The 72,089-nt window shown below is 32.3% G+C and overlaps 5 protein-coding genes across 6 annotated transcripts; 3 read left to right on the top strand and 2 right to left on the bottom strand.

The window, feature by feature from the left end:
- The first annotated feature begins 17,177 nt into the window (after positions 1–17,177).
- Positions 17,178–26,852, top strand: LOC129322809 (long-chain-alcohol oxidase FAO4A-like). The gene is given in 4 exon segments (XM_054969214.1): positions 17,178–17,704; positions 18,411–18,680; positions 24,812–26,351; positions 26,354–26,852. Coding segments are annotated over 4 exon segments (2,493 nt in total). The 5' UTR covers positions 17,178–17,344; the 3' UTR covers positions 26,677–26,852.
- Positions 26,853–28,352: 1,500 nt separating this feature from the next.
- On the top strand, positions 28,353–30,631 carry LOC129321563 (protein MODIFYING WALL LIGNIN-1-like). Of its 2 annotated transcripts, XM_054967368.1 has the most exons (4): positions 28,353–28,688; positions 28,811–28,963; positions 29,080–29,282; positions 29,948–30,631. In XM_054967368.1, exons 2-4 carry the CDS (start codon positions 28,844–28,846, stop codon positions 30,183–30,185), a joined length of 561 nt encoding a protein of 186 aa, XP_054823343.1. In that variant the 5' UTR covers positions 28,353–28,688; positions 28,811–28,843; the 3' UTR covers positions 30,186–30,631. The 2 variants fall into 2 exon arrangements, with proteins under 2 accessions (XP_054823343.1, XP_054823342.1); XM_054967367.1 differs by having other exon boundaries at positions 28,355–28,963.
- Positions 30,632–31,019: 388 nt separating this feature from the next.
- On the bottom strand, positions 31,020–41,297 carry LOC129321562 (decapping 5-like protein). The gene is made up of 7 exons (XM_054967366.1): positions 40,839–41,297; positions 39,995–40,095; positions 38,984–39,055; positions 37,968–38,867; positions 31,783–31,973; positions 31,530–31,640; positions 31,020–31,440 (listed from the first exon to the last, which is right to left on the bottom strand). The coding sequence occupies exons 1-5, from the start codon at positions 40,999–41,001 to the stop codon at positions 31,803–31,805; spliced, it is 1,407 nt and encodes a 468-aa protein (XP_054823341.1). The 5' UTR covers positions 41,002–41,297; the 3' UTR covers positions 31,020–31,440; positions 31,530–31,640; positions 31,783–31,802.
- A 6,052-nt stretch (positions 41,298–47,349) lies between these two features.
- On the top strand, positions 47,350–59,369 carry LOC129322024 (AP-4 complex subunit epsilon-like). The gene is made up of 10 exons (XM_054968054.1): positions 47,350–48,508; positions 48,732–48,947; positions 49,035–49,145; positions 52,814–53,011; positions 53,111–53,242; positions 53,358–53,414; positions 53,492–53,608; positions 54,385–54,462; positions 55,018–55,161; positions 57,728–59,369. The coding sequence occupies exons 1-10, from the start codon at positions 47,756–47,758 to the stop codon at positions 58,829–58,831; spliced, it is 2,910 nt and encodes a 969-aa protein (XP_054824029.1). The 5' UTR covers positions 47,350–47,755; the 3' UTR covers positions 58,832–59,369.
- A 6,208-nt stretch (positions 59,370–65,577) lies between these two features.
- On the bottom strand, positions 65,578–68,458 carry LOC129321470 (abscisic acid 8'-hydroxylase CYP707A2-like). Its single transcript, XM_054967237.1, has 7 exons — positions 68,185–68,458; positions 67,773–68,088; positions 67,027–67,413; positions 66,735–66,909; positions 66,517–66,623; positions 66,287–66,405; positions 65,578–66,148 (listed from the first exon to the last, which is right to left on the bottom strand). Exons 1-7 carry the CDS (start codon positions 68,379–68,381, stop codon positions 66,055–66,057), a joined length of 1,395 nt encoding a protein of 464 aa, XP_054823212.1. The 5' UTR covers positions 68,382–68,458; the 3' UTR covers positions 65,578–66,054.
- Between the last annotated feature and the right edge of the window lie 3,631 nt (positions 68,459–72,089).

Below are 72,089 nucleotides of genomic sequence, written 5' to 3'. Positions count from 1 at the left end.
GCTAAAATTTATTACTAATAGTTTAAATTACTAAACCCTTTAATCTTTATAAATATTAAAAATAATTTTTAATCTTTATAATTTTATTTTTTAAAATATAGGGATAAATATTTAAAAGGTTGAAACTACAAGGACGAGATCATAAGAGATAAAGTTCAGATACTGATTTATAATTGAGTCAAAACTTCAGGAATTGACTTATAACAAGTTAAAATTCAAGGATTGAGTTATAATAAAGTTAAAACTATAAGAATTAAATAATTAATTTTTTTCATAATTTTAGAATGCGACTAATATATAGGGTAAAGTTAGAAATTTATTAATTTTTTAAATAAAGTTAATAAATTTTAATATTTTTTATTTTGATATAAATGGTAAAATAGTTTATGAATAAAATAAAATAAGATTGAGGGAGTCTTTTGAAGCAATGTTTAGTTCACGCACAGCAATCGTTGTTGTCAACTTGCATTACGTACTCGTTGGGTTTGGTGTAACGACACCCATCCGCGTTAACTTTGCATCGCCTTCTGTGGACATGTCTTCTCTCTTGTCCTGTGAAACATATTAATTAGTGTGATAGAACTGCTTGTGTATATCCATTTGATTTCATGCAAAAAATTTGTCATTTCAAAATTTTGAATCTACTTAGTCAATTTTCCTGAGTATGAGTGAGAATATTATTGGAAAAAAAATTCCTTACATGCATATCTATCTAGTAATAGCTTATAACTGAATTATCAACGAAAATGGATCTTACAATAAGAGTTAATCGTACATAATATGGTAAATTAATATTTAAATTTTTGTTAGAAGAAACGCCAACATTTATTGTCTTATCTTCCCTTGAAGCAATAAAAAAAAAAAGCTTATTACTGAATTTACCTCCCTTTCTTTATTATTGAGAAAATATACTCCTTTTGGTCCAAATGATTTTATCAACTGTATTTTAGAGGGATATTATATAAAAAGGAAACTAAAGGTAATATAATATAAATAATTTTTACTACTTTTCTTAATCCTTGTAAATTAGTTAAAAGTGTGATATATTTTGAATTATGACACAATTTTTTATTCATTCAACTCATCTATATCTTTAGATGCCCAAAATGACAAATAATTATCCAAATCCCCAACGCTAACCCCTATTAAATCAAAGTTATGACTAGAAAGTGGACGTTTTCAAGAGAAAGCAAAGTGCACGCTTAGACTTAGACCATAAAGTACCAAATTAAATTAAGTTATCCATATATGTCTTGCTAATAATAGTAATTGATCACTATTATGTCACACATATAATGCTTAGATAGAGATTGGCCCTGGAAAAGAAAAAAAAGGGGTAGAGATAGGCAAAGAAATATCGATCCTCCAAATTCAACCTATCAATGCACACCGACGTGTTTAGTGGTTAGTTAATAATTTTATAACTTTGTTTAAAATAGGGAGAACGACAATTAAACCTCAAAAAGAAAAAAAAGTTAGTAACAGTTAGCGTCCTAATAAAATTTTCTAAAAATCAACTTGAAGATGTTCAAACAATAAAAAATTTAGGAGTTGTAATTGCTAATATAAATTTAAATTCTAAATTAACTCTTAATTTTTAATTGGGGTTCTTATTTCTAACTATCCAAATCAATGTTTATGATTTATTTTTTAAAAAATTACCAGAGACCTAACTATCACTCATAAATCCTCTCTTTTAAAACTTTATTGTCATTCTCCCTTTGGAAATTTAAAATCTTCACTAAATTTGTAATTGCATATTTTTTTTCCACCTCAGGTAGCATGTTAATATAGAACAGGCCATACATAAGTTATCAGGATAAAATAAATATGTTTCTTCTTTTCTTTTTCAAAAATATCAAATAACAAATTATATAACAAGGTTCAAATAAAAAATAATATTGCACGTTTTAATGTAGGGTTTCTTTTATTTTCTTAAAGTGCTATATTTCAAGCCAAAAAGAACTAGAGTACATGTTTTCTTATCACACAATGACAATTACGTGTCATGTTGTGAACAACAAGAATATGCGAAGTTCAAGTAATAATGTGTCAACACATCGTTCGGGTTGTTAATCTCACTCGTGTAGATCCTAGTAGTATCTGAGCCACCATAAGAAAAGTTAAAGATTGGATTTTGAATTAATACTTGCAATTATAATACAATTTCTCTCTTCCTTGAATTCAATTGATAAGCAAATCTTATGTATCCTCTAGAGTGTGAAGTTTCAAGTTTATTCCGTTGTTAATGGGCTTAAAACTCAATAATGGAACATGAGCAATACGTGTGTTTTGTGTGTATTTTACGCCATATATAAATTACAATTCACATTCACTTATATATATATCTATAGATAATTTTTTATTATTCACAGACATCATTTTTATTGAATGTAATTCTATTTAAAATATGGTCAGCTGCTAGACACAAATACCTTTTTTTTAAATAAAATAATATAAATGTGTACTATGTATATTTATATTTAAAGCTAAATGGGAAACATCGATGAGCGTTGGCTAGATCAGTATAGACAGCTAGGGTTGAGAGAGACATGTGGCTAAATTTGGTGAACACAATTTAGAAGATTCTTTTTACAAGAATCCGTCTTCAAACTTGGCATTTATTGATGCCGGTATAACGCCCAACGACAAATGTTGACTGTTTTTGTATTATTGTTTTAATTGACCAAAACTTATACACATAATAAACTTTATATATCTAAGATATTTGTTTTCAATTAAATTAAAATATATTAATATTTTATAGATTATAACCTTGTCATTAATTAATTAATTAATCTCTTCTGGATAAAAAACAGCGTGACGGATTGGGCAGATCGATCAAGCCAAGGGACTGTGTATATGTGTCATTACATGGATTCACGTCAAAGCTTAATTATTGCTTAACATAGTTCGAGATGTGCTTAACAAATTGATATGATAGATATATAGAAAAATTGTTGCTACAAGATCAGCTTTACACATCCGTGTGTCTATTCGACTCAATCATATTAAAAAAAAAATACAATGTGATTTTCTTAAGTTGGTTTATTAGTACTTTTCATCCTCTACATATATATATATATATTAACTAAAATATCTCATAGATCAAGGGAAAGCTAGTTGAAGTTGACAAATTGGAAATTTGTTAAATTTTTATATAAAGTTAACGAAATGTAAGATTTTCATTAGTTCATGTAAAAGATGTTGTAAGTCATCTTGTAAATATGATAAGAGGATAGTTGATAATGTTTTATTACTGCTCCCTCCGATACTATTTAAAAGTTACTACTTTTAATATATTTCATTAAAATATAATAAAAAAATATTAAACCTTATTAATTATGTTTAAAAATTCAATAAAGTTAGAATTTTATTTCTGTTAGATATATATATTTTTAAAATAAAATACATATCATATAATATGAACAAAGAGATAAAAATGAACCTAAAAATTATTAAAATATTATATAAATAAGACTAAAAAATATATTTTCTATTGTATAAACAGGACCTTTGGAATATTTATTATAGACCGAGGGAGCAAAAGTGAAAACCAATAGTTTCCGATCCCATCAAATATCCACACACATTTCAAGGCGAAACCATTTTTAAGGTTATGGTGATCGTGATGTATATTTATTGGGAGGACCACAAATTCACAGTCATCCCAGCTCTGCCCCTCTCTCTCTACAGAGAAATGAATTCACGTTAAAAAAAAAAAAAAACAACGTTTTAGCATGAAGATGTAAAAACACCATGAGGTTCATCAGAAAATCCTACTTTATTGAGTGGGAGAACCTCTTAAATTTATAAACTTTATTTAACTTATGAGACTTTTTAATATTAGACTTATTATAGAATCATATATATAAGAGCATTGTGTTTGTGTATTATATATATAAATTTGAGAGAATTAAACATAAAAAATAGATCAACTGGATGGACGAATTAAGGAGCACATATTATTATTAATAAAAGAGAGATCTAGGTAACTATACCCGCCATGCATGCACACATACAAATATACTGTTTTAATCTTATTTATAAGCTATTTTCAACATATTTTATCAAAATTTAAAAAAACTTTAAAATTTATTAACTCTACCTAAAAATTAATATTTGTTCAATTTTATCCCTATTAAATTAATATATTTTAACAATTTATTTTTTCTCTTCAATATTCATTAGAGAACAAATGGAAAATATATATGAAAATTTAATAAGGTGACTTATAAATAGGATAAAAAAATTCTTCTCTCCACCCTATAAATAGCTTGGATCGGAAGGAGTAGTTTTGATATGAATGAAGTTTTTTTTTTTTTTCTGGGCCAATAACGGATGAAGTAAATAACTGGAGAGCTTTTGGTAGCCAGGAAACACAAGAACATATCTGTGATTGTGAGTCCCACACGCACTTCACAATGTAAACAAGAAGTAAAAACTTGCGCGCGCGCACATACATAATATATGTGTATGTATATATATAACATAATGCATGCATGCCTATTCTTCTTTTTCTGCACAATCTGGCTCCTACCTTAATTAATCATAATGCCTTTGGTCCATTCTGTACTCCCATGCATTCGTTGGCACATTAATGAAGGATAATGATATTTCTCTAAACGAGTCTATGTGCTTTCGCCTTTCCCTGCACGTTAAATCAATAACGAAATTCACACACACACACACACACACACACGGTCCTCATGCATCACAGATGCTGCAATATGGACCTAGCGATTGAAATATTATATATACACACGTAACACGTTAAATCATAAATGGAACATCGTGATTTGGATCCAGATTTTGATGTCCTCTTGCCATATTGATGTTAATCCATATGGATGTTTTCTGGAAATGATCGCAAAAGATGCTGTCCACGATTTAGTGGCTCTCATTTCTTCATGATTTATTATGTGTATTGTTAGGAGCCTTCGGAAGCGTATCTGATTTTGGATCAACTATAAGCATCAACAAAATACACTCAACTCACTATTCAATTTAATTATGTTCCATCCCATCCTTGAATAAGGCACTTTTATACTATTCTTGTATTAAATGGGACTCAATCTAAAAATTCTTTTCCTTAATACTCCTTTGATTCTATTTATAAATTATTTTTAACATGTTTCACTGAAATCAAGTAAAGCCTTAAAATTATTGACTCTATTTAAAAATTTAATAATTTATTAACTTTACTCCTATTAAATATATATATTTTAATAATATTTTTTTTCTAACATTCAATAAATGATGAATGAAAAAAATTTGATAAGGTAACTTATAAATAAGATAAAATTTTTTTTTATCCTATAAATAGGACCAGAGGGATTATAAGAGAAAGTTAGGGTAATTAATTTTTTTGTCAATTTTACTCATTTTTTATTTATTGTTGTTTGAATTCATAGAATACAATTTATTATGGTCATTAATTATAAAAAAAGGTAAAATTGAAAAGTTATATACTCTCTCTGATTCTATTTAAAAGTTACTTTCCATCATATATCTCCAAAATTAAGAAAAACTTTAAATATCATTAAATATATCCAAAAATTTAAGGAAAACATAATATTTAACTCCTAAAACTTTATCATAATTTTCAGTCTTTTTTAATATTCTCTGTAGTCTTTTTTAATATTTTCAGTCTTTGTAGTTTTCTCATAATTTTAGTATTTTTAGTCCCTATAGGGATTGAAAATAGTAAAAAAAAATAGAGACTAAAAATAAAACTCAATGAAATTATAGGAATCAAAGATTATGTTTTTCCCTCAAATTTAATAAGCTTCCACCTCTACCCCTTAATAAGGATAAAAGAAATTATTTTTAATAATTTTTTATCACTTAATAAGGACAAAAATATAGATGAATATAAAAAATGTGAAGTACCTTATAAATAGAATCAAAATTAATCTTATCTTTGTCATATAAATAGGACCATAGATTTTTTTTAATAATTTTAGGGATATGACTGTCATTCCTTAATAAACATGAAGTTTATTAATTTCATCTTATATCAAGGATCAGACTAATATTATTTTACAAGTTTTAAATTCTTTCTATAAATAATTTGATAGTTTTATTCTCATTAAACTATATAGTGTATTTAAAAAAAATGAACCGGGGCTGTATTGAATAAGAGTAATATGAGGAGGATATAATAAATATCCCGGATAGTATCTTATGACATGAAAATTCTCGCCCAATCATCTTATTGTGTATGTACACTTCCTTCCGTTTTCCTCTTCTGATCTTATTTATAAATCACCTCTAATATATATTTCATTAGAATTAAAAAAACTTTAAAACTTATTAAATATATCTAAAACTTTAATAATTTCTACACCTTTTCCCTTATATATATATATATATATATTTATTTATTTATTTAATAATATATTTTCTCACTCCAACATTTAATGAAGAGGAAATAGAAAAATTTGAAATGAAAATATAATAAAGTAACTTCTAAATAAGACCAAAAAAATATTTGCTCTATTTCTTATACATAGAACTAGAGGGATTATTTAATTTTAAGTCACTTCCAAATGTTGCATTGAAACAATTGAAGATCTTAATAAAGTGTTTTTAACTAAATTTTTCATATCAATAAAAATTTATTATTTAGTTAAAAAACAAATTTTCAATTTTATCCTTAATAATGCCACAATTAATATCAAAATTGGGTAAATTAGAATTAATGCCTCTTTCATTTTTCAAGATAATAAGGGAAAAATTGTCAAATTGCTCAAAATTATCAAGATATCCCTTATATTGAGGAATAAAACAAACTTCTAAAAAACTCTTTATATATAGGGACAGAGAGAGTAATTCATTAATTTTGTTTAAAAATTTAATAAATTTTTAAATTTACTCCTATAAATATGTATATTTTGACAAAGTACTTTTTTCTAATCTTTCCAACATTTAATGGGGATAGAAGAAAAATTTATGATAAAAATTTAATAACATGACTTATGAATAGGATAAAAAATCATTTTCCCTTCCTATTTGTGTGTGTGTGTGTGATCATACATGGCGTGCGTGCGTGCGTGTGTGGGGGGGGGTATATATACTCCCTCCAATTACACACACAAACATATGTAAAGTATGTGTAATTGGAGGGAGGAGGGAGTATATATACCATGTATGAGTGGACTAAACTAAGAATTAACATGTCTGCATATCATATATAGTCCCTCCAATTCAAAATATAAGTAATTTTTAAAAAAATTCATATACTAATAAAACTCTCATTCTCGTAAAAGTATATAATGTTTTTTCCCCTTAGTTCCAATTACCCATGCATTTAATGATGAGTGAGAGACAATTTATCACAAAGGTCTAAGTTAATAAATACAAAAGATAAAATAGAAAAAAAAAATTCACATACAATAAGTTACTTATGTTTTGAACTAAAATTAGTTGAGAAAAAATGCCTATATTTTAGACTTTAGGGGGTATTTCTTAGGAGAATTAAATTTTCATACATTTGTATATTTGCTTCCATAGGCGATCAATTTTATTTATTCCATTTTCTTAACCTAAACACTCTAATCAACGCTATAGAGAATATATATACTTAAAAAATAATAAACGCTCTGACAAAGATTAGTCCAGTTGATAAAAAAATTAATTTATAAGCCACATGGTCATTAGATCAAATTCCTGTATTAATGTGAAGATCTTATTGGTATGAGCAATTTATAAGTACATCAATAAGTATTTTTTGAGCTTGAAGATATATCTTGATCTTGATGAACTCTTAAACTCAACTCACCTAAACTTTTTGCGTAGAGAAAAAAAATAAATGCTTTGAAAATAAAAATGAAGAGCAATTCAATGATTCGCAAAAGTTTGATGTGCCATATTAAACATGCCGTTTCTTGGTAACAGTTGAGACAGTGACACAAGTCGTCCCCCTGGCCACCCGGGGGAAAAAAATTAACTATTTATATTATCCCGATCTGAGATTAGATTAATCGGGGTTTGTTCCTTGTGACCACCATATAGAACTGTCAATATTTCCCTTATGAATTGACCGCATAAGAAAGCAATTTGGCATGAACATATCTATTAGTCAATTGCATGTGATCATAATTTTATTGATAGAAACATTGACACGAAATCGTTTTATATGCTCGTGGGTCTTCTCTTGTAGATCACGAGAGAGATCTTAGCCCGTGCAACTTCTGAAGTTTTTTTCTTCTACATTTATAGTCAATTTTGACTTCGATTTTGAATTAAAATTTAAAATAAAAAATAACGAGACAATAACTATAATTGCATTAAAAGATTAAGAAATAAAAACATCAGCTACTTCTTGTGTTGTGCCGACAGAAGATCTAATTAGCATCTCTCTAATCTTGGAGCTATAAGAAGATTTATACAAGCAAGCTCGATACCAAGTCTATCTTAATCCAAAATCTCAAAATAGGTTTACATACATTTCCGATAACTGATGATCATTTTTTAAGAATAATATCATAAACAAACACACGCACACGCACACGCAGACGCAGACGCACACAAGCAACATGATCATTATACCAAATTAAAGCATCCACAAATAGTTAATTAATGAGACGCCATACCAGATCAGAGTGAAATTCACTAAATTTCAAATGTTAAGTAAACATTAACATGTATAAAAGCTATATATGGAATCCTCACAGAGTGGTAGTGAATAACATGTGGCTAGCTTCTTGTAATAAAAAAAATAAAAGAAGAAAATGTGTGTGTGTGTGTGTGTGTGTGGCTTCCAATATATGGAGATTGGGATATTCTAGTTCATGCTAATATTCATGAAACAAATATAAACATATACCCAACAACAAAGGTTCCTTATATATGGCAATACTTTTACTAACATAATATTAGTTTTTTTATTTGGCCGCAAAACATATATAATAGTAAATTCAAACTAGTTTCTTGCATAACCCCGATAAGTGGGAGAAAAGTTTTTCTTAATATTGATGTATATAAGCAGATATATATAGTAATGTATTAACAATTTTATTCATAACAAACTTCACTATATAAGTTGAAGGAATTCCTTTCATATCCATAATGCACAGCATTGATAACTACTTTACAATTTTCAGATAATTTAGTTGAGAACATTAATCTTTGAAAAAGATTATACTGCCCCTGAATCACAATATAAGATATCTTTTAAAAAATTATACTACTTAGTCCAAATATAGGGTATTGAGTATGGCTTTTAGAAAAAATGCCATGTATCATGGACCAGGGATGAGAGTAACTGATAATAAATAGTACCAGAATAAGAAATGTTACTCCCTTGTCCCTCTATATAGAGTATTTTTTAAAAGCTTGTTTTGTCCCAAAATATAAAATGTGTTATGATATTTTTAAATAATTGAACAATTTTGCCCTGTTTGTCTTAAAAAGAGAAAGTGATAATTATGGCCTTTAATACTTTATCTCCAACATGATACTCTATTTGTCCTAAATTATAATACACTTTTAAAAAAAATTCGGCATTCTAAACTATAAGATACTTTGACAAAAATAAGATTTCATTATTGATACTTTTTCAACAACACCCTTTCTATTATATTCTATTTTTTTAATATTATTTCATAAATAAAATATTAAATGAAAGGCACTTTTGAAAGTTTATATTTTTATTTAAAAAAAATTATAAAGTATATTTAATGAACTATTGGTATGTTTGATTTTGCCTAAAAACATCTTATAACTTAGGACAAAGAGAATATTATTTTAACATTATTAGGGGTAAAACTTTGTTAGGCATGATTCAGTTAAAAAGACCTTATATAAAAAGAACAGTGAGAGTACTCCTTCTAGTCCTATGTATAAATTTAACAAGCTTTATAAATATACATACTTTTGTTATATTTAAACTTAATTAACTCTATTTAAAAATTTGATACAATAATTATTGAAATGTCTTATAAATATTTAACAAGCTTTCAGTGCAGAAGAAAACTTTAAACTTCATTAACCCTATCTAAAAATTAACAAGCTTTTAACTTTACTTTTATTAAATATACATACTTTAAAAATAAAATACTTTAACATCTAATAATTCCTCAAGCATTTATAGGAGCAAAAAGTAAAGATGAACATAATAATTATTGAGATGCCTTATAAATATAACCAAAACAAATATCTTCTCCTTTTGTCCTATATATATTTTAAGAATAACATCATAAACAAACACACACACACTGGCAACATGATCATTATACCAAATTAAAGCATCCACAAATAGTTAATTAATGAGACGCCATACCAGATCAGAGTGAAATTCACAATTTCAAATGTTAAGTAAACATTAACATGGATAAAAGCTATATATGGAATCCTCACAGAGTGATAGTGAATAACATGTGGCTAGCTTCTTGTAATAAAAAAAATAAAAGAAGGATAATATATATATGTGGCTTCCAATATATGGAGATTGGGATATTCTAGTTCATGCTAATATTCATGAAGTTTCTCGCATATATAATATATAATAGTAAATTCAAACTAGTTTCTCGCAAAACCCCGATAAGTGGGAGAAAAGTTTTTCTTAATATGGGTATATATAAGCAGATATATATAGTAATGTATTAGCAATTTTATTCATAACAAACTTCACTATATAAGTTGAAGGAATTCCTTTCGTATCCATAATGCACAGCATTGATAACTACTTTATAATTTTCAGACAAGTTAGTTGAGAACCTTAATCTTTGAAAAGATTGTACTATCCCCGAATCACAATATAAGATATCTTTTAAAAAATTATATTACTTAGTCCAAATATCAGGTATTGAGTATGGCTTTTAGAAAAAATGCCACGCACACACACATATCATGGACTGGGGATGAGAGTAACTTATAATAAATAGAACCGGAATAAAAAATATTACTCCCCTATATATAGAGTATTTTTTAAAAGCTTGTTTTGTTCCAAAATATAAAAGGCGTCATGATATTTTTAAATACTGAACAATTTTGCCCTTGTTTGTCTTAAAAAGAGAATATGATAATTATGGGCTTTAATACTTTGTTCACCACCATGATACTCTATTCGTCTCAAATTATAATACACTTTTAGAAAAAATTTGGCATTTTAGACTATAAAATATTTTAACAAAAATAAGATTTCATTACTGATACTTTTTCAATATCACCCTTTCTATTATATTCTCTCTTTTTTAATATTATTTCATAAATAAAATATTAAATGAAAGGCACTTTTAAAAGTTTATATTTTTATTTTAAAAAAAATTATAAAGTATATTTAATGAACTATTGGTATATATGATTTTGCTTAAAAATATCCTATAACTTAGGATGGAGAGAGTATTATTTTAACATTATTAAGGGTAAAACTTTATTATGCATGATTCAGTAAAAACTACCTTATATAAAAAGGACAGCGAGAGCACTTCTTCTAGTCCTATGTATAAATTTAACAAGCTTCATAAATATACATACTTTTATTATATTTAAACTTCATTAATTCTTTCTAAAAATTTAACACAATAATTATTGAGATGCCTTAAAAAAATTTAACAAGATTTCGATGCATAGAAAAACTTTAAACTTCATTAACCCTATCTAAAAATTTAACAAGCTTTTAACTTCACTTTTATTAAATATAAATACTTTAAAAATAAAATACTTTAACATCTAATAATTCCTGACGCATTTACAAGAGCAAAAGAGTAAAGATGAATGTAATAATTATTGAGATGCCTTATAAATATAATCAAAACAAATATCTTCTCCTTTTGTTCTATAAATAGGATTAGAAAAGTATATATATTTTAAATGTATGCAATAAATCTCCTAATAAACGCCGATATAAAACGTCACTACGAGTAACTATATTGAAGCACGATATATACTAGATATGAGAAAGAAAGAGCGTTTGTTCTTGTGTATGTAAATAAATTATTTGAAATGGGTTACGTTTTTTTTTTTTTGGGGGAAATTTAAAGGTGATTGGAAATTTGAGCTAACAAGGAGGCAGGGTGACAACTGGGAAATTAATGGAGATGTAATAAGGTCTAAGTCACGAAAGGGCGCAATAATTGCACTTGAAAAAGGAACACGTTGCTCTCTTTCGAAGTGATTGGGACAATTAGGGCCGTGCCATAATGATACATGGTGCATGTTAGGTAAGAATAGAGGCCAGGATTTATCTTGAACGCTTTAAATTAAATTAAAGGAAAGTTGAACCCATAAAATTATTAATTACGATTAAAAATTTTAAATTATTAAAATTTCAATAATAAATTATAGTCTTTACTCAAAATTAAAAATATATAAGTTTTAAATTAAAAAATATATACTATTAAAATTTTCAGTAATTTCAGTAGTTCTAATGCATAACATTTGAGATCCTAATTTTTCAACTGAGATTAAAAATAGTCTCAATCTATTATAATAATTTTAGTAATGTTTTTTCTTAATTTTTCAAGTCATTTACTTATATATTGACGAGCATTAAAATTTACAAGTAATTAATTTTATATTTAAAAGTGAATTTAATAAATTTGCAAATGACTATCATAAATTTATAAGTGTTTTTTAAAAATTTTATAAGTGAATGTTAATTTCATATTAAAAACCAACACATTCCCAAGCATGGTTTCTAATTTTTTTTAACTAAAATTAATAACAGTCACGAATCATAATATATAATAATTTCAATAGTATTTTTTCTTGATTTTAAACTCACATGTTTTTAAGTCCAAACAAATATTATAGTCTATTATTGAGATTTTAATAATTTAGTATCATTAATTTAATTAATGATATTCTTAATTGTCATTCTTCCTAAATTAAATTAGTTTGTTTTTAATTTGAAGGGCAATAGATTATTGGGTGCCGCAAATATTGTTTAGCAAGGCCAATGGGAATCGGAGTGATAATGAAAGGGGAACCTGCCGGGAATTAAATGGTGGTAGATGAGTGAGTGTACAGTTATTCGTTAATCGTAATACATTTATTTCATATCTCTTTTCCTCTCTCTAATTCGTTACACACTCGCTAAGCGCATACGTACGTGCGACATGCGACTACTTTTTTGCTAGTTTAATTTAAAGTCACTCCATCTCTTGACTACTGCTCCACAATACAATAAAAGGTACTATTCTCATTTAATTTATATTAAAATAAAATTTAAAACTTGACTCTGTCTTAAAATTTTATAAATTATTAATTTTATTTCTATTAAATTTATATACTTTAATAACATACTTTTCTAAGTGAAAGCCATCCTGTCCCTTCTTTAATTTCCCTCACAGTTCGGGTAAGCCATACTGTCCCTTCTTTAATTTCCCTCACAATTCGGGTGTGTTATTGAAGTATTTATATAGAATATTTAATAAAAAAAATAGTATTTTGAATGCTCTTACTCTTTATCGACAGAGATAACCGACAGGGGAAAAAAATTCCATTGAAGTTTGAAAATGACAATCATTTTTTTTTTTGGGACAAACATTGTGAGAATGGAGAGAGTAATTATTACCCTTATGCATGAAGATTATTAAGTAGCCTGAATAAAGATCAATTATTATCATAAATTCTCTGTATTTTGTGTATTTGGCTTTCTATAAGAAAAATTGGTTCATACTTTTCTTCCTTCTAAAATTCTAAAGCACTACTTAATGATACTCCCTCTAGTCCTATTTCTATAGGGTAGAAAGAAAATATTTTTTTAAATTTTATTTATAAGTTATCTCATCAAATTTTTATGACAAATTTCCCTCTATTAAATGTTGAAAAGAAAAAATATATTGTTAAAGTAATAAGTTTAAAGGTTTTTCTTGATTCTAGTAAAACATGTTAGAAATGACTTATAAATAAAATAAAAAAATCTTATTAATTACACTCCTAATTAAGAGTATTTTTGGAGAAAAAATCTCATTAATTGCATCTTGAAAGACTCAAAATATCTTAATATATTTTTTAACATCTTACGTAAGAAAACGAGAAAATTAGCTTTATGGCCTCAAAAAATATAACTCCCATAAATTATGGATGAGGTTTTTGAATATTTTAGAATATGGCCCATTCATAGCAATTAGATGAGTTTTTTTTATTTTTTATCCTTAGAATAAATTTATTATTAAAACAAAATATATCTTATTTAACTAATTTTTAAATGATTGAATCTTTTATTTTTATTATCAAAAATCGTATTGTGCATGCTTGCTCTCTGATTTATCATCTTTGAATATTTTTTTATCAGATTTTTTGATCTGATTTTTTTGGATTACCATATTCATTTCTTGTACAGTGCTTTCTTTTATCAGAATTTTTGATCTAATTTGCCTAGATCACCATCTTTATCGCAAAGCTTTTCCTCTCTCTTCCTCTCTGTTTTTCCTAAATATTACACAGAAGACATTAGGCATTAGAGAGAAAACTCCATTACTGATCTGCGATACTACATCGTTGACATACAACTGTATTTTAATAATAAATAAATTGATAAGTTTTTGCTAATATAGCTTATATATCAGTGATATATAATAGTATATCATTAATATACTATCGTAGATCAACATAATCAGACGATCAAACATAAACTTATTTATAATTGATATACAGTCGTATATCAATGATGTAGTATCACAGATCAGTAATACAAAAAATACATAATTATTTGCCCAAAATAGATCAAACATAATCCACAAAAAATTTTAAACTCTTAGCTTATCACAGAGAATCAAATACCTAAACTAGTAAAATTATAAATTATAAATTTGTAGCTTCATTTCCCCATCAGCGTGCTCTATTCTGTTAATTACCATCAATGTATCTAACCTCACACATGTCTCTCACCATCGTGACTGTGGCTCACTCACATTACTTTGCTATCTTATGTTCGTCTCTCTCGCATTGAGTTTCATCTTCTCTCTCGCATTTGTATCTCTCATTCCGAAGATTTCTTGCATTTTGAATCTTCTGATATTTGAAAAGGCAGATATTAAAAAGGGTAGTTTTGTAAATTAATTACAATCTAAAAATTAAAAAGGCTATTTTTGAAATTTAAAAAAGGATAGGCTATTTCTTTTACTTGGTTTTATAATACGGGCTATATGTGCAAAAGCCTCTGAGAAAAAATGTCTTATATTTTTAACTGATGGGAGTAAATAAAATTATATAAATTAATTAATATTCTAAAGCAACAATTATTTTGAAATGAGGTAGTGATCATCTTTTTTTATTTATGGGATTTCAACTCTCTTATCACCATTTAAACTCTACTCTGTATTTATCACCTAAATTTCTAAATTATTCTTAGGTGGCTGTGAATGCAATTTTAATAGAGTACTTTTATTCATTTTCTAGCTTTTTTTTATAACATTTATATATAATTTTTATACCAAGGCTATGTATTTCTTGAACTACTAGACGATTCAGGCCGGCTTCAAAGGAGAAAACTACCAACTATGTTTTTAAAATGTGCTTTTAAGACATCACTATCATCTGTTCATTCTAACATTTTTGACGTTTCAATACAATAATTACATTAAAGGGAGGGTCATCATTTTATTGAGTTACTAGTCATACAAATACACTTGCTAGGGATTCATCATTTGGTGTACTTAATTTGTGCATTTCAAACCCTACTATAATGCATGGGTCATGGAGTGCATTTTACATCTGTTGAAGATAATTAATTGGAGTACCGTAATATTTCTATTATTTAAGTCAGAAAATAGTGTGACGTAAAGTAGTTTATCTACACGAGATAATTGTTTATCTAAAAAGCACATGAAGTTGAAATAGCACTTGTTTCTTCCAGTCCTATGTATAAGATAGAAATAAAATTTTTTTTATCATATTTAGAAGTCATGTTCTTAAATTTTCATTACAATTTTTTTTCAATTATTCCGATTAAATATGTGAGAAAAAAACATATGTTTTAAATAGATATATCCATTGTTGTCAAATTCTCGAGCTAATTTTTTGAGTTTATCATTACTACTTTTTTAGTTATAAAATCGTTCAACTCATCCATAAACTTGAATTAGATGTAAACTTAGTTAAACTCACAAATTAAGTCTTTGAGTTTATTATTTTTTACATTTCTAGCTTATAAATATTGTGTCAAATTATTTATAAATGTAGATGCAAACTTGGTTATGATCACTAGTAAACTCATCAATATTTTGCCAAGTTGAGTAAGTTAGGTATGTATTGTGTAGAACTCAATTCATAAAAGCGGTAAAAAATTCAAAGAAAAATAAAATTCAAAAAGCAAAAACTAACATTATTAATTTAATTTCAATGATTTATATTTAAAATATATTTTAATATTTTAATTATTTAATCATATACTTTTAATAATGGATATTTATTAATAAAAATAAATTCTTAGAGGATGTAATTGATAAATTTTTCTAATGATGTAATTAATAATGTTTTCTAATTGGAAGATGTTATTAAATAAGAGTAAATAAATAAAAGAGTGTGCAATTTTTAAAAAATTAATTAATTCATTAGAAGGAGCCAATATAATTTAATTAAAAGTGTCTTGAATGGGGAGGGAAAGGGAGTCAATATAGGAATATAGGAATATAGGATCACATGGAGTAATTGTTTATTCTAAAAAAGAAAAATTGAAATATATAAGAAACCATAACGACTGAGAAACAACCTGTGTCTGGTCAAAAAAAAGAAAAACAAACTGTATGTATTTATTTACCTCGAAGATATGAGTTGGTTATAAAAAGATATATGATATCTCACCAACCATAGATATTTACTCCACAAATTTCCGGACACAAAAAATCGTATCTGCAAGTAGCAATGAATACGATACATTACACGTACACTACGTCACTAGTTAGCAGGCTTTAAACTATATATGATTCAGCCGCGCGCACTTGATAAAATTTTAAATCCAATCATTTATTTGTTATTAAAACGTACCCCAATCACGATGGATTCATATAAAACATGCACAGTACACAATTTTTCCTCTCTCGTGTTAATCTCGACAATGTACTAAAAATACTTTGCCAGCACCCTCCAGTCTCTCTCACACACACAGTAATAGCACCCATATAATATAATGATCATTTAATAATTCTTGACCCTTGCTTGAAAGCTAGAAGTTTTAACTTTGATTTGATAGTATTTATGTGATGCCTATTTCTCTTGATCAGCCTTGGCTTGAACTTAAGCTTCAGATTAATAAGCCCTCTTGTCTCTTCCCAAACCCCAAGGAAAAATCTCTCTCTCTCTCTCTCTCACAGGGGTGACACGTTATATAAACCCAGAGGGTTTCTCTGGTTCTGCACTGTGTGATATAGACAGAGAGAAAAAGAAGAAGATCATGATGATGAAGGAGGAGGGTGAGGAGGAGATCATGATGATAGGAGGAGGAAGCAAGAATACAAGCTTCAGGAAGGGAAGCTTCAGGTTGGGATCAGTGACTTGTAAGGACCAAACTGTGATACGGCTCGGAAATATTGACACTCACAGACTTCTTCTTTCTGGAGAGAGGGAGAGTCATCCTCACCTTCGAACCCTTCCTACCAACTCTCTCTCCTCCGGGCAGATGAAAACCCTAACTGCTTTCTGTGACGCCATCTTACCTTCCATAAACGATGTCGTCTTCCCCCTCGATCCCTCCCACGACCCCCTCGCCACCTTCTTCCGTACCTCCGCTTCCATGGCTGGAACTCACCTCCGTGTACGTACACCGCCTTTACATTATACACTCTGCCCTTTTAATCTTCACTTTTTTACTCGTTTTAGCTCATCACTTTAATTTGTTATAATATTTACTGTTTATATATATATGGTATATGTTCATGCTTTCTTGGATCTTATATTTTTTTTTCTAATTATAATATATATATTCGTTACCTAGCACCCATGTTTGATTGTAGTTTGTCACTTTTTTGTATTTAGGAAGACAAAAGAGATCGAGTTTCAGTATTTTACAGTCACGTCTCAATAACATCTTTGAGAGGGGAAAAAACGGCTGATTTTTTTTTTCTTTCAATTTCTCAAGTTGTTGAAAAGTCAAGTGAGAGTTGATATATGATTAGAATTTAGAAGAATTAGGAAAATTCCACGTGGGATAGGGTCATGATAAGAAATAACAGGCACATAATATTTGGGGAAAAAAGCGAAGATAAATAATATGAAAATTGGCATAGCATTAAAAATCAAGTCAATCTTCGGTAAATCATTAGATAATGAGAAATTTGACCGCCAGTTTAATAAAATGTTTTGTTCACGAACAGGTTTGATCATAATTTGATCACTTGAATTTAATTATTAAATTCTTGAACGTATAGATGAATGAGGAGTTTAGATTTTAATTATGACTTGTAAATAGATAGAGATCGAGATGAAGGGGGTGAATAAGTGGAAGTGTTGTGAATGTGCAGGTCGGGGGAATAATGAGTGAGAAACTGAAGCACCCAAACACGGAGTTGTTGAAGTTGGTGCTTGGGCTCATGTCAACTTGGGTCGGCACATTGATACTGTGTGGCCTACCCAGCGTCTCTCTCCGCTTCCCTTTCTTCCACGCCGCGCCTCGCCTCCCTCTTCATAAACGACACCGTATCCTCGACTCCTGGTTCTCCAGTTACTTCCGTCACCTCCGCATGCTCGCCCGTACCCTCAAGGTCCTCACTCTCCTAACTTTCTTCACTCAGGTACGTCCCATTTAATTATTTTTATAACAGTACTTTTTCTGAAATATCATATTTAAAAATCTGTGTGCTGTGAGTGATGTACGTGTATGCCTACATATACATATATATATATATATATATTGGGCCCTCGTCATTAGATCTGGGAAATTAATAGTAAATTTAAATTGGATGATTAAAAATGGATATGAGATGAGATCTCGTGTGATATTTAACAAAGGAAACGATACACAAGGGAGAATTCAATATAATTGCTGTTACTAATGCGAAAGCGATGATGAACGTTTTGTCATTTTCATTCACCAATATAATACATACCCCTCGTTTGTTATAATAATAAGCAGAGAATAGAAAACTAAATACTAAATACTGAATAAAATATGTCGGCACTGTGTTAAAAAAAAAATTGCCACGTCCGTGCATGCCAGCGAATTCGTCTATCCTTTCCCTTTACAATTTTTACATACTAGTCTATTATATTTATTAGGTAAAATATTTTAATTTTATAATTCCTGGCAAACAACTTAACAGGATGGGTATATATTTTCTTACCGCTATTAAATACTCCCTCCATGTTTTATTTATAGAAAAACTATTTCTTTTAACTTTTTTTAAATAAATAAAATTACATTTTTCAATAAGTATTTATTGTAAAGTTTTTAAATCACCCCTCATAATTTAATAAAAAATAATTAATAAAGAGTATTGTAATTTTTTTTTTATTTTTAAATATAATATAATTAATATAGTTAATTGATTTTTTTTAAAATTATGTAATACAAATTTTTTTTTTCAAATAAAATTGGAGGGGGTATGTAATTTAAGCTGTGAAAATTAAGTGCTTTAGACATGAGGGTGGATTAATAAAAAGACTTTTTTTATTTATTAAAAGTTGGTGAGAAATAGTTCGGTGAGTGAGGTTAGAAGTGGGCGGGGCAGAGTCCACCAAATTCCGAGGTGTGAGATGCCTTCTTTTATGGCACCCCTGCCCTACCAGGGACGCAAGTGAGAAAAACTTTTAATCAATTTTGAGTCACAATATAAATTATTATTATTATTATTTAATTTATATTTTTTTAAAAAAATTTAAAATCTTAATTTTTTAAAAAATTTATGTTTTTAATCATACTTTTAAATATAATAAATATAATATTTAACTTATTTAAAACACTCTCATTAATTAATCAATAAAAATAAAATATAATTGAAAAAATATATACTCACACCTATCTATTATCCTACATCTTGAACTAAACAAAACTTATAGAAAATAATTTATATTATGATTTGGAGGGAGTATAGTTCAATTCTGAGATAAATCAATTCTTATTCTCTTAAATTTATCTAAGTTATTGATTTGGCTCCTTAAATTTAATTGTTCTTATTTAATCCCTTATAATTCGTGAAAATAACTTAGCAATATGCCCTTGACGTTTGAAGAGGAAATAATAATGCCATTAAACTCTGATCACATGGAAAACAAAATCATGAGATGATAGCCATATATATTAATGGAAACAAAAAGCACTGTGCTAGCATGGATAGGAATAAAGAAAATTTAAAACACAAAAAACAAAATGCTGTGTATCCTTCATCATTCTGACATGGTACATGGAGAACAACTCAAGAAGAGGAATATGAAATGAAAAATACCTCATTTGGGTCGATAAGACATGAAAAAATTATCATCTGAACAGATTTTAATGATGTCATCTTTTTAAAAAAATATCAAGGACTATTTAATTATTTTCATGAAATGCATGGGGATAGATTGATAAAAAATAAATTTATAAAGGATAAATTTGATAGAGAAACTGATAATAAAATTTCTTTGAATTATTTCTTAAAAGGTCATAATTTTTTTTAAGTCTTTAAAATTTTTTTATCATTAAAAAATTAATATAAATGATCAAGTTACTCTTAATTTAAATATTAATTATTATTCACAATTTTTGTTTTAAGATTCACAATTTTTTTTCTTAAAATTGCAATAATTCAACAGCAATATTCACAAATTCATATTTAAAATCTTGATATTCATCAAGTGTTGTAAATATCAATTATAATTCACAAATTTTGTTCTAAAAATTACAAGTTTTTTTTAAAATTGATATTTAAATTAAGACTAATTTGATCATTTATATTAATTCCTCAATAACAAAAAAATTTATAAAAATTTTAAAAAAATTATGTCATTTTAAGGGATTAAAATGTCATATATATAATTTAAAAAAATTTTATTATCATTTTTTAATTTGATAATTACTCCTTTAATTTTTTATATAAAATTGGTATCTGTCGCATTAATTACGGTAGGGTATGATTAATGTACTTATTCATTTATATCTTTTTAAAAAAAATACTTATTTAATTGGATTCCGAGTTATTGCACGCAGTTAATACATGAAATGTCTAAATTAAAGCTGGCCAATGATCACGATAGTTGATATGACATGCACTAAATGGCACGTGAAATAGTGTTATGAGATCAAGTATCAAAAAGTCACAATGGCATATAAGCAAGGACATAATCCATATCAAATTATAAGCCAACGTTAAAGAAGTTTTTTATCTTAAAATATAAGATAATTAAAAAATTATTAATGATACTTTTATAATATTTCTTTTCAAATAGAGAAAGAATTAAAATGATATTATAATGTACTCTTTTCATCCTCCTTATAGGTCTTCCAACATGTTTTATTAAAATCAAGAAAAATTTTAAAATTTATTAATTTTGTGTGAAATTTTAATAAGCTATCAACTTTACATTTATTAAATATATATATATATACACACACATTAATAATATATTTTTTTCTAACATTTAATAGAAAATTAGGAAGTTTTATTGAAGTGATTTATAAATATGATAAAAAAAATCTTTTCCCTATGATTTATAAAAATGACCAGGGGAAATAATGATCAAATATGTAGGAGCATTTTTTAAATTTTATAGTTTTGTTTTAAAAAAAATACTCCCTCTATTTCTATCCGTAAGAGAAAAAATTGTATCACACAGTTTAAAAAAATCAGTTAACTATATTAATTATGTTGAAAAATAAAAGAATTTGACTAACATACCTTTTGTTAATTGTATTGATTTTTATGATTATGAATGATAAAATTATAAATGATTATTTAGCAATTTTGCAATAAATACTTATTAAAAAATATTATTTTACTTATATAAAAAATTAAGCTAAAAATGATAGTTTTTTTTTATAAATAAAAATGGAGGCAATAAATTTGTATAGTGTCATTATTGTATTTTATTGATATATATGATTTTATTTTAAATTATCGAGTAATTTGGGATGGAATGAGTTTTATATATATATATATATATATATTCAAAATTGTAAATGCTAGAATTAACGAATTATGTTGAATTTTGCGTGACTGTTCATGCTTGGATGTGGAGGCTGGATTACTCTCTCCGTTTTTGAATATGAGAGAATTTCAGCAAACGCAGACAATTTAAAAAAAAAGTTGATTAATGATCATAATAATTATGTTTGAATTTCAAATGTTTGGAGTAAAATGCTCTTTTAATTAATATTTACTTTTTCATCTAATTTAATTATATTATCCATTTATGAGAAATAATTTGGAAAAGTATAGTTAATGCTTCTTGAAATTTATAATATTGCTTATAATAAAAAACATAAGATATATTGGCCTACTGGCAAAAAAAAAAATATCTTGTACACAAAAAATTTGAACCAAATTTTTAGAAATTTTGAAATTTAATCGATTTATATTGATATACAATAATTTATTATTAATATATGATAATATATTTGAATAAATATAATAAATTAATTCTAATATAAAACATAATAAATATTAGATTTTTTATTTAATTTGATTCTATAATATAACGTTATATTTTCAAAAATCCCAAAAGCATAAAGTAATTTATTTTATATTTAAAAACGGAGTCAACTGGTCCAAAATATATTTTTTTTAAAGTATCTCATAAATATCAATGCCAGCCAGACCAAGGACCAACAGGCCCAAAATAAATTTATTTTTAAAGTATCCCAAAAGCACACAGAAATCATCATCGTCACTGCATAAATATAAATGCCAGCACACCAAGGACCAACTGAGCCAAAATATATTTATTTTTTAAGTATCTCATGTTGCACATAAATTTTTATATTCACAACTAGTAAGCAGTGCAGGTCCTGGTAAAAGAGCTTTTATCCATTTTGGTCACCTAAACATGAAATTTTGAATTTGAGCTGAGTGAATATGAGAAATATTATTAGGAAAATTATGTTCAACTGAGTCTAACAATACTTAAATGTAGTGGAATCAGATTGCCATATAATTTTTTCTTTTAAATTGACTGACCACTTAAATTGAAAAAACGTGGGGGCAATTTGTGATCCTTTTGAGCAGAGTTGGTAGTTCAGGTAAATTAAGTTTATTCGAATCGAACTTAAAGTATCATACTTATTTAAAAAATATTCATACAGTTGAGTTCAATTCTAACTTTTTTGATTAGGTTCAGACTAGTCCATTAGACTTGTCAAAATTATTAACTCTATGTACATATAAAGGAAGAAGTTTCAAAGGTTGGCTCGTGTCAGGTTAAAATTATTCAAATTAAATTTAAAATATCATATTCTACTAAAAAAAACTCAGATGACTAAACTTAACTTTAATTTTTTTAAATGAGTTTGAGTTAACCTATTATGTTTGACTCAAATCACGGACTTCACGTTACCGTTCGTGAGCCCGTGTGTTTATTTAATAATGTTGTGTCACCTCGAGGGGAGGTACAATACGATACAGCCATCCAGTGTGCACGCAGCCCAGAGATAGTGGTCCCTACTCAATTTGGTAACTTTTCGACCAGAAAAAAAGAAAAAAATATCCTTCCGTCACTAGATACTAAGATAGAGTCTTTTTTTTTTTTTTAAAAAAAGCATTTGCCCTCTTTTTTTTTTTTAATAATAGCTTACTCGAAATTTTATGATGTTTTATAAGATATTTTCACATGCATCCCTGTTTAATTTTTTTTATCATACCTAATAAATAACTTTTTACTTCATAAAATACTTAATTAGGAGTTTTTTTTTTGAAAAATATATTTAGACACAACTAAGTTTCTCAGCCTCTTTAATTTTAACAATTGAGCATTATATCTAGGGTGTGAAAGAGTAACAATAATGACTTTTACTTATACATACATCCTCCTACTGTTCTATTTATAAAGTGGATGAATAATTTTTTTGTTCTATTTATAAAATATTTTATTTTTTTTAAAAATTTTTTTACCTTGATGAAAAATATATTATTAAAGCATATATATTTAATAAGAATAAAATTAAAAATGATTAAACTTTTAAAAAGCCTACAATTTCCTCCTACAGTGTGCTACATACAAACACAATATCTTATTGTATTTCCTTTACAAGAAATATTTAAATTCCCAACAGTTATTCAGTGAAAGCCACCCATGCTCATATCTCACCAAACTCTTGTCAACTTAAAAAAAAAAAAAAAAAGAGCCCCCCGAAAAGATTATCGTTCAGTGACAGTGGGCCTTTGCTTTTTGTTGACTTCTCTGGGTGGGGTTGGGTAGGAGATAGACTGTCATGTGGGAATTCACACGAATCAGGCCGAGTGGATTAAGTTTCAGCCCAATATAAGCCAGACCCACGCAAGCCCATTTGTAGCTAAACTGACCAACGGTATCACTGGATCAAACATTTCAATACAGGAATGCTGAAAAAAAAGAATAGCAGGATTGTTTTTTATAGTTTAATGACGTCATTTTATTATTTTTTTAAAATATAGGTCGTTTGGGTTGAGTTCGGTTTATGCACAGTGGAATTACAAACCCAAACTTTGATCTATGCTGTGTCATGGGCTTTGTATTACCTGGCCCAATAACCATGCCATTAAAACAGTTCAGGAAAAACCAAATACTGTCAATCTTGCACGACATTTTAGATTATCTTGGACTTGATTTGTAGATAAGTCATATTGGTGGCACTAACTTTCTATTATCAATTTATAAGTGTGTGCGCGCGCGCGCGCGCTTTTTTTTTTTTTTCCCTGGTTTATTGGAAAATTGGAGCCTTGAACTCATGTAAGGACCATTCAATTTTCACCAGCTAGATGAAGCAGGAGAAAACCTTGCATGGAAAGCAATAGGATACACTGGACCCGACCCGGAATTCAAAGCCCAGTTGAAGAACCATTTCCTGCACGGAACATCATCGGAACCCGAAGGCCAAGACCCGAAACGAGGAGATCATGGCGAGGAAGACGATGCTGAAAAGGTTGTGGGACCACTATACAAGGGTCTTGTCCACATGAACTGCCCACGAGACATCACCATTGATGCTCTGCGACGTCGAGGATTCCCCGTCTCCGTCTTTCGCCGGAAAAACAAAGCCCCAACCTCATCATCTCCTTCCTTAGTCATCCAATGCGATGCAGTGGTCGTCGGTTCCGGCTCGGGAGGCGGTGTAATCGCCGGGGTTCTAGCAAAAGCTGGCTATAAAGTTCTGGTCTTGGAGAAAGGAAGCTATGCCGCAAGAAACAATCTCAATCTTCTTGAAGGACCGAGCATGGATCAAATGTATCTTTCTCATGGCTTGATTGCTACCGATGATATGGGCATGTTCATACTAGCGGGATCAACTGTTGGCGGAGGATCTGCAATTAACTGGTCGGCTTGTATCAAAACTCCGAGACATGTTTGCAAGGAATGGAGCCGACAACACAGGCTAGAACTTTTCGAAAGTAAATTATACAGAGAAGCCTTGGATGTTGTATCAGAGAAGATGGGAGTTCAATCTGAAATCACAGAAGAAGGTTTCAACAATGCTGTTCTAAGACGAGGTTGTCAAGAAATGGGTTACCCGGTGAGCACCATCCCTCGGAATTCTCCACCTGATCATTACTGTGGCTGGTGTGGTATGGGCTGTAAGGATGGGAAAAAGAAAGGCACATCAGAAACATGGCTGGTGGATTTAGTTAAATCTGGTAATGGAGCTATTCTTCCGAGCTGCACGGCGATTAAAGTGGTCCACAAGAAACAAAAAGGCAAAGATCGAAGAATAGCACAAGGAGTACTGTTTGAGTATGAATACAGAGGAGTTAAGGATATCTGTATGGTTGAATCCAAGGTTACTGTTGTGGCGTGTGGAGCTATCTGTACTCCAGAATTGCTCAAAAAAAGCGGCTTGAAAAACAAGAACATAGGAAGACACTTGCATCTTCATCCAGTAACAATGGCTTGGGGATACTTCCCAGACACACCCTCTTGTGATTCTGATGAGGTGTGGCCTGAACAACATAAGAAGAGCTATGAAGGAGGGATCATGACAGCAATGTCAACTGTAGTTGCAGATTTTGAGAAATCTGGATATGGTGCTGTGATACAAACACCAGCATTGCATCCTGGTGTGTTCTCTCTTCTAATGCCTTGGGTTTCTGGGACCAACATAAAGGAAAGAATGCGCAGGTTTTCGCGAACAGCGCATGTATTCGCGTTGGCCAGAGATCAAGGATCAGGGACTGTGAGGTCTGAGAGCAACATCAGTTACAAGATGAAAGACATTGATGAGAAGAATCTGCAGAAAGGGATTGAGAAGGTGCTGAGGATTCTTGCAGCAGCTGGGGCCGAGGAAATTGGGACACATAACGATAAGGAAGGAGCTTGAATGTGAAGAAGGTGAACTATCACGAGTTGGAGAAGTTTGTGAAGGAAGAGAGTTCAAGACCAATGAGAGATCTTTCAACCCCATTATGCTCAGCACATCAGATGGGGAGCTGCCGGATGGGCGCGAATCCCAAGGAATCCGCGGTGGACCAGATGGGAGAAACATGGGAGGTGGAGGGACTTTATGTGGCAGATTCAAGTGTGTTCCCAACAGCTTTGGGCGTGAATCCAATGGTCACTGTTCAGGCTATTGCTTATTGCACTGCACAATCTGTGCTTGAAGTTCTTAGAAGGAAGAAATCTAGGTGAGGAGAACAAAACAAAATATCATCTTCTTGTGAGTTGTAATGCTGTAGCTCATTGGTACTGAGTCCATTGAGCAGGAAAAGAACAATGTCCCAATAAAATTGTTTCAGATAAACAGAATGATCATCCTAATTGATGTGATGACTTCTAATGAAATGTCAGATTGATATTTGGCACAACCTGAGTACATCCAAACACTTTATGATTTGGAGAATCATGATATTTTCAAACGACATTGGATGTGTTTTGGTTCCCACATCGAACTATACGGGAAAACTACAATTCACTTGTCATATCATTTCCAGAGAAGCATGATTTTCTATTTAAAGCTTCTCGTTTAAAACATAAAATCCATGTATTCAACTGCTTGATCTCTAAGATAGAGTTATAATCATCAGAAAATATGTAAACATTTTTCATAAACTTACTGTAAAGTTCTCAATCCTCAAGTCAAGGAAAGGAAAATACTTATAATAAGGACACAATTTCCAAAGTTGACCCAAAGCCTCTAGTCATGTCTTGAAACCCAGAATTGCAGTAGTAGAATGCAATGAAACTAATATCAGAAATAGTAGATTGGCCTAGTTGTTTCTAGTTCCTATTTTGGCCATGGTAAAATTAAATCAACTAAAGCGTTGCCTCACATGATGAAATTACTGCTTCTTGGTGGAGTTGAAGGAGTTGAATCAAAAGAGGATAATGATATACCTATATTACCTTCCAGCATGCTTCTAAGATAATATTTTTTATATTACTTATACTATATTTTTTTTTCAAAGCTCAAAATATTCTATATTATTCATTTTTAAGTGTTAATTTGTTAAATCCATGCATAATTATATGTGCGGATGTATTTCTCATGCTCATATTTCAATGCATTATAGCATCTGATTTGTGCGCCTTGCTTGACTGAGGAATATTGAAAACAAAGAAAGCTACAATAATAAGAAAAAATTGAGAATCCAGAACAGGAGAATCCAAGTCAAAACCCCATTTGGGGAATAATTGATTGTTCTACGGAGAAGAAATAAAGTGGCATCGATGCTTCCCCTAGCTTCGCATGCTTCACTCGAATCGAATCTCCAGTTATTAAATAATAATAATAATAATAATATAAGTTTTAGTCTTTAAATTTTACTTCAATTATTAATTTAATTTTCAAATTTTTACTTGATATAATTTAGTTTTGTATATTATTGAGTTATGCGGAATAAAAAATTATAAGAATTGATTTATTTTAAATAAAAAGCTATAAAAACTAATTCAATGTTCGGATGCTGAATTAAAAACTAAAATCATATTTTTGTAATAAAATGAAATTGAATCTTCCGCGATACCACACAGAGGAACCTCGAAGCCACTGGGAAAATGATAGCGGCGAATTGCAAATTGGGATAAGCCCAAAAAACTTCATTGCTAAAAGTCAATGATCCTACAGAGATAGATAGAGATGGCTAATTCCTAATTCTTATTTTATTGGGGTTAAAAGTTAAAAATGGAATATCAACTGTTCTTATGTCATGGCATGTCAGATATTTCAACATTTAAAAAAAAAAAAAAAAAACCCCATAAACACCTCCCCCATAAAGTGAGCAGCGACTGGCAATTGATTATGATGATAGCTTGTAATCATCAGAAGATATTGATAGAAACTTCTTTAGGATTGATGTGGAAACCACCCAACCATTTGACATTAAGATATTGATGCTTGTTTGTTTCTTCTGTTTATTATAAAAGCAAGTTTTGTGGAGTAAATAAACAAATGGTTATTCTGCGGAGTCCATTCTGGCATAATACACCGAAGAAGCAGTTGACCAGGTCGAGGGCGGCTTTACTTGATGAGAAGAGTTTTCTGAACAACCGTCTACATACAGTTAGGAATGGTATCTCCTTCATAGCAATGAAAGACTTGTTGCGAAGCAAGTCTCAACAACAACATCATCATCATCATCATCATCAAGTTGAAGAAGAAGCTCTATTACAAAGCAAGAAGCAGCTCAAGAACGAAGAGGAAGGTGATGGCCACCACACCTTTAGAGCACCGCCACCAATTCGTCTTCTTTCTTGTGTTCCTTGAGTAGCTTCCAAGCTTTGTTATCATTGTTACTGACCCACCCCCCCCCCCCAAAAAACAAAGTTTCTTCATCACAGAATCAAGACCATTCCCACCATGGAAAACCCTCCTCCTGGACGCAGATTGTCAGGAATCTCGTACATAATCATCATCTCTCTTTTCTTCGGCCTAATCTCCTTCATCTCATGTATTTTGGCTGAGTTCAAGAGGAATAAGGTAGGGTTTGTTCTGTTTTAATTGCTTGTAGTTATTATGAAACTGAATTAATTAAGGTCTCTGATTTCTTCCTCTGTTTTTTTTTTTTTCCGGTTCTTACATGGTTTGTTTTGCAGAAGGAGGATCTGAGATGGAATGGGAAATCATGTTTCATGCCAACAAGCGCAGCATTTGGGTTTGGTGTTGCAGCTTTGGTCAGCTTCTTCTTTGCCCAGATGATTGGGAATTCTGCTTTCTTGAGGAATTCTTGTTCAGGAGGGAAAAGAAATGTCTGTTGTAAGATACCAGTAATTGCAAAGGTTCTGCTTTTGATCTCCTGGTAGGTTTCATCTCTCTCTCTCTCTCTCTCTCTCTCTCTCTCTCTCTCGCCTACTTCTTGTTGGTTGTTTCTTCGCATTCAGAAACATCCACTCAAGAGCCACATATCAAGATCTGATTGGTTGATTAATCGATAATTACTTGATCATGAATTTTACCCACTGGAATTGACATATTTGCACCTAAGAAATGAAGTCTGATGTCTATAGCAACCGATCTAGGTGTCAAATCGAAATTTCCCGTTTCCATGTCCTGTCCTTGTTTTTGACAATGAAATGGAACGCCAGATCATTGCTTGTTAGACTTTGTTTCTTGTCTGGCTCGCCATTGTTCAGAAATTGGCCACGTGTATATCAAGTTGGTATTTTTAGGAGTTGAGAAATAAAAATCAGTCGTAAATCAGCATTAAAAAGAAACTTCACTGAAAATATATACTATACTAATATCCATATGCGTACATATATTTTTCATCTGAAATGCATGACATGTTTGACCTAACATTCTCATTTCCCATAAAATAACCGGGACAATATGACAGATGGTCATCTCTCAAATTGTTTAGTTAAGCATGCGGACCCTGCAAACAGCTCACAAATCACAAACAATCAATTTCTAAAACAAACAAATTAATCAAAAAGATCACAACTTGGTGGATTATTGGCGCAGGCTGAGCTGGGGGGTTGCAGTAATTATGCTGATAGCAGCGACAAGCATGAGCAGAAGACAGCCTTACGGAGAAGGGTGGTTGAATGGTGAGTGTTACATAGTAAGAGGAGGCACTTACGTTGGATCAGCCATATTGATCCTTGTGGCCATGGCTTCTTGTATAACAGCATCACTGCTCTCAACGGCGAAGACCACACAAGCAGATGAGAATCGTAAAGTACACGCCCAAATGGGGTAACAATGTTACAGACATTATTGGTTGTTATTTATTACAAATAAAGAAAGAAAAAGAAAAGGAGAATTGGTATGTGAAACAGAGGTTTCTTTTGAGACAATCTAAAGAATGGGGTTTTAGAAAAACTGATGCAAGTTGGAAAGAAAGGGAAATAAAGGCTTCTTCTAAAGAAAGGGATATTAATATTCTATTCTTTTGAGTAATAAAAAGAAAGTGTGTGGACCCACTTCAGGTATTTAAGTACTTAACCTCTGGTGATTTTTTTTTTTTTTACTCAATTTATACGCTACCATATAGACACTGTTACTGTATACCGTCTCTGTCCCAAGACATAATAGCTGCCTCAGATAGGAACTCCATAGTCCATTTTGGAATCCACCTGTAGAAATTAATGATTGTCTGACGTGTGTCTATATTATATAATATTATATATACACTGTTCAGTTGCATTGGGTTTGGATCCACAGTTTCATTTTGTCGCCGTTTTCTTTTAACAATTCTAAGTTGCCATGGACCGCAAAAGAATGGGGAGTCTCGCAATTGGCTTCGCCTTGGTACTTTGAATTTCAGCTTCAGACATGGTCAACATTTCAGAAACAAGATTCAATTCTCGAATATGAATGTGCCAAGTTTGACTATTCTATTTCCTTAAATCAAGCAATTCGTGCCCAAGAGACCGGGCTTTTTGATGTCAGAGATCAAGATTATCGAGTCAATATCGTATCAACATTGCAACAATCACGCCGAAACTAGGCAACAAATAACCATGCACACTAGGAAAAAGATTCCAAACCGGGTCAACCGGCAGAGAAAAATGAGGACGAAAAGAAAAAAGAATACAGAGAAAACGTATCTGGTATTTCATTATATGGCTTTATCAGCTACTGTTTGTTATATAGACAAAGAAGATTAGAAGACAAAGTACAAGCCGAAACGCCAGTAATAGGCCAAAATAAAAGGCATGAAGTTGGCTGTATTTTCTAAGTTTGATATTCTAGCAATCATCTCACCATGAGAAGTCTTCCAAACAAAGCCAAAGATCATAAGAAAGACAAAGGAGAAACCAGTAGCAGACAAGGACCAATCGGTCTTCGGAGAATAGAGAGTATGACTGCTAATAGAAAGGCATACTCCTGCCACGCCCTCTTCCACCATAGCTATAACCGCTTCCCATATTGTATGAGCTCCGGTAATATTCATTGCGTCCACTACCATAGGCACCATAACCCATAGTAGGGCTCCGATGGGAACCAAACGTCTGAAAAACAAGCAGACAAACAGAGCATGAACTAACAAAATACCTTGTGAATTTTTGGACAATTTCTAACCAGCAATGTGTTTGCAGACCTCAGAATCCAGCTTCATTCTCTCAGAAAGGCGATTCTGTCCATTCCTTGATCCATGAGTGAGAGAGTTACAAGAAATTGTGTCAAAAAAGTCGTCTTTCTTATAACCAGGCTGCAAGAAAGAACACAACCGCTCATTAAGTAGCAGCATGTTTTAGACTGCAAAAAAGGCATTCTGCAGAACTCGTGACTTTGCAATGAGCAAATTAAGGGACTGAATAAGTTGACATCTATGCAACCCCTCCAACTCCTACCTCTGGGTTTAGGTTAGGCATCAACCACGACACTCTCTGTCACCCAAGCCATTAGTTGGAGTATTATCCTCCAACCTTTCTATTGTCTTAGATGCCCTCCCAAGAGAACCCCATACTTCATCCTTTTTGAACTTCTCATTCATGGCCTCAAAATCAAACTCCTCACTGAACTGTGAAGCTGAGTGCTCAGGCTGCAAAAATAAATAAACCAATATTATAACTTCTATTTTAAAACGTAGCACTTAGGCATGCATTGAAATTTATCCAAACTGCTAGACTAGAACAGCAACTGTAATGTGAAAAAAGGTCCAAATTATATGCATAATACTAAAAGCAAAAAGGTGTGCATTCTTTCTTCCTTTCATTTTTCTTCCAAACCAGTCAACAGTAGACGTAGAACTCCAGGACTATAGCCATGAAAGCACACAAATTTATCATATAATCTGCTGTAATTTCTCCTTTAATAACATTTGATCAGTTTTAACAAATATGTATCAGACTGTTAGGTGCTCAAAAGTAACAAATCAAAATAAGAGGAACAAATCTATTAAGATGATATAGAAAAAAAATCCCATTCTATACTTCTCTCAAAGCCACAATTAGGAGAATATTCAAAATTTAAAAGACTACTTTTATTCATGAGTTCTAAGTTGCTAAGCATATTTATAAAGCAATATACAATCCAAAATACTAGATAAAATCTAGAAAACTAGATAATTAAATAAAAACTGAATAAATATCCTAAAATCTAGATCTGAATAAAATACTTATTAAAATCTAAATAAAGTCTAAAGAACTAAATATCCTAAATAACTCCAAATTCAAATTAGATAATAACAATAATAAAATCAGATTTAATTTATTTTCCATCACTTCCATCTTGAATAAGTTATCAATGGAATCTTATCATTACCCCCCCCAAAAAAAAAAAAAAACTCAACTTGTCCTCAAGTTGAAAAGAGGAAAATTGAGCTCGCAAGATGTCGTAGTCCTCCCAGCTTACTTCTTCTACAAGTCGTGCTTGCCATTGCACCAACAATTCAAGCAAATTATGGTGAGTCCAGTGATGCATGTAACTCAAAATCAGCAAAGTAGTAAGGGAGCTGGGATAATAGGTGGAACAAGCCCATGAGCAGGTCACAAGAGGCAGACATGAAAAATGGGGTGAATCTGAGCATCCAAATGAAGTTCTAATTCATAAACTACCTTCCTAATCTTCCTAAGGATCTTGCAGGGACCAAAAAACATGGTAACAATTTCTCAAACTTCCTCTTGGCAAGTGATTGTTGGCGAAAGGGCTATACTCGCAACCAACATCAACCTCGACATAATCAACTTGTCTCCGATGCTTATCAATATAAGCCTTCATCCAATTTTAAGCCTTGCACAGATCATCCTTCAACAGTTTAGGCATTGCATCCCTAGTCTCTAGTTAGTCTTCTAAGTCAGCTATAGGAGTTAATCCTTTCACATAAGGAAGCAAGGGAGGCGATCTCTATCATACACCAACTTGAATGGAGAAGGGTTTGTTGATGTATGGTGATTTGTATTGTATGAGTATTCAGCCCTAACAAAGAAACTTGTGCTACAACTACGGTTGTTTATGTGCAAAACATCACAAATAGACTTTAAGACCTTGGTCGACCACTTATGTTTGACCGTCCTTCTGAGGATGATAAGCAATATTGATTTTCAACTTAGTATGGCTCAACCAAAATAATTCTTGCCAAAATGAGTTCATGAAGACAAGATACTTATTCGATACAATTGAGCAAGGCACCCATTGTAATGAATAATTTCCTCACAAAAGACTGTCGTGACCTTCTTCGTAGTGTAAGGATGCATAAGAGCAATGAAGCGGACATACTCAATCGATCCATTACTACTAATATGACCACAAAACCACTTGACTTTAGAAAGCCGATGATGAAACCAAGTGAGATGCCCCCCCCAAATCTGAAAGGGTTTAACAAGGATTGAAGAAGACTTGCTTGTGCCAAGTTTTGATAGTTATTTTGTTGACAAGTGACACAACATCACACACATGCCTTCACATCTCCTTTCATTAAAGGTAAATAAAAGTTCTTTGCAAGCCACTTAAATGTTTTAAGAAAACCACCATGCCTACCAATAGCAGATGAATAAGCTTTTACTAGTAATTTTGGTCTCAATTGTGAGGTGTAAGGAAAGACTACTCGGTTATTATAGAAGAGCTTTTGGTCAATGAGGTGGAATCTTGGCTGAGATGACGAATCCTTTTGCAAATCCAACACTATATCGTTGGTGAAGGGATCTAGTGCCAACTTATAGGAAAGATTGTGCAACTTGGTAGCGAAAGGCACTGCCATTTGGAAAAAATCTACATGCTAAGGTCATATTGACATGCCATTTACTCCCTTATTATCCACACCTGCCTTGTGGATGATAGTAAAATTAAATAGCAAGAGCTTTATGATCAACCATTGTTGAGTCTTAGTGGCAATGCATTGTTGTAGTAGATATTGAAGGCTAGCACGATCCATCCGCACAATGAAATGCCTCCCTAAAAGGTAATGGCACCATTTCTACATTGCGAGAACTAAAGCAAGGAGTTCTTGATCATAAGTAGACTTGTAACAATTAGAGATTAAGAAACCCACACTAAAGTAAGCAATTAGATGGTTGTTCTACACAAGGATTGCTCCAATCCCCTCCGTTAACACATCACATTCAATCATGAGACATGAATTCCTCATCAAAATTAGGAAGTTGCAATACGAGGGCCGTCATCAATGCAAACTTAAGGTGACCAAAGGCCCTTTGAGGTTTTAGACCACAAAAGGCGTCGTTGGTCAATTTGGTAAGTACCCATGCAATAATCCTAAAATTCTTCACAAAACACCAGTAGTACCCTGCAAGACCTAAGAATCCATGCAACTTTGTCACATTCTTAAGGATAGGCCATTCCCATACTACCTCCACTTTTTCAACCTCAACTTCAACTCCTTGGGACAAAATTTTGTGCCTTGAAAAAGGAACTTGTGGCCTCTCAATAAAGCATTTCTTTAAGTTGACATAGAAACAATTTCTTGCAAGGCCCTCAAAACCATGCACAAGTGGTCCTGGTGTTGTTGAAAAGAGGAATTGTATACCAAGATGTCATCAAAAAATACCAATACAAATTTACGTAGATAAGGGCGAAACAAATCATTCATAGCTACTTAAAAAGAGCCTAGAGCATTAGTTAAGCGAAAAGCATAACTGTAAATTCATAGTGCCTGAAATGGGTATGGAACACAATTTTGTGGATGTCCTAAGGTAACATCTAAATTGGGTGATATCCAGGGCGAAGATCAAGTTTGGAAAAATAAATTGCCCTATGTAATTCCTCTAATAACTCATCAATACTAGGAATTGGATACTTCTTTGGGATTGTAATGCTATTCAATTTTTGATAATCCATGCAAAAATGCCACAAACCATCTTTCTTGATGACTAGTAAGACTGAGCTTGCAAATGGACTAGAACTAGGTTGAACGAACCCTTTTTTAAGCAATTTGTTGACTTGCTTCTCAATTTCTACCTTTTGATAGTGCGGGTACCAATATGGTCTTAAGTTAGGGGGTTAGCCCCTAGTAACAAGGGGATGGCATGTGAGCGGCTTCTAAATGGAGGAAAAATAGTCAGTTCTTCAAAAACAGATGGGAATTCTTCAAACAGAAGGTGCAGGTTGAAATATTTGAAAGGAACTAAGTCAACAGAAACATGAATATGTTGCATCAATTGAAATTGAGCACCCTTGCTAGTAGTATTAGGGACTCCCTAAAGCTTATACCTCTTGCTATTTAGTCAAAACATCATTAAAACCTGATTCCAATTGACTTGCCCCTTATTGAGTGATTCCAGCAACTTAATACCCATAACCAAATCAGCGCCCCCTGAGTAAATGGGTAAAAGTCTTCCTTAATGGTTAGTCCCCTCAATTTATATTTTTGCAAATTCAATTACAATGCACAATACTATTGTCATCAATTTGAACACCAGAGGTAGAGATGATGAAGTTCTTGGACTAAAGAATCTAAAATAAAATTGTGTGTGGATCTACTATCCACTAATAATAATACCTCTTGAGAACATAACATGCCTAGGAGCTTAACCCATATTGCTACCCAAAAGAGCATTAAGTGAGATTTCAGCACCTTCAAGCTCTCTCTTCCCATTTTCATCATCTTTCATGGCAGGGATGATTTCTTCACCTTCTTCTATAACTTACAACGATGCTCAAGTTCAAAGATTTCACTACAATCAAAGCATAGGCCCTTCTCCCTCCTTTGATGTTTAGCGTCCATGGTGGGTTGTCCGGACGAAGCCATGTTTGTTGATCAAAGAAGAGAAGATGCATATGTTGGAGCCCTGTATATGTTCGAAGATGCATTCGAAGTGAATGCTTCTGCTAAGCGTTTCTGGTCATGAGAAGGAGTTGAGTGCATAATTGTACTAGTCCTAGGTCTGTGCAAAATTGGGCTTAAGGCCTACGAACAAGTAGCTTCCCTTCAAACTCTAGGGCAATGTTCATGGCTCAATAAATACTCCTTGGTTTGTGAGTACGCACGTCTACACGTAACTCTTCTCTCAACCCATTCCAAAAAAAATTCCAAGCAAGCAGTGCTTCAGCTAATTCTTTACTCACGCCGAACGTTTGGCAAATTCCACATGGTTTCCCTACATTAAACCCTCCTGTTTAATGCTACATAGGAACTCGTCTGGCTTTTGGTATTCTGGGGGGTCTGAAATTCTCCTAAAACGCTGTCACGAGTTTGTGGTTGATTCAAGTGAACAAACTGAGCGTGTCACCTTCCAGTGACATTGATGCAATGTCCACCTTCTCCTCTTCGGTGTGTCATCATACTTAAAAGTATTTTTCAGCCTTTAAGATCCACCCTCAAGGGTCACCTTCGTTGAATTTTGGAAATTCAATTTTGGTGTGATGAAATTTGCTACTTTTGAGATTTTCTTGCTCATCTTTGCTTTCTTCTTCTTCACGATAGCATTTGTGATGGCTCTCTTTTGTCCTCTTACCTTTATTGAGTGTAGAGGCCTCAAGCACCTCTACCTTTTCTCTTAATACATCAAGCATCTCTAGTCTTGATGCAACGATAGTTAATTCATCTAATGCAAACAAGTTTTGATTGTTTAAGTTTTCTGGGTTAGCGGATGTGTTGTTGGATGATGTGGCAAGAGGTTTGGTTGTTTCATTCCCAACACGTGTGGTCACTATTGTAACTTGGCTCTAATGCCAAATTGTTGGGTGCTCAAAAGTAACAAAAGGAAATAAGAGGAACAAACCTATTAAGATGATCTAGAACAAAAATCCAGTTCTATATTTCTCTCAATGGCTACAACCAAGAGAATCTCCAAAGGATTTAAAAAACTATTTTATTCATGACATACTAGTTTCTGAGTTGCTGAGCATATTTATAAAACAAAATACAATCCAAAATACTAGATGAAATATAGATAAATAGATAATTAAATAAAAACTGAATAAAGTATCCTAAAATCTATATCTGAATAAAACACTAATTAAAATCTAAATAAAGTCTAAAGAACTAAATATCTAAATAAATCTCCTAAAATCTATCCTAAATAATTCCAAATTCAAATTAGATAATAACAATAATAAAATCAAACTTAATTTATCTTTTGTCGCTTCCTTCTGGAATAAGTCTTTAATGGAATCTTATCACAAACCTATTAAGCCTTGCGGGGCTAAAAAAGAGAGATACTGAATTAAGATTTTTTTTTTTTTAACAAATTTCAAACAGGAGTTAGTGAGCCGAATTCAATGTAAAACTTCTAGGAACTGAGTTTTCCACATATCTCAAACACCTCCCAGCAGGCAATTTGGTCTCTAAGTAGAATATTTAATAATTTAATGTCCTTTCCACTTTTCTGTTTTTCAACCCTTTATATCCAAATTTAATGGGAAGTATATCATTATCTTTAAAAGCTCCCCCATTGTCTTGTCATGACCTTTGACTTCATACAAACAAAATGAAAACTGCAGATAAACAGCACAGCATGTGGGGATTTGGCTCCCTTGAAGTGCAGGGTGCACTTTAAGGAATTATCTGCAGGTTGTCATCAACGTTTTCACAGCCATGCCAACAGCTGCCACAAAATAACAAATGAGATAATTCTCTAACCTTGCGCACTGAAGTTGGCAATGGTGGTGAAGGCAACAATGCTGCTTGAAATTCTGGAGAAGGTGCTAAAAAAGAGGAGCTAGAGGATGTTGGTGGCAGAGAAACCATATGATTACGACCAGGGATCTGGTTCTGCGCTAAAGAAACAAAATTCTGTCTAGAATGTGCAAACTGATCTGGAGTTAAAAAAGATGGAGGTCTTGGCAAGGAGCTCGAAGTAGAATCAACTGATGATGAAACAGAATGATGGGCAGATTGTCCAGGAAACATTGATCCCATGTAAGGAGAAATTTTGCCAGAAAATTGATCTTTGACAGGATTTATGCCTTGAATCGGTGAAGAAAATAAAGGCATGTTTGATTCAGCCATAGAAGAACGATAGGGTAATGGCGCCTTAGAAGACAAAAGAGATGGAGCATCCAGAGAATTAGAAGTTTGTAAAGAGGAAGATGAAGGTTCATAAGACGGATTTACAAGAGATGAAGCAGTAACGGATGACACAGTTTCACCATGCTCTGATATAGTAGTCCAGCCCACTTTTGAAGAAGTTAACTGACTTTCTGGAGTTCGCCCCCAGCTCTGTACATTTAAAGGTGCCACTGCTGGAGAGGACTGAAAAGGACCAGATTGCAGCAGAGAATGAGAGCTACCTCCTGATATCCCACTATATTCTGGCCAATACATTGCCATAGAGAAAGAAGGAGCACCAGAAACATGAGTAACAGCAGATTGACTTGATGGGTCCGTCAATGTTGCAGGTCGATGGGAAGGCAACCCAACAGAAAGAGGAATGACTCTACTGATCATAGCAGGAGTATCTTGCCTTTGAATTGATTCTGTCAAACCACTCCCAGCCACTGAAGCGATAGGAGAACTTGAAGGCACTTCAGAATATTGTGACTGGAACAAAAAAATGAAATTAAAAAATTTCAAGGCAAAATATTAGGTCCACTGACAAGCATGTGACTGAAATACCATCGATTTTTTTCCTGTCTTCAAACTTCAAGCATAAGTACCTGAATAATAGCTGGATCACTGAATATCTGCTCTTCTTTGATAGATGTAGAGAGGGACTTGACCTGCAAATCCTGAAAAGGACAACAAATCATTAGAATGTAAACAGCACAGGTCCCACAAGTTGTTGAAGTGAAGGGAGAGAACTTAGATTCAACCTACTACAGAAATATGGAATCAACTATAGGATCCCAACAATTAACATTAACTAAAGGAAAATAAGACAGCTTGGAAATTTCCAATTACTATCATTTATGGAGAGGGGTTTATTTAACACCAGCCTTAGTTATTCTATTTTAGATCTGATCAGTAGCTCTCCAGTTTTAAACACTCAGCTCTGGTTAGGATGACTTATTAAGTTATTCTTTACTGGCTGTGTCGGGATTTATGTTAAATAGGACTGATGATGAGATTTGATTCTGTTCAACCTATTCTTCAAATTTCCAGCAAGCCTGCTTATGCCAAAATTCAGCTATAATTTGTCCAGAAAAATCTTGAAATACAGAGAAGCATCAGCATATCCCCAACAACAAAAAATTCCTTCTAAAAGAAACCAAAATAAGCTCGGTTTGAAACATAGTGGATAGATACTCAGAAATCACTGGCAAAGGGTTCGGGGAACTTGTCAATGAAGGCTAAGGTGATCTATTACCAGGTTTCCAGAAAGAATCAACCTTAGGATGAGAACAGGACAAGCTAAGAAGAAAGATCATAAAAACGTTAAATATTTCAATTACATCACAAAAGCTTAGGTCATTTCTGAAATTAAAATTTATTCACAAAAAAGATTATGTAGGTTCTATCACCAACATTAAGCTTGTGCTGTTGAATGAAATAAAGGACAAGAAAAAGGGTTTTATTCCTCAATTACAAATGTATTTGTACATCATGATACTATATCAGAACCCCAAACCCCCAAGAAATAGGGACCCTGGAATGCTCAAGTGTACAGTTACTTTTCTTGACAGCATCACATTAAACTATGCCGCTGGATGAAATTATAATATGCTCACCTTAATGTCACTCCCTCGAAAAAGAATGTATTCATAAACCTTGTCATTTGGAGGAACTTGTGGACCATCTTTTCTTCTCCCCTCTGTTCCATAAGACTTGACTGCAAAATGACATAACAAACAATTCATGTTAAAATTTAAGAATAAATTCGCATAAATTTCATCAAGCAACTGCAACTCAAGTTAGAATTATCACATTATGCACTGATCTAAAAATTATTACCATATTCATTGAATATCTAGAATCAATTCTGTTATAATATAAAAGACTTCATGAAACACATTTTGCTACAGCGTGATTGCATCAACGCCTATTTTGTCAATGGGTGCAGTCAATCATCTACTCCTTCTTCAAGAGAGGTGGATTACAAAGGCACTGCCAAATGCCAATGCTGGTTAAAGTAACTTTATAGAACTAACCGTATAATTACCAAGCTTGCTCTTTCATTCTAGATTGATGATTCAGTCTTACTTAGAGTCCAGATGTTGCTCTTGCCTCTCCACTCAAAAGTCACCCAATGGCTTACATCTTACTGTAATAATTGAATTAGGATTCACATTATTTGGTTACTGGGCATTGACTTCTTACAGTCCATTGGAAACAAATAGCAGGTCCATGTTCCTTCCAACCAAATGCATATTGCCATATTCTACCATCTCGAATAGCATCATAAACTCGTTATTACAAAGACACCAGTAAGTTAATATCAAGGAGACATCAATTTTAACCAAAACCATCCATAACCTAATAAATAATTTTCACCCAATATAGTGTATCCCTGACTAAAAGTCTGAAACAGAGTAACATTCATTGGAAGCAGAGTATAGTACAAAATCCAGGTACCGCTCTTCAAGCCAATGGTGGAATCCCGGACGTCGAGGTGATACAAAACGCCTTCGTAACGAATCTCGTACTTGGAAACAAGACTGATAAAGCTCCCAATGTAGGATTCCGCCGCAGCTGAAGACGAAGCAAGGGGAGGTTTTGTGCCGGAATCACTCGCCATGAAGTGAATGAGATGAGCGTTGTTTGAGATACGAAATTCGAGCGCAGTTAGCGTCGAAGGAAGGGGAAGGAGCAAACAAAAAATGTAGAAGAAATAATTTTGAAGTGAGAGGTTTAGATTGTAGCGTTAGGGTTTGGTGGGAGGGTTGCTTCAATCGCTGAAGATGAATCCCCTGGTTTCTGTGTTATGATCAGAGAACAAGAATCGTCATTTCCCCTTGAACGAAGAAAAAAGCGGGCTCATGTTCGGACATGTTTCGGATCCGCGGCGTCTATACATTGTCGTACACACTCGTATTTGCTGTTTTCTTCTGCTTATAATTTGTCCCATTCTTTTTTTATTTCCCAAAATTAAGGGGAAGACAAGTCAATCAGAGATTACATTATTCCATTTCCACGAGACAGGTTAAAAAAAAATGTCATTTTAAACCCTCTTTTTTTTTACCTAAAATGTAATTAGAATATCGACTTAGCCATTTTTTATTACTTATGATTTTTTTGTTGAAAACAATCATATTCAAAATATGATGAAATACTAATTTTTACATATATCCTTAAAAATGTAAGGCATTTTTTAAGGAGTTGGATATTCATAAATACTCCCTTCGGTCCGCATTATAAGATCATTTTTAGAAGATATATTTGATCCATATTATAAGTCACTGACAGCTGAAGACTTCCCATTTTAAAATGAAATTCTAAAAATACCCCTGGCTACTTTACTCCATCTTCATCACAGCCACTCGAGTTCATTGAAAAGGTAACCTCTCTGAATTGAAAGATTTTGAGAGCTTCTCATCTAAATAATTCTTCCTTCGCATCTTCTAACTTTGTTGAGGTCATGTGTAAGAAGAAAGCTCACTCGTGCGTTTTTGCTCAGTCTGCTAAAGAATATGGTGGTTCGTGCATTTTTGTTCTTTTGCTCAGTCTGCTCTTTTTGTCATTTTTAGAAGAATGTGACTTGTCAAGAATTTTCCCCATTTCATTTTGGCCTTCCGGCCATGTAAAGTTGACAGACTTTATTTTACTAACAGACTTTTCTGTAAAGTATTATGAGAGAGAATTATTTAGAAAATAATATTATATTGTTTGGATTTTTTTTTGTTTTTTATTTGAAGGTTAGTTTTGAAATTTCATTTATAATTTTATTCTTTATACTGTTATTGCATTGGTATTGGTGAGGTTGGTAGATATGACTTATAAATATGATCGAAGGAAGTATAATGCATTTTAGGGTGAAACACCCTATTGAATGGGAGTAAATATGGAAAGGTGAAGTTATTTTGAAGACAAGTAATTTACTTTATTGAGGGTGAGATCCAGTTAAAAATATATTACATTTTTTAACATAGAAAATACTATTTTTTTAAGTATTGCTATTTTTTTTCTTTTGTGTAGTTATCGGCCATTATTCACTAGATGAGGAGCCTAATTCATTCTTTTAATTCACCTAGTCCATCATTCATTGTGTTGGAATTAAAAGAAATTTAATCCATAACAGTTGTATTAATAAAGAGAGTGTGTGCATATGTTTTTTCCCTTGAGTAAATGAAAAATTGAAGAGAAACTCCTAAATCACTTGTATTTTTATTTTGTACTAAAAAAAAAATAACATATAAGATTTTATTTAATTGAATTTGTTCAATTTTATTAAATGAATTATTAATGACGTGCTGTACTAAGAGCCTGTTTAGTTGGGTTTATTGATAGTAATAAACATTGCAATGGTAATGTCTGTTGTACATTTTTTTGGCAATAATCATTTATGAGAAGGGACTATGAATGATCATTGTACACCCTCAATTCTCTTGAAAATGTCCATTTTATCTTCATAACCAAGGTAAAAAGACAACAATTGCCCTCATCATTTCTCCGCCGCCTCCTCCCCTCTTTAGAAATTTTTCACCATTTCCTTCCTTCCTCCATCACAGGCTCTTTTCTCTATCCTCTCCCTCCCTCCTCCTTCTTCATTGTCTATTCTTTCTCCATTATCTGTTCTTTCTCTATTGTCTCCCTCCCTCTTTGTCGTATTGTCCGAGAAATCAAACCTATTGTTTTGCCTTCTCCTTTTTAGTCATTGATAATCAATACAGGACATGACAAAAGTGCTATCGTTGTTGCCTAATAGAATGGAGTTCAAACCAATTCATCAGATTTCTACCTAGATCTTGAATAGACAATGAAGAAGATCGAAAACCTAGAGAATTCTCAACATCATTCGCACTATCTCTCAAATGTCAATGTCATCTGCACCATATTTTTTTTCTTTGAATGCATGTGAACTAGCAGTGATTTCCACATCTGTTCTTTTTTCTTTTTATGTTTGTTGATTTCGTTCTTGTTGATGAGATTTATTACTGATTTTTTGGTTTATTTGATAAAGAAAATGATGGATTTATATGCCTGTGTTTATACTTATATTTTAATTACTCCAGACATGTGGCTGTGATTTTTGTGGTGAAGAAGACTATGAATTGGGAGAAGAATATTTTTTATTTTTTAATGGAGGGGCATTCTGGACTTTTTGTTATTATTTTTATTTGATTAAATATAAAAAATAATTTTTTGCCTAATCTTCTTAACAACATACCAAACACATTAATGGTAATGAGTATTGCATTGCTTTTCATTGCATGGCATTGCATTATCATCTTTAAAAACTAAGAAATTGAACCAAATAGGTCCCTAGTTCATCTAAAAATCTATCATATTTGGTGAGAGTGTTTAGACTATATGGGAAGCCTATTTTTATCTACCCTGATATTTCCCTGTTCCCTCACATAGGCATAGCCACTTGAGTCTCAACCCTCTCTTGTAATTAATAATCCATAATCTAAGGTAAACTTGAATAAAATTTAAAAATTTTAGAATTGGGCTTAAAAATTTTGATATTTTTCTTAGAATTGAGCATTTAATGTTAATTTGAATATGCCCAAGAAAAACTTTGACTAACCCTATTTTAAGTTTGGACTAGCCTGAATGCTTTGTAATGATTTTTACATGTTAAAATATTATTATTTTAAAGACTTAAATGCTTTGTATTAAATCATTGGAGTTACTTTTGAAGGTTGTTTCCTAATCCTATTTATGAGTCACTTGTAATATATTTTACAAAAAGGTAAACACTCTAACCCTGTGTTTGGATGAGAAGGAAAGTTGAGAGGAGAGAAGAGAAAACTAAAAAAAATGTTATCACTCCTCATATTTGGATGAGCAAAGAAAAACATGGAGGAAAGAAAATGAGCAAACATAACAATTATTATAATACCCTCATATAAAAGTATATTATATTTCATGTAATATTTTCATAAAAATAAGTTGAAGATAAAAATTATATTAAAATCAACATCATGAAAAATAATTTAAAATCTCATTCATTTTCTCCTTTCAATACTTTATTTTAACATTTGCACTATCTCACCACTTAATAAGTGTGTGTGTGTGGAAATTAGATGTTAATGATAGCAACTAACGAAAAAGGGCATATGTGTATAATACTTTACAAAGTAGAATTGGATATAAATGTTAGTGACTCTAGGATATTTAGCAATATCAGTGAGAGATGTGGAAGAAAGTGGAAGATGCTGATGCAAGAGGGGAAGAGTGATAGAGATGATTGTACTAGGCGAAGAAGGCTCGTAAGTGATGGTAAAGATAGAGAGAACAAATTAAAGTAATGATGCATGAGGACAGAGTGTGGAATGAACTTTTCTTCTCAGAATCTCTCCATATGTGAAGAGAAAATATGGTGAGTCTCGCACATCATATTCTCTCATACTTTTCTTTTTTCATCTAACTAGGAGAAAACTTGTTTTTTCTCCTAGTTTTCTTTCCTCTCATATTCTTTCTCCATCCAAACAGAGCATGAGTCATGGATTACTACTTTTATGAGATGGTTAAGACCTAAGAGGTTATGCCAATATGGAGCAAATAAGGACATAAAGTCTAGACCCACTGGTGGACAGAATAAGAACAATATCAAACTTTATTTGAGCAATTTGCATGGAGCGCTTTGGGCAAAGTTGATTATGCACATAGCACACAATTAACCTCAAGCAAGAGCCCGTTTAAATTTCAGTTGAGTATACTTAATTATAAAAAATTGATTAATATGATTAATTTTTATTATAATTGATTATGTTATAATGCGATCAAGTTTGGATATTGTTTTTTAAATTGTTTTTGATAAAATTGAAGATGTTTGGATGAATGAATCAAAATCAATTTTAGATATATAAATTACCATAAAGGACATTGCTTTTTAAAATTTAAACATCGATAGAGTGGTATATAATATTATTAGTGACGATTCAAATAATAAATTATACCCCATCCGTTTAAAAATGTAATGTATTTTTAACTAAATTTTATCCAAATAAAGTAGTTACTTACTTTCAAACTAACCTTAACTTTTTACATTCACTTCTATTAAATACCCTATAATAAATATAAAGCCATTCATTAATAGGGGCACTTTTGAACAAAAAGACAATAATTATACCTCAAAAGACTAAAAATACCTCACATTTTTTAAACAGAGGGAGTATCATTTAATAATATTAATAATTTAATATTTGTAAAAAAATAAAATTTAAATAATAAATCAAATATTGATAAATTTGCATATATATAATGTTATTAAATTTGTTGGACTTTATTTAACAAGTAAAATATATTATTTAACTAATATAATTTAAAATATATTATATTGTAATATTAATAATTTAATCAATCTAAAAAAATAAATCAATATATATATATATATATAAGTTAAAATAAATTTGATGAAATATGAAAATATAATTTAACAAGAATGAGAAAAGAAGGATTTATTTGCGTTTTGTTTGTTTATTACCCATTTTGAAATGGAATGAGATTATTATTTTTGACAAGAAGAGGGTGACATGTGCATCAATTCAATGCATATCCAAGGAAAGAACTTCGTGGCATGAGGACAGAACATGGAGAAGACGATGAAGAAGACACAGTAAGAGGCTTTTACAGCAGATGAAAGATGACATACTAGGACGAGTAAGAAGACATCACAGCTTAAGGACGAGGATGTTGGATATTGTAGACAGCAGTCACAATAAATTCAAGAGAGAGGTCGAACTCAAACACTTCTTATTGAAGGAAGATTTGCACCTCATCGAAGTTTGAGCTCTAGAGAAAGAAGATGATGGAGGTTTCAAATATGCAAGCCATACAGTCAAGGGCATATTTGGGAGGTTAGAATCACGGCAGATAATAATAGCGATAATCGATAATAAGAAGCTAATGAGATCAGCTTATCTCAAAACGGAAATTATGGAGGTAGAATCACTTTTTGGAAATTTGGTGGTATTTGGATGTTTTTTCTTACAACCATGGTTTGAGGGGTAGAGTCAATTACCCAAGCCTATCCAAATAGGCTGTAAGACGTTTAGTTATTATTATTTTTTTGCCCCAAAAGTTAAGGCTTTTAGTTAAAATTCAGGAATATAAATCATTTTTTACGTTGATAATAAGTTATTGAATCTTTCTTATAACTTTAACTGTAATCTAAAATATTACACTAATAAAAAATTTAGAATATCAATTACTTATTAAAAAAAAAAGACTGCCAAGACAAAATTTCTCTTTAAACATTAATCATAGTTATTCAATTAACGGGCCCATGTTGTTTAAAATTTATTATAGAATGACATTACATCACTTTTACATTTTTTGATATAAAATCATGTGAATTAAAAGCTAAAAAATACTAACTGCATCGGATTAAAAACTTTTAGAATAAATTTGTCATGTAATTTAACCTGCACGAAGTTTATAGATGCATCTTTTTTATGAGTTGTATATGACATAACCTATTTATCAAGTTTAATATAATGCACACAGTGTAAAGGGATGTTGATTGATGCTGCGTTACGTGATTCTGAATGCGGGATCTCATTGACACTACTTTTACCGTAAGTTATAGGATATTTTTTTAAAAATTTTTTATTTTAAAATATAAAATATTTTGAATAAATTAAAATTTTATTAAATACATTAATTTTAGTGTTATGCTTTCTTTCTTTTTAATTAATTTTTTTATTTTAATATATTAAATTATGAGTATTTTTAAAAATTTATATTTTTATTTAAAAAAATTAGTAAGTATATTTAATAAAATTTATTAATATATAAAAATATTTTATAATTTAAGACAGACGATTATTTATACCAGCAAGTACTATGAGACGCGCCAAATATCACGACAGAATCGAGTACCAGCTTGAATCGGAATTCCACGTTTCTTTGTATCGTTGGTCGTTGCGATATCGAATCGCGAATGGCTGAATGGCATCGTCGCAACAAATCGATAACAGTAAACCCTTGATTTTCACCATCCCTGGGACCGTTTCACCGTTTCGGTTTCTCTCTAGTTTCTTCTACTTCTTCGAGACTGTGACTCCCGTTGAAGCTACACGACGTCGTTGCCTTCTCCTCCCATTCCTAAAACCAAAAAGTCACCAAAACCTCTTATTTTCCTCCAAACTTGTCGTTTTCGTCCCCCCTTCCCCACTCCTCTCTCTCCCACACATCAAGCGTTGGAAGCATACCGGATCTGGGCATCTTCTCCGAATTCACTTGCACACTGTGTTAAGCTATAGTTTTGGTCTCTCAAGAGCCCGACGAAGTTGAATGCTTTAGCTTTTTGATTGGAGTTGATCCCTGATTATCGAGTAGAAGCAAAGCTGGAGCAATTGAAGACAATCGGCAGGGAGCTCGCTATGGGCTCCCAGGGCGGGTTCGGGCAATCCAAAGAGTTCCTTGATCTGGTCAAGTCTATTGGCGAAGCTCGATCCAAGGCCGAGGAAGACCGAATCGTCCTCAATGAGATCGAAACCCTCAAGCGTCGTATAATTGAACCTGACATTCCCAAGCGCAAGATGAAGGAATACATCATCCGCCTTGTTTACGTGGAGATGTTAGGTCATGATGCCTCTTTTGGTTACATCCATGCCGTTAAGATGACCCACGACGACAATATCCTCCTTAAACGAACTGGGTATTTGGCTGTGACCCTTTTTCTGAATGAAGACCACGATTTGATCATCCTCATTGTCAATACCATACAGAAGGACCTCAAGTCCGACAACTATTTGGTTGTCTGTGCTGCCCTTAATGCCGTCTGTAGGCTGATTAATGAAGAGACTATTCCGGCTGTACTGCCTCAGGTGATTGAGCTCTTGGGTCATTCCAAAGAGGCCGTTAGGAAGAAGGCTATCATGGCACTTCATCGCTTCTATCAGAAGTCACCTTCTTCAGTGTCACACTTGATCTCCAATTTCCGCAAGAGATTGTGTGATAATGATCCTGGTGTAATGGGTGCCACGCTATGCCCTCTATATGACCTTATAACGAATGATGTCAATTCTTACAAAGATCTCGTCATCAGCTTTGTCAGCATTCTCAAACAAGTAGCAGAACGCAGATTGCCTAAGAGCTATGACTATCATCAGATGCCTGCTCCATTCATTCAGGTTCATCATTGTCTAAGTTCGTCTCTGATTCGTATTTGGTTCTTATCTGGTGCTCACTCCGTTTATTTAAATTTAAATGTGGATATTTGCTTTTCGGGGTTTACCAAAAGCCTCCCAAGCGAGCTTGTTTTGTTCAACTTTTCTTGCTGTATATTATTTTTCTGCTATTTCTCAGCACGGGTGCAATCTAAGTTTCTTTAGCATGCATTTTTTGAATATGCAGATTAAATTGCTGAAAACCTTGGCATTGTTAGGGAGTGGTGACAAGCAAGCAAGTGAAAACATGTATACTGTTATTAGTGATATAATCAGGAAGGGCGATTCATCAAGTAATATAGGGAATGCTATATTATACGAGTGCATATGCTGTGCCTCTTCCATATATCCCAATCCTAAGTTAATAGAAGCTGCGGCAGATGTCATTGCAAAATTTTTAAAGGTTTTCCCTCCATTCAATTTTATTTTAAGGTTGTACTCGGTTGCACGTGAATTTCACTCATTACATATGTTATTATATTGTGACCAGAGTGATACTCATAATCTCAAGTACATGGGCATTGATGCCCTTGGTCGGCTGATAAAGTTAAGCCCGCAAATTGCAGAACAGCACCAACTGGCTGTGATTGATTGCTTAGAGGTAAATATATTTCATTCACAAGGGGTGGGAAAGAAAGCCTAATTTTCCTGGATGATGAATCTATTAAACATATATTTTTAGTGAAACACATTGTGGAAACAGTATGCTGCAAAATCATGCGATTTTTGAGATTCTGATGCATATTATCATGAATACATCATCTTTACATGACAAAAATTGGCTTTTGGGGGACAGCAATACCTCTTGATTCATCTAGATGTAGAACCAACCAGATCTTCTCTTGAGTCCATGACATGCTGCAAATTTTTTGACTTGAGGATGAATTATCAAGGTGAATTACAAATTTGGGAATTCCTATCCAACGTATTTCCATTTTAGTGACATTGACAAATAAAAAGCGGTTAATCAAGTCAATAATTGATTAATGCATTTGGAAATTGTCAATCATTCTTTTGATTTAATGTTAGTAAATTCAAATATGTTTGCTTGGCCTTATTAAAAATATGTCTTCCGTGAGTTCTTCTCTAGTTATCATCCCAATAATTAAATTCTCTAGCTGTTTAAAATGACACCAGTAAACTTTTGAAAGAATATTCTCAATGTAAATTAGGCTTATCTCCTGTTTGGATAGGAAGAAAAGATGAGAGGAAAGAAAACTAAAGGAGAAAATGAGAGAGAAAACACATTTTCACTTGTTTGGGAAAGGAAAGAAAACTGGAAGGAAGTTAAAATAGATAAGAAAATAAGGTGTGGGTCCCATTGTTTTTTTCCTCCCAAATTTTCTCTCCATATATGGAGAGATTTTGGGAAGAAAATGATTGTTCTAGTCTTTCCCTCCCCTCTTACATAATAACTGTTCCTCATCTTAACTGTTTTGAAATATGAACCAACATTATCTTCAATTTGAACTCCCCTAACCAGCGTGGTTGTTTAGAAACACTACTCTGTAAATAACCTTTTTTTGGGTTGAAGATTATTTTTGCCCCTCAACTTTGCCTGAAGGGTCACTAGTTACCTTACACTCAACTATGGATCAATTCTATCCTTCAACATTAAAGATTGCCTCCCTTATTACCCTGCTGTTTTCTCATTGTCTTTTCACCATTAACAGGCCGTACATTACATTTTTTTAATATTTTTTATTATAAAATATTTGGTTTCCACTGACCCTTCAGCTAAAAATTGAGGGTAAAAAGAACCATTGATTGAATAAAAAATGATAGAAAAATATTAAAAAATGTTCGGACTCATTGATGACAAACGAATGCTTGATGATTTTAATGGCAGAGCAAAGAGGAAGGGAATCTTTAACATTGAGGGACAAAATTGATTCATAGTTGAGTTTGGGGTGCCCAATAATCCTTTGAATAAAGTTGAGGGGTAAAAATGATCCTTAATCCTTTTTTCCCCTCAAAATGTGTGAAAGATTTAACATATCTACGCTCTATATATGTACACATATAATATGTTGTTAAAGGCGCTTGCCTGGCATAAAGGCGAAGCGCTAAACATGGTCATCGCCTCTCAAGTAAAAAGAGGTGATGGGTTTAGTCAGCGAGTGCCTTACATGTCTTAAAGGTGCTCGCCTAATAGCGCCTTGAAGTAGTAAAGATGAGATGATCAACATAGAGGATGAGTGGATGACTATGACTAGGGATTTTAGTAGAGAACACGAGGAAGGACGACGGAGGAATGAGGAACGCCGACTGGGTGTGAAAGAACTAAAGAGAAGAGTAGAAGACGATTCTTGTTCGGCTGTTGGCGCCAATTGGGCATGGAAGAATTGAAGAAGAGAAGACGAGGTGCACTCCACTAGCTAGGTATCGCTGATTAGGTTTGGAAGAATCAATTGGGTATGAGTTCGTGGCTGATGAATAATGGGAACTCCTGTATTTTGTATCATATTTTAATGGATCATTCATTAAAATATTATATAAAATATAATAAACAATTATAAATTATTTAGAAAATCCTGTCTTATCTTCTGAAATAATATACCCAGCCTTCTCTTCTGAAAAAAAAAAAGGAAACTTATACCATAAAAAAAATTAGGAAAGATTTGAATTTTAAAAAAGAGATATTATAGAACAGAAAAGATTTTTAATTAATTACAAGAAATTATCTTTGATTTAAATTTTAAATATCATTGAGAAATTTTTGCTACCCAAAGGAAAATTTTTAGGTAAGTTTAAACTCCCTCCCAACGTATAGTTTTTAGGATATAAAAAGAGAGCCTATTATTGAGTATTGGCATCAAAGTCTAGAGGCTCAGAGCAAGTGAGCAACATCTCCAAGGAGCATGTCTTGCGCAATGTTGTTAAAGACTTTTGCATAATCACAATCAGGTTCTAATACTATTTTATTTTCTTATGTAATTTGTTTAATTTTAGGCTTTTAGTGCTACAATACACAAAACAATCATTCAAAAAACAAACCTTTAATTTTTCACTCTCTTTTTTGGTTTTTTTCCTGGCAATTTTCCCCCAGTTTTTAGTGCTTTTATGGCTGAAAGTAGTGGTCAAGGTCAAAGCAAGCAACAAAAACAGAACAAGAGAAAAGACCCTTGGATGGAAATATAATTTCTTGAGCGACCCCAATGACACCAATACTGTAACTTGTTCCTTCTGTAACAAATCTACAAAAGGAGGGATTCATAGAGCTCAATTGCATCAAATTGGAGGTAATAGGAATGCTGCAAAATGTTTGAAGTGTCCTGATAATGTGAGGAAGGAGTTGAAAGACTACATGGACGGAAAAACGGTAGAAAAAGAAACATATGATAAGCCGATTATAAATGTTGTGGATATAAGTATGCATGGTGAGGAGGAGGAGGAGGAGGAGGAGGAGTTGTCTAGAAAGAAAGGAAAAAATGTCATGCTTCCATCAAAGAAGCCTAGTCTAAAAGGTCCCGTGGATTCTTTTATGAGGAAACCAGAGCAAGTTATTCAATTACGAAAACAAGGAAAGTTGCGAGATAGAAATATAACTGATAGATTTGATAAGGAGAGAAGAGCTTTGGTTTGTCAATACATTGGTCGATTTTTCTACCAAGCTGGCATTCCATTTAATATTGCTGACATGGATTCCTTCAAAATTATGTGACATATTTCACCAACACCTTGTTTTTTATTTCCATATTTAACATAAAACTGCTAGATTTGTGATAAATATAATTAAAAATTATTCATTTTTACTATTAAATAAAGAATAAAAAATATATTTTTGTCATATTATTTTATTTTAAAATAGAAAAACTTGAAAAATATATTTTTCAGAAAATAACTTAATTTTAATTTAAATTTTGCCCTTAATTTATTTTGGTAGAAATGATGTAATATACTGTATATATCGAGACATTGATGAAAGGATATGATTGTCACCACAACATTTATATATTTTCCTTTCTCTTTGTTTTTTCTGTCCATTGATGATATTATCTTTTCAGTTTTCTTTTCTCTTTATTTTCTTTCCTCCCAACTTTCCTCTCTACCCAAACAGAGAATTCATGTTTTGTTGTCATAAGCTCAGGTATTTGTGCCTTTTGTATTTGCACCAGCAATTGTTTTTTTTTTTTTGTATTTGCACCAGCAATTGTTTTTTTTTTACATCACTTAACGGCAGAGTTCTCACTGACGATTGGCTAGTTACATCTGTATGTATAACTAAGCTTCTTTGCAACTCTTGTTGGATTCTGATGTGTGATGCAGGACCCTGATGATACTTTGAAGCGAAAAACATTTGAATTGCTATACAAGATGACCAAGTCCTCTAATGTGGAAGTGATTGTTGACCGTATGATTGAATACATGACTAGTATTAGTGATGATCATTATAAAACCTATATAGCATCTCGGTGTGTGGAACTTGCTGAGCAATTTGCACCTAGTAATCATTGGTTTATACAGGTGAGTGGAATTCTTCACTTTGTATTCTTTACTTTTCCTTTTCTACTTTGCACCTGCCTTCATTCATAACTAATAATGTCTCGTGTATTGATTGCACAGACTATGAATAAAGTTTTTGAGCATGCTGGAGATCTTGTGAATGTCAAGGTAGCACATAATTTGATGCGGTTGATTGCAGAAGGGTTTGGAGAGGATGATGATGCTGCAGATAGTCAGTTGAGATCATCAGCTGTATGTATTTTAATAATTTCAATGTTTACATATTATGTCTCTGTCTCTGCATGTGCATGTGCATGTAAGGGTGCATGTACTTATTATTGAATCGAAACTGTTTACTGAGGTGCAGGTTGAGTCATATTTGCATATTATTGGAGAGCCAAAGTTGCCATCTGTGTTTCTTCAAGTACTTTCTACCCCACTCATTTGACTTTGCCAAGAACTTCAATCTGTTGGTAGCATAATGTTAAATACTTATTACAGGTTATTTGTTGGGTTCTTGGGGAATATGGCACAGCAGATGGAAAGCATAGTGCATCCTATATCACAGGGAAGTTATGTGATGTGGCGGAGGCATATTCTGATGATGTAACTGTTAAGGTATCAATTGAAGGCTTAATGTTTTCTCGTTGTAAAGAGGAATTTGCCCCCTTAAAAAAATTGTTATTCAGGGAGACTTTGATTGTCAATGGAACATGCTATCAAGTCAAAATAAGGGTCATTGATGTGTGAACTTAGAGCATGATTTAACTGCATCCCAGTTCTATTGAAGAATTACATCAGGATTGTTAGTCTTTTCTCCTTTCTCTACTCCATGCTTTTTCTTGATCCCCTTTCTTTAATTCTTTTGTCTAACTAATTTTTATTTTCAAGTGTCAAGTAACTTAGTTTGCTGCTTGGATATATTATTCTTCTAATTCCCAGCCTGCGTTTTGTATTATGGTCAATATTTATAGCTCGTCTATGGTGATGGGACATGAGTGAACATGTGTTGTTTAACATAATTATACATGAAAATTTCATGCTGGGACAAGCATTGGGCATGTATTTTTCACTTTTCTGCTTTCTTTCGTTGGTTGAGGGGGCAATATCTTTATTGCAATAAATATTTCTATGGACAAGTATCCAGTGCTTTTATTGTGCAAGTTTGTGCCATGGTTCATCTGTTGGCAAGTAAACGAGTGATTCAATATTCAGGCAAAAAACAGTCATTCGTATTTATGTGCTTGATTTTGTTGAAGTGTAATGCGATGTGTATGTATTGGTGGTTGATGTTTTCCTATTAGACATCTATAAACTAGTCCTTGCATTAGTTCCTGTTTAATGGATTTCCAGGCATCTTTCCTGTGTAAACTAACTTGTTGCTTCTTGTGAAGGCATATGCAACTTCAGCACTAATGAAAATTTATGCATTTGAAGTCACAGCAGGAAGGAAAGTGGATTTGCTACCGGAGGTATATGCTGAATGACTTTAGGTTAAGGTTATGTAGACCCGCCGTCTTATGGGCTTTATGTGATTGAAGTGGATGTTACTGTTGGTGTATCCCCTAACCTTTGATTATCCCATCCCTGTCATCACACACAAGAGTTGACCATTGCATTTTAGAAATGCTTCCAAGTCCCAAGGCATTGCCAGTTGTAATGAGATGACTGTTCACATATCTATACAGATAGATGAAGTATCATTTTTTTTCTTTTTGATTGAGAAGTTAACTCAAAGTATGTTAACGCCGAGAAACATGAAGACTAATTGTTAGAAGTTGGTTTGACAAATTCTGGGGGATTTTCTTTCTCAAAGTTATCTATTTTTAGGAATTCTACAAATCTTATTTCCAAGGAGACCCTACTTCTTGCGCTGGTTATAAATAATTGCCTTTGATAGCGGATATTTTTTTGATTAGTTTTAATAATCCTTTTGCATGTGTCTAGGCTGCTCTGAACAGTATAACTCCTGTTATCTCTACGGAAAATTGATGCTGAAATTTGACTAACTCCTTGTCTACTTTCAGTGTCAAACGTTGATTGAGGAGATGTTAGCATCCCACTCTACAGATTTGCAGCAGCGAGCCTATGAATTGCAAGCTCTTATTGGCTTGGATAGACGAGCTGTTGAGTCTATAATGCCACAAGATGCAAGTTGTGAAGATATTGAGGTTTTTGTTAATTCTTGAACCTTCTTATATCAGGTCAAAATGACTTCCTCCTGGCTTATTTATAAAAAACAACGAGAAGAACAAACCTTATCTCATTAGGTGGGGTTGGTTACATGAATTGCATGACGTTATTATGTTTTATTACCAACCAAACTTTTAAGAATATTGTTAACTAAAAAGTTTTGTTCAATAACTTTCATAAGTGTTCTCTTTGATTTTTCTCTATTCCTCTTTACTAAGGTCAAGGCTACCTGTTCTACTCTCTTCATCGGTGCTTCCCACAGCTTTCTCTGATGCGTTCAAACCATCTCAAACAATTTTCTATTATTTTTCTCACAAGAGGTGCCATACCCGTGAAAAATATGCTCATTTTGTATTTTATCTTTTGGTATATGCCCACACATCCATCTCAATATTCTCATCTCTGTTATTCCAACTTTATGGTCAAATTGTCTCTTTAAAGCCTAACATTCACTATCATACTATAACATGGTCAGTCTTATAGCAGTTGAATAAAATTTCCCTTCAAGTTTATTGGGCATCTTTCTACCATAAATAACTCCTTCAGTCTTTCTCTAATAACACTGCTTAGCTTGTATCCTATTTACAACATCTCCATCAATTTCTCCTTCATGTTGAATAATTGCTCCTAAATATCTAAACTTTTCCACTTAAGGTATGATTTGATCTCCCAATCTCACTTCCAAATTACTATTGATTGATCTCTTATTAAAATTGTAATGTAAATATTTTGTCTTACTCCTCAGGCGAAAACCTTTTGACTCCAAAGTCCTCCTCCATAACCAAGTTTGTAGTTAATTTCTTTTCTAGATTTCGCAATAAGAACATTATCATACGCAAATGATAGTTAAATTTTTTACTATCATTTGTTTCTTATAAATAGGCTTGGAGGTAGTCTAGTGTTTTATCTATGTTTGTTCATGCATAATATTAGTTTTTGGTCAGGGAAAGCCTTAATAGACCATATTGCTGCATCCAATGAATGCATCTTAAAGAAAAAATAGGAAATTATCTTCCTAGAGTGCTAGTAACTGCAAGTTTTTCTTCTCCTCAGATCAATTATAATTTTCCTACCATAATTAGTTGCCTTATTTTGTTTAAGACAACTTGAGAAAAAAGGGACTCAAACATCCTAATAATAAGCTTTTTTGAAGCCTCGAAACAAAAGCTTTAGAAACCTTTGTAAGATAGTGAACTAGGCTTTAAAATTGAAACTGCCCAGTGATTAGAATTTGTTCATTGATTCTTGTGGATGATATCTTATATTCTACTGGAGCAAGATCTTGTTTCTTTCCCTCATCCTGAGTTTTCCCACTGTGATCTCTGATCTCTCTGTCTCAGTCAAACTCTGCCAATGCAACAGAGCCTAACTTTTGTAGACATAGTTCTATGGGTCTTTAGAGCTTTGTGGTCTCAAATTATTTGACACTATGAATTATACGGATTTTGCAATCTGAATATAGGATTTTAATTTATGGCTTACATGTTTGAAGTGCCTCATCCTCCTCACCTTTTTCTTTATTCTCTTTCCCATGATCCTATCTAAACTCAACCTTAAAATCTGTAAAGATGATTCTGGATATACAACTGCACTATCAAAGTTTCTTGTTTGTGGTTTTGGACTTAGGTTATCCACTGATTGATATTTATTCTTTTTCGAGAATCACAATAAAATTGTGGGTGATAAAAATTATCCAAGCCTTAGCGCCTTCTATCTTGAGCCCTTTTGAAGCATCTGCACGAGTAACTGCTTAGGCTTGCTTGTCTTATCTAAGAGTATCCTAATGCATCAGACATGCAACCCAACAGGATTATTTTCATTGTTTGGATCAGGAAATGAAGGCATTTGTTCAACTCTGGTGTCTCCTAAGACCAATTGCTAATTGAATGCTAACCAAAGAATTACTTGAATTGGAATCTAGTTCATTAAGTTCTTTGGCCAAATGGTTTTATTTACTCTTGGTCATGGCATCTCCATCAGAAGTACAAGTGTCGATTGTGTGCTGGATATTGTCATGTGTGATTTACTAAATGGAAATTAAAATGCTCGCTCAGGATCTTACTCAAAATGGAAAAGAAATTCTAACCAGGACTCTCTGAGGCGGTAACCAAAAATCAAAATTGCTTGGTAGACAAAACTTTTCAGGTGAAAAGATTCTTGAAGCATTTGTGGCTGAAATGCAAATAATGTTCAATAGTTGCTTTGCTTAGTGGTTGTCTACCCTTACTCAAATATGATATCTACTTTTCCCTAAAAAGAAAGGAAGAGATTTTAGCTTCTGTTCTGCTCGGTTCTCCATGTCTGTTCTAATTTGTAGTTTGCTGATTATTCTCTTGATTTTTTTCTCCTTCCCAAAAAAAAAAAAAAAAAAATCCTCCGCCCATTTTCTTGTTGACGACTTTCTCTGCTTAGCATTTTCTATTTGGATCAAAAGCTTGTTCATCTCTTTATACTAAATTGAAATTGGGACTTGCTTTGAACTATGGATATTATTATGTACGAATTCTTTTTTCGTTTCTTAATCTTTTACTTTCTTATATATAGGTTGATAAGAACCTCTCATTCCTCAATGATTACGTTCAACAGTCCATAGAAAGGGGTGCTCAGCCTTACGTTCCTGAGGATGTGCGTGCTGGAATGGAGGATATGAGCAACTTCAGAGGCCAAGATAAGCATGAACCTTTACATCATGGACTGAGATTTGAGGCATATGAACTTCCAAAGGCTCCACCACCTTCAAAAGCTACGTCTGTTCCAATTACATCCTCAACAGACCTCGTTCCAGTACCTGAGGCATTATATTCTAGGGAGTCCCACCAGATCTCATCAGCAGCATCAGCATCAGAAGCTGGATCATCAGGACTTAAGCTTCGGCTTGATGGTGTTCAAAGGAAGTGGGGCAGGCCAACATATTCATCTCCAACTCCACCTAACACATCAGACTCTTCCCAAAAACCAGTGAATGGGATGACCCAGGTAAATGGCGCAAGTGCAGTAAATTCAAAAGTACGGGATAGTTATGATTCAAGGAAGACACCAGTTGAAATTTCTCCAGAAAAGCAGAAACTTGCTGGTTTATTGTTTGGTGGTTCAAGTAAGGCTGAGAGAAAAACATCAGCTGGCCATAAGGCGGCTCCGAAGACAAATGCCATTGCAGCAGACAGATCTCAGGAATCAAAGGTTGCAGTTGTATCCAACGAAGTAGCTGAAGAGAAAACAAATCATCAACCTCCTCCAGATTTGCTTGACTTGGGGGAGCCAATTGTCACAACTGCTCCTCCTTCTGTGGACCCATTTAAGCAGCTGGAAGGACTTCTTGATCCAAGCCTTGGTTCGACAATAGATCAAAGTGCAGGTGCTACTGCAAAAGTTCCTGATATTATGGCGCTTTATGGGGGGACAGCCACTGGTGAGCAGAGTGCAAGTGGTGGCTATTCTATCCCTGTGAGTGGAGAGGGAATTCTTTTATCTGGCTTGTCAAATGCAGCTTCTGGAGGTGCTCCTGGAGAAACGACTGTAACATCTTCATCTCAATCTGTGAAGGGTCCAAACCCTAAAGATTCGTTGGAGAAGGATGCGCTAGTGAGGCAGTTGGGTGTGAACCCATCAAGTCAGAATCCGAACTTGTTCAGAGACTTGCTTGGCTAATCTTGTTAGAAAGACAAATTATAATTTGTGATGGTTAGGGACAGGTTGCCTTGTGATATGCAGCCATTTGAGTTTCCTGAAGCAATTGGGGTGCAAAAATTATTGGTGTAAATTGCGATCAGGCACGGATAATTGCAGGCGCCCACAAGAGGGTGATTCTTGTCCAGGAATAATGGCAGAATCAGGTAGACTCGTCACACTGCAGAATAACTTCTGTGGCAATTAAATTAAATTAGGTTCTCCTCATTGCTGCCAGGTTCTCGTCCACCTTGATCTTGAATGTCACTTTTGTGCCCGGTCATTGCATTTGAGTTTCTTAGGATATGCCCGCTTCATCTTTGTTGTTACACCACTGTCTGTATCTCTTTCCCCCATTTTTGTGCATTTCGCTTTGTTGATATGATACTTATTCGAACAATGAGACACTTGATAATGCGGCAAATATTAGTTTGATGAATGACTCTTGTATTCATGACAATCTTATGGCTTATTTTGCATGAGAAGGTTATGGAGGGGAACGGATTCTATTTTCAATAAATTCCTAAAAATAAGATGTGCTATATCTATTATGACGTTACTATCATTATTTCACAGTATTTTTATCTTTGTATTAGTTTCTTCTTTTCTCAGGGTATGGATGTAACTTTTCATACCTAACTTTTAACCGATTGGTGAGGTGTCAATGCATTCTTTCGTGAAGGATCATTGCGCCCATAATTGGCTGGCTGTATTGCATGGCTCTGATGGGATCCTGATAAACTGATGCTTGTCAGGTGCATTTGCATGGTTCATCTTCTGATTGATCATTTTCATGGTTCCATATGCCTTCAATATTGTTGTAAAACCATGACAAGGCAGTGCTTAAGAGTTCCTCAGTATGGGATCATTTTTAGGCCTTCGGTGCTACTGTAAAACCTCACGCTGCATTGACATTTGGTTTGAATGAATTTTAGTGATTCTGCAAGAGTTTATGGTGTGATGGTAATTTATTTTTCGGCAAACCTATTGCATAAAAGATAATCAATACCAAATCAATTATGAAAAGGAAAAAAATATTTGCAATCATGTAAACTTACTTCAATATCTATCAACAATTATTTAGCCTGATCCAATGACATTGGCCTGAATGAGATATTCCGAATCGATAATGGAGTTCCAATTTTCAGGATTTGAATCATTCAGAGACAAGATGTAAAATGAATGTCATCCAGTTTCTATAAATTAGACATTGTGGTTTTGGATGTACTAGCGTTGGCCCTATACTGCACAAAGTTTTAGAATGAAATTACATTATTGATGACTTATAAATGATGATTTTGTCTCAATGAGCTAGTACGAAACTCAGTTTATAAGAGAAAAGTACAAGGAAAGAAACGTGTGGATGACGAAACGATGAAAGAAACAAAGGAGGAGATTGTTTTTCATGCCATGGTAAAACGCTAAAAGCTCTGTTATGAGCGCGCGTCTCTTTAATTTCTTCGTCTCCCCCACCGCCTTTTCCCTTTCTTCTCGTGCGTCTGACTATTGAACAAGTTTCAGACTTCACTGTAGCGGTTGCACTACGCCATTTCTTTGTTCTTTCAATATAATGTCATTTTTTTTTATGTTATAAGTATATGCATATTGAAAGCAATATGTTTGAGGTATTGTCGAGTACTAAATGTGAATACTTTTTTTAAAAAAGATTCAATCTTTATTCGTCATGTTATAAGAAACTAGCCTTTTTTATTAGGTTGAATTCTAATTGATATAATATTAGTTCTTTATATACTTAATTATTGGTATATAAATAATTTCTTTATGCAAACATACGATATTCAGTGCCAAGGAGTCATATTCAAATATTATTAGGTTAATTTATCTAATATGATTTTTTTTTTTTTGGGTTCACAAGGTGTGAAATCTTTAATCTTACTTGAAAGAAATAGAATATCTTCCACTTAACCTGAATATCGTTGGTTATGTTAAAAAAAAATCATACGTCCATAATCATAATAATTTTTGGTATCCATAATATATAACTAACTATATACAAAGTATTGAGAAGTAAACCAATTATTGAATTGTTTAAGAGTTAATAATCAAAATACTAATCGAGACGGTGGTCAAAATAATTTATCGAAATGTTCAAACCGCCTATTCAGTAGTTTATTAATTCAATCGATGAGTTGACCTGATTTTAAATATTATAACTATATACTTACCAAGTCAACATTGAATTTAAATTTTTGGTAATTGTATATAATATATTTAGACAAAAGACTATCAAAAAAATTAAATGAGCAAATTGATCCTAAATTATAAGTTTAGGTGTATTTAGGACTTTAAACTTATTTTTTTGTGCTACATTCCCTTTCAACTTTTAAAAATAATATAATCTAATCCCTATTAATAAAAATTAATTTTGACCATTAGATAATCATAAGATATCATTACAATAAAAGGCCCAAAAATTACAGACAAAAATTAAAAAAATATAAAAAAGGATCAAGAAATTTTTACTAATCATTTTTCTTAATTCTTTTCTAACATTTTCTGAGCAATTAAAAATTAAAGTTAACTTTTGTTAACAATAAAGATCAAATTGTATTACTTTTAAAATTAAAAATAAATATTACACAAAAATAATTTTAGAGCCTTAAATACACTCCTAGACCTGCAGTTTAGAAGTCAATTTAATATTCTACCTAATAAAAAAAAGGATATTTATTATATTGTAGTTATATGTATATATAATATCATTCTTTCTGAATGTATAAATATTAAAATACATCATTATAGGAGAATGAATTTAATCAATGTCAACAAATGCCATTTCACTTGCTCCCTCAGCTTTTTGGGTAATATTAGTGTATGTATATCCTAGTCATATGAACACCATCACGGTGCCTCCTTTGACACACGTAATTCTCGCCAGCGTTTTGTACGTGTCCACACCGGATCATTTTCAATCAACTGCCCCTTCTTCTTTGACTTTCAAATTATTTGAATATTCAACCATTGAAAAATCACTTTCACTACTTCTTTCGTCAATAATTAATGGAATATTTGACTATTATAAATTCCCATCATACTTTATAATCACCACACCCTTGACTTTTGATCATCCCTCTAAAATCAAAAGCAACACTTCCTTAGATCTTTCCGAAACTCGAAGCGCCAAAGATATTTTTATTATTAAAACATGCAGAGTCAAACCTGAACATATACAGTTTATCTAATTATTCATTCATGAACGTAGATCAGAATCATTCTGAATATAGCTGTCATGGATTTGAAATGGAGTCACCTTTGAGGGTGAGATTCACATCAACATCTTTCAATGAGTTCCTAAGCCACATTGAATTAAACACATACGAGACACTTGTGCTTCTGTGGTGATCTTAGAAAATTTATGGCCAAGCTAATAAAGCCTCAAGAGAGTGGGACTGTACGTTTCTTCTCATCATCAAGTCGTGCAAAGGTGACGTGTCTCGTAAAGGACAGTAACGTGTGATTGACATTGGACCAAGTTCATGAAGCTTCAAGGAAGATGGCCACGTCTTTCTCCTTCTCTCTCTCTCTCTCTGCAATGAAAGAAGAAGACATTTTCATGTGATGTGAGATTTGATTTCCCTCTCAATGGCTAAAGTCCTTAAAGGGTTCTCTTGATCAGTCCAAATGAAAAAAAAAAAAAAAAAAAAAAGTCCACCAGAGAGGCTGTTTCAGATCATCAATGTATATCTCAACAGTCACAAAACCAAGCAGCCTCCTGGAAGCGACACGTTTCATTTCAACATTTTCGTTTAAGATACACATAAGACAGTGCTGTCACAAAACCAGGACATTCAATGTCTGTTCTGAGCTGGACAGCATGGATAATATATGTATGCATGTATGTATAAACACACACATGCATGTGATTATGTAAAGTGATGGAAGAAGTTGGGTTATGACAGTGAACGAAGTTTAGTTGTTGGATGAACGTATTTTCAAGAATGGTAGTTCATGTTAAGTCGATCAGTGAACCAAAAACACAACTAAAGTGTGTTTTGTCTTTTGTGTGTGAGTATAATGTCTAAAGATGAGCAAAACTGGAATATAGGCATATGATTCATTGTTATAATTGTTTGTTCAACTTTGTTTCCACTTTCATATACAAATTTTAGCAACCTTGTTCATACTGTCAGTTATTAATTGTATCTGTATTTGTACTTGCGCATGATTGGAACAAAATTCAATATGTTGATCATATATGCGTAAATATCAAAATTTGTTTGCATTCTTTAGGTAAGCCTAAAAAAAGTGGTGCTATTTTTTTTTATGCAAGGGCAATTAATTCAACTGAGAGAGAATTAAATCAACTTATCCTTAAGTCTCAATAAAAAGTGGTGCTATATATTTAGCAATAAAGTTTTATATATGAGTAAAAGGGGCCGTAATATTTATTAAGAGAAGTAATGTTAAAGACCAAATTAATGTCTGACGATGAGATAAATGATAAATATTACACAATTTACAAAAGAGATCTTAGTCTCTAGATTAGAATTTATGTTGATCTAGAAAGTTCTAATCAGTAGTAATCTGTAGAAGATTAATCCACAAATATTACAATAACCTTCTTTCATAGCAATAATATAATGAATGCAGATACGTTTTATCACTTTCTCTTATTATGTAAGAAATAAGTATAAATGACGTTTATATATTTGAATATTGCTATTGGAATATAGAATGTGAATTTGATAGTTCTAGACTAATTAAATCCACCATAATTAAATTATTAATTAAAAGTTTTAAAGCTTCTCAATGTATAATATGCTTGTAAGACAAATACTTGTTTTTTATTTATTTTTTCTTACTTGTAAGAAAAATATTATATCTCCAAAGTTGTTGATAAGAGTATATCATATCATGGTGATCGGGTTCTTCCATGTTCCACTACCTTTGTTAGAAGAAGCATATAGGGTACTCATGTCAAAATTCTTTCATATTTAATATTAAGCAAATGAAATTTTCTTCAGTCTTAAACTCTGAATTTATATAATTAAAATTATAAAAAAAAGGCATCTTATGAACTACGGTGTCGGCGTGCATTCTTTGAAATTTATTAGTTTATTAATTTATTTATAAATTTATAAATTAAGTTGATCACCTAAACTTTTGACTTCTATTGGATCTTATAAAGAATTGAATTCAAATTTTAATGCATTTTTTATTTGATAAAACAATTCAAAAACTTCAATTAGGTCAAATAAAAACAAAAGGGAGGAAAAAAAGTCAAATGGGGTTACCCACAAGAATTCTACTCATTAAATTAATCAACATCAATATTTATTCATGAAAGAAAAAATGGTAGTTTGTGGGGGCTAAGTCATTAAATTATCAGGCCTCTGAGATATTCAAAATATATCAACTAGTTTAGATTTCAATCTTCATATAACTCTGAAAAGATCAAGGTAAAAAAAAAAAAAAAAAAGCTTTGAAATACCAACTGACATCCTTAACCATGAAAAGAGATATTCAATTAGGACTAAATTGACAACGAAATATTTCATCGTGTATTTATGACTTTTTTTTTTTTGCCAAGTGTATTTATGACTTTAAATTAGGGGAATGACTTTTGCTAAAAAAGAAAATTAGGGGAATGACATTAAGAGATAAAAGGTTAAATTAAACTTAAATAAAGAGAAAAAGTTTGAAAATTAGAAACGAAGACCACAGATTCTTTAATTAATTGAGTTAAAAATTTGTTATTCTCATTCTATGATTTACAATCAAGAAAACAAAAATTTATAAGTGAAATTCACTAATTCGTAATTGACATAGCTAGTGAAATATAATGCTATTTTTAGTAGTTTAATTTGCTACCATCTCATGCATGCCCTGATTTACAACTTCAAAACATATACATATCTACAAGTGATATTTGTTAATTTATGAAGAAAATGTGAAAATATATAACTTGTCAAACATATCATCATCATGTAGTTTGCTACTCTTGTTCTCAAATTTGCATGATTTATTCTCAAAAACGTACGAGTCAGATCATGTTTTCATATAAATTTGCAAGTTAATAGATTCATGTTTTTAAATAAGAAAAGAGGACATTTAACTTGTCAAAAATTTCATAATGGAAGTGGTATTATGGTTGGTAAGTTTTTTCTTTGAATTATCTCTCTTTTTCTTCCATTTACTCAGAAAATGAATTTTACTCTTTTATTATATTTCTAAACCAACAAATCACACAGGAGAATTATTCATCTTTCTTTACCCGAAAATTTAAACTTCAGTTGAAATAATTTTTATTATAGGTGTGTGAGAGAAATAACAAGAATAAAAAAATACCATTTTCATTTTAATCTTATGTAAATAATTGTTTATTTTGCAAACTAATAAACGAAGGCGAGAACACTTGAGAATAATAGATTTATGAAACCTTTATTTTTAAATGAAAAGGAAGAAAACGACAGATGAGCAACCATCGTACATGCGTGAAACAGACGGACAATGTGGAAATGGTAGAAACGACATGTGTTTAGATGTTGGGAAGCTTGAGTTTGATAGAATGGCAATACGTGCAATGCAACAGTCTACTTTTCAGTACACATGTTTGGAAGATAGGAAACACCTTGAATCTTTACACTTATTTATTTAGCAACAACCAGTGCCGTATATGATTTTTTTTTTGCCTTCATGTATTTCATTTTCCCACAAATATATAAAAATAAAATGAAAAGAAAAGATTGAGAAGAAAACATAGTGTGTGAATAAACTTAAGAAAATGAGATATATTTTCTTTTGCCTTGCGGCAAAATTATGGATACAAGCTTGGATGAATACAACAGCACAATCTATAGAGGACTTTTCCTCCATTTATACATATATGAAAAATTAAACACAAATGAGCCTAAAAAAGAGTGAATGATGAGATCAATAATTCTATCAGCTCTGGCTAGAAATAAAACCACCTTTGTACAGTTGACTTCTCTCTTGTTTGTTTGCTAATAACCGACTTTTCCCTTTGGGCCAAAAAGAAAGGGAAAGGATTTTCCTTCCCTTTCCAACTTGTGTAATTCTTGCTCTTTCGGTTTCCTCTCAAGAAAGTTGAATTCCATTTCTCAACTTTGAAGCCTTTTCTTTTCTTTTAAAGTCATATCTGAAATCTGATAAGCATGTTGTTTTCTTCTAAGGATTCAATATGGAGTTTATTATTATTATTATTATTTATTATTATTGTTATTTTACTTCTTGGGATATAATCTGATGGGTAAGCCATTCTGTGGAAGAGCAAAAGGGCCATATTGGATTCCATTTTGAGCACCACCCATAGACCATCTGCATCAAATCAAACCAAAGGCATTAATTAACAGATTAGAAAAACATTCTGAATTTGGACTGTTCATGGGTGAACAGTAGTGTTTAGAAAAGGAAACTGTCAACATTGGTGATAATGAGATTGAGAAGTTTACAAACCTGTACTTTGTGGTTAGATGATGCACAAGCACCAACATCTCCAACTTGGCAAGTTCATTTCCTGGACATGCATGGGTCCCATTGCCAAATGGCATGAAAGTATTGGGCTTTGGAGCAACCTGGCAAATCATTTGCAGAATGAGAATGTGTCCAAATCTGGCAAGGATTGAAGTTGGAAGAAAGCAAAAGCACTGCATGATATGAGTTGAGTTCTTCAGAATATAAATTACCTCAAATCTTGAGGGATCAAACTTCTCTGGCTCTTTGAAGTTGTCTGGACTGTGGTGAATATTTCTGAAAAGTGGCAGAACTTTCCACCCCTTTGGTATGAGATACCCTGTAAAAAATCAAAATCTATGAGCAAAACTCGGGGGAAAAAAAAGCAGCAATTTTTGGGTTGACCCAGAAAAATAAAACCAAGTGCCATGAGATTTATCTGTTTACTGACCTTCATATTCAACATCTTGCACTGCTTCTCTGAAAGTGAAAGATAGAATTGAAGCAACCCTTAGAGTCTCTTGAATAACTCTTGAAGTTATAGGCATCTTTTTGGTATCTTCCCAAGTCAGACCTTTCTCTTCACCATTTTCCTCCTTGTTCTCCAAAATAGACTCTTGCTCTTCCTGCAAAACCAGAATCAGAGAAAGAAGTTTCAGGATCAGGGGACCAACCAAACCCACGTTTTCAAAGTTGAATTTTTTTGTCGCGGGGTCTTGAAAGCGTAGGACCCAGTTACTTACTGTGACTGCTTGTAGGACACCTGGGTTTTCTCCAAGGTACTTAACGATCCAAGTAAGGACACTGGCTGTAGTGTCACGAGCAGCGAAGATGACGCCGATTATGTTATCTGCTATCTGCTCATCGGTGAGCCCTGCTTTCTCACACATGAACGAACCCAACAAGTCGTTGTGTTCTTGCTTCGTTTGCCTTCTCTTGGCGAGGATTTGAGCCAAGATCTGGGACAGTTCCTTCCTTGCTTTCATGGCTTTGTGAAACAGTGTTCCTGGAAGGTTAATAGGCATTGAGTTGTACCCTCTCTCCAGAATGTAGTAGCAGCGTTTCAGATCCTCTCTGTACAAAATCTCATCTTTTCCGAAAATCGAGAGCAGAGCGACATTGAAGGTGAACTGCAAGAGGACATGAAAACCCATTATTTTTCCGACCAACATAGAGCGGAAATAAATTATTTATCACTAATTACGATTATGTGTTTTTCTGGTAATTAAAAAGAGGGAGACGAGGAAACAGAGGTGAATTGAAACATGTAATAAAAACCCATTATTTTATTGTTTTATAGAATATTGTTGGAATCGATGAGTAATCAACAACTTGGTGATTCCTACGGATGATTTTTAATATTATTCTGGTGAAAATGGGGAGGAAAAAAAAAAAGTAAGAGAGAGAGAGTGCGTGAGAGAGGAAAGAAAACAACTTGGGAAGCAAAACACAGAATTTGGCTCTGTTTTGCCCTGTTCCGTGTTCTTACCGTTTTCATTTCTCGGAAAGTGGTGATCAATTGGCCTTGCCAAGATTTGAGGCAATCTTGGGCAATGGATTCAATGTTTGGAAGCATATTTCTGATAGCCTCAGGCATGAAGGTACGAACGACAAGCCTCCTCAAATTGGCATGGTACACTCCTTGGTGAAAGAAAATAGCTTGTTTTCCCAACATCCTCTCTTTACTTGCAGGAAATGTCGGCTTAAACAACTGAGCTTTGTTGAGCACAAATTTTGCAGCTTCAGGGCTCGAAATCATCACGCACGGACAACCCAAAATGTGGGACTTGAAGATTGAACCAAACCTATAAGAAACAACAAACTCTTGTACGTGAGGGACCATTCCTGAAGACTATGCAAGAGAAAGGTTGGGGGAAAAACAGGATGGAATTTGTGAGTACCTCTTGATTTTGTTGGCAAAGAACACATTTGGGTCTTGAGAATAAAGTTGAAAGGTTTCTCCTATGTAAGGCCAGCCCATGGTTCCAGGTGGGAGTGGCAATTCCCTTGTTTTGGATTTGGAGTACTTGATGAGTGAATTGAAGAGAAAGATTGTGAGAAAGCAAGAAAACCAGCAAAACATGGTGATGAATTCCATGTCTGTCAATTCTTGTACTGGGCTTAGGTGGAAGAAGATGATGAGGAAGAAGGAGAAGAGTGTCTGTGTGAGGAAAAACAAGTTGAAACAACGGGGTATATATAGGAGTGAATGGCATGGGATGAACAAGTAGGAAGAGAAGGGGAAGGAGGTGAGAGGCTTTCAATTACAGCTCGATTCCCACAACGGAATCTCCATCCAGCTCATTCATTTCTTGTTTGGGTCTATTTTTAATTTTTAATTTCTTATTTCTATCACTTTGGAAAGAGAGAGCGTGCGCGAGAGAGAGGGAGGCGCCTCATGAACAGTAACACGTGTCGCAAGACATGGTTGAAGCTGGGGACAGGAGGGGAAAAAAAAATAGTGCAAGGGCATTATCGTACATAAGAGTTTGGTTGACCGTACTGTGAAGGAAATGTGAAAGAAAACTGAACAAGAGCCCCTATTTTTGGGGAAGTCCTGAGGAAACTTAAGATCTTATTTAATATGATGATAGAGTTTTTAATTGAATTAAAATTAAAATTAGAATAAAATCAGAATTGAAATAGAATTAAATTTTAAAAGTGTGTTTGGTATGAAAATGAAATTCTAATATAATATTAATTTATATATGTACTTAAAATAAAAAAGATTAAATTACCTTTTTTAAAAAAATTAAAAAGACTTATCTTGTTATAAATAGATAAAAAAGATGAGGATAGTGGGGTTCACAAATTGAATTCAAGGGAATTGAAGCAATTCCATGGTCAAAATGATATAATTGGATTCTAGCATTTTTGGTGAAATTAGGATTCTTAAAAATTACAACTCTTACGTACCAATCATGCTTAATTAAGATTTCATCTTTGATTTCATTTTCATCTTGCCAAGTCAATACTACCAAACATGGCCTAAGGGAACAGAGTCAAAATTGAACTGTTGAAACAGAGCAAGAGCCAGTTTTTTTTTTTTTTGGTTACTTGCATCCGTACAATTATCAGTAAGCTTGCTTACTATTTGTTTAATCCTAATTTACGCCTTTAATGTTCGATGCTAATTCTTTTCCATGCCTTTCTGCCAAACCCAACTTAACTTGTTTTCTCGGGACTAATTAAGACATTCCATTACGCTTTATACTTAGATTTTTACCTACTTTAATCTATTCTGTATTTGGCCAAACATTGCCATTTTTGGACATAATTTGAGAAACTAGCTGGCTAGGTTTCCTGGGTGTTCATTTAGGATTGGGCTCGATGATAAAAGCTTTCTTGCTTGAGTAACTGAGTTGTGTTCTTTGAACATTTTTCAACCATGCCATGAGCAGGTTTTGCAGGTATAAGTTGAGCCTTCATTAATGAGATTGGTGCCCACCTTAAGCTAACTTTTTATTCGTGGTACTCCAATTCGATATTTAAATGTAAGTAAATTTTAATCAACTTATATAATTTTTAAAAAATTATATTTAGTTTGATATACTCAATGTGTTTGTACCCAATTGAATTAATACATGTAAATATTTTATAAATTATTTATTCTATAATAAATTTTTGTTACTAATTTTATTAACATATTAAGATTCACTTCTTATAATTTAATTGGATATAAATATATTAAGTATATAAAATTAAGTACATAAGTCTTATGCCATATTAAAATATTTGTAATTAATTTTTAGTATATGAAGGATCAAAGTTGTCTAGTAAAAATAAATTTTGATTTTATGAGAGACAATTTTAAAAAAATATGATAAAAACTTTTTTAATTTTATAATTTTACTTATTAAAAAATAATTTTTAAAATTATAACTATATAATTCTTAAATTATATGAAATTTTTTTCTCAAAGTCACATTACAAAATTGAATCTTTTTTTTAAGTTACAAATGAAAATATAGTTATATACTCATAACTATATAATATTGTCGAGTTAAATTTGAGCATTATCATATTTAATTAGGGATGATTTTTTAGAGGGCAAAGGGATAAAAATACCCGTCAAGTGGTCAATCAGAAACATTCAATAGTCTAAAGTGAAAAAAAGGATAAAAACACACATAATATTATCCAAATTAGTGCAAGAGTGATTAAACAATCCACACCTTCTTTAGTCACCATCATTTTGGGCGTTGCCTAAAATTGAATCCTTAGACACTAGCAACACTACTTAAGGCCTCCCTAAAAAGCCTTAAAGCATAGATTGGAGATCCCTAGAGCCTTCGGTCATGATTGTAAATTCTGAAAATTAAGTAAGATCAGTGTGATGTATGGTTAGAGAGGACTAATAAGTGTTTTTTATTGTGATTTCAACCATAGATTTTGATCCAAAGTGAGATTGGATCACTGGATATTAAAAGAGGAGAAAAATAAGAAAAAAATGTCTTTACGCCACATACCGCTACGTGTGCATCATGTGCCACAGTGCGTGTGGCAAACACGGTGGCACGTGGCTCATTTTTTGCAAAAATAAGATGCAAATCAAAGAGAAAATTAAAAGAGTTAGAAGGAGAAAACAAAGAGCACTTAGAGAGCTCTACTAAGGCTTCATTCTCAAAAGGTTTGGAAGCATTTTGAAGCTATCAAACCTCAAGAATAAGTCTTCTAACCCTTTCTCTTTCCTTTTTAATCTATTTTCTTAAAGTTTTTTGTCAAGATTTGTTGGCAGAAATTAACTTTTGATTCATAAAGGTTATATGTTAGAATCCATTGACTTATATAGAGATAATAGGGGTTATTTAAGTGGTTAAAGCTTGTGATTGAAGATTTTAGACATTAATGGTGGTTATGAGTCATTAATGTCCAAAAATGAATAATAAATATGGGTTCTTGAAGTGGTCAGTAGTCATTAATGAATGTAAGAAATCACTGCTTTAAGGTATTTTTAGATGTCGAAGTAAAGAAGTTAACTTGTGTAAATAATGATGTTGATGATTGTGGGTTAGATTAATTGTATATGAATCACCCCATGCACCATCTTGGGCTCAAGAGTAAGCTTAAAAGCAAATTACTAAGGAATAAACTTTAATATCTCACGTGTTTGAGGTAACAAGGAGAAATCTATTTTGTATAGTTGTTTGTTAATTAAATTATATTTCAAAAATGGATTCATTGACATGAATGATTGAAATTGTGGTTGTAAACATACGCCAAGAATCATGTGAGGTTTTCTTAACCTTACGTTGGCTATAAATGTAAAGTTGAAGTTGACATGTTTGTGTACTGTGATTTTGTATTAAAATGAGAAATTGACAAATTGATTTGATGCTTGTGTGGTTGTGATTTGAATGTAATGATTGAGTAAAGTGGAGAATATGTGATTGTGATCTAAGATTGAGAGTCGAAGTTAAATGATTGTGAAGATCACATGCTTTAATTGATCACATGATTGACAATAATAAGTTTCTTATAGTGTGTTACCAACATGTATGTATGTATGAGCATGAGATATTGCATGATCATTTGGTAGGAGTTTGCCTAAAGAGAGGAGTAGATAAACTCATGTGGTATTATCCAACTACCTTTTGGTGAATGAAGGATAACATTATTCCATTGTTTGTTGATAGATTATCCCTTAGCTTGTTGAGGGATTCGAACTTAACTATCTCTACCTATTTGTGGAAAAGACCGGCTTAAGGTATTATGACACCCCAGGGATTTGAGAATAAGAAAAGTTATGGTCTAAGAGTGAATGTAATGATTTTTGGCCGAGTCACTTATCACAATTAGTGAACTT

This window comes from Prosopis cineraria, unplaced genomic scaffold (genome assembly GCF_029017545.1).
Source record: "Prosopis cineraria cultivar Desert tree isolate PC_DT_omini unplaced genomic scaffold, ASM2901754v1 PC10, whole genome shotgun sequence".
Taxonomy (NCBI): domain Eukaryota; kingdom Viridiplantae; phylum Streptophyta; class Magnoliopsida; order Fabales; family Fabaceae; genus Prosopis; species Prosopis cineraria.
Note: the sequence above shows the minus strand (reverse complement) of the source record. Positions and strands in the feature narration are given on the sequence as shown.

Excerpts from the sequence above, each read along its gene's own strand:
- LOC129321563 (XM_054967368.1), top strand. The coding sequence starts at position 28,844 with ATGGAAAACCCTCCTCCTGGACGCAGATTGTCAGGAATCTCGTACATA. Across the intron at positions 28,964-29,079 it reads CTGAGTTCAAGAGGAATAAG|AAGGAGGATCTGAGATGGAA; the intron begins GTAGGGTTTGTT and ends TTTGTTTTGCAG. Across the intron at positions 29,283-29,947 it reads GTTCTGCTTTTGATCTCCTG|GCTGAGCTGGGGGGTTGCAG; the intron begins GTAGGTTTCATC and ends TTATTGGCGCAG.
- LOC129321562 (XM_054967366.1), bottom strand. The coding sequence starts at position 41,001 with ATGGCGAGTGATTCCGGCACAAAACCTCCCCTTGCTTCGTCTTCAGCT. Across the intron at positions 39,056-39,994 it reads TTCGAGGGAGTGACATTAAG|GATTTGCAGGTCAAGTCCCT; the intron begins GTGAGCATATTA and ends TGTCCTTTTCAG. Across the intron at positions 31,974-37,967 it reads TGCCAACTTCAGTGCGCAAG|CCTGAGCACTCAGCTTCACA; the intron begins GTTAGAGAATTA and ends TTATTTTTGCAG.
- LOC129322024 (XM_054968054.1), top strand. The coding sequence starts at position 47,756 with ATGGGCTCCCAGGGCGGGTTCGGGCAATCCAAAGAGTTCCTTGATCTG. Across the intron at positions 48,948-49,034 it reads TCATTGCAAAATTTTTAAAG|AGTGATACTCATAATCTCAA; the intron begins GTTTTCCCTCCA and ends TATTGTGACCAG. Across the intron at positions 55,162-57,727 it reads CAAGTTGTGAAGATATTGAG|GTTGATAAGAACCTCTCATT; the intron begins GTTTTTGTTAAT and ends TCTTATATATAG.
- LOC129321470 (XM_054967237.1), bottom strand. The coding sequence starts at position 68,381 with ATGGAATTCATCACCATGTTTTGCTGGTTTTCTTGCTTTCTCACAATC. Across the intron at positions 68,089-68,184 it reads TTTGCCAACAAAATCAAGAG|GTTTGGTTCAATCTTCAAGT; the intron begins GTACTCACAAAT and ends TGTTTCTTATAG. Across the intron at positions 67,414-67,772 it reads CTTTCCGAGAAATGAAAACG|TTCACCTTCAATGTCGCTCT; the intron begins GTAAGAACACGG and ends GTCCTCTTGCAG.